The 71,125-nt window shown below is 37.7% G+C and overlaps 6 protein-coding genes, 1 long non-coding RNA gene and 1 other non-coding gene across 34 annotated transcripts in view; 1 reads left to right on the plus strand and 7 right to left on the minus strand.

The window, feature by feature from the left end:
- Positions 1-3,264: 3,264 nt before the first annotated feature.
- On the minus strand, positions 3,265-22,026 carry LOC128874345 (uncharacterized). The gene is made up of 4 exons (XM_054119008.1): positions 20,705-22,026; positions 13,170-13,414; positions 9,313-9,463; positions 3,265-7,903 (listed from the first exon to the last, which is right to left on the minus strand). Exons 1-4 carry the CDS (start codon positions 20,835-20,837, stop codon positions 5,049-5,051), a joined length of 3,384 nt encoding a protein of 1,127 aa, XP_053974983.1. The 5' UTR covers positions 20,838-22,026; the 3' UTR covers positions 3,265-5,048.
- A 2,129-nt stretch (positions 22,027-24,155) lies between these two features.
- On the minus strand, positions 24,156-25,910 carry LOC128874346 (dolichyl-phosphate beta-glucosyltransferase). Its single transcript, XM_054119009.1, has 5 exons — positions 25,645-25,910; positions 25,292-25,466; positions 25,030-25,226; positions 24,842-24,950; positions 24,156-24,766 (listed from the first exon to the last, which is right to left on the minus strand). Exons 1-5 carry the CDS (start codon positions 25,705-25,707, stop codon positions 24,324-24,326), a joined length of 987 nt encoding a protein of 328 aa, XP_053974984.1. The 5' UTR covers positions 25,708-25,910; the 3' UTR covers positions 24,156-24,323.
- Positions 25,911-27,543: 1,633 nt separating this feature from the next.
- Positions 27,544-35,103, minus strand: LOC128874344 (uncharacterized). Of its 6 annotated transcripts, none has more exons than XM_054119002.1 (7): positions 34,458-35,103; positions 30,527-34,173; positions 29,363-30,468; positions 29,009-29,287; positions 28,299-28,931; positions 28,029-28,166; positions 27,544-27,868 (listed from the first exon to the last, which is right to left on the minus strand). In XM_054119002.1, exons 1-6 carry the CDS (start codon positions 34,684-34,686, stop codon positions 28,064-28,066), a joined length of 5,997 nt encoding a protein of 1,998 aa, XP_053974977.1. In that variant the 5' UTR covers positions 34,687-35,103; the 3' UTR covers positions 27,544-27,868; positions 28,029-28,063. The 6 variants fall into 6 exon arrangements, with proteins under 6 accessions (XP_053974977.1, XP_053974978.1, XP_053974981.1 ...); XM_054119003.1 differs by having other exon boundaries at positions 28,024-28,166; XM_054119006.1 differs by having other exon boundaries at positions 27,544-28,166; positions 30,527-34,149.
- A 468-nt stretch (positions 35,104-35,571) lies between these two features.
- Positions 35,572-37,273, minus strand: LOC128873609 (soma ferritin-like). The gene is made up of 4 exons (XM_054117304.1): positions 37,267-37,273; positions 36,961-37,148; positions 36,041-36,232; positions 35,572-35,903 (listed from the first exon to the last, which is right to left on the minus strand). The coding sequence occupies exons 1-4, from the start codon at positions 37,271-37,273 to the stop codon at positions 35,619-35,621; spliced, it is 672 nt and encodes a 223-aa protein (XP_053973279.1). The 3' UTR covers positions 35,572-35,618.
- A 192-nt stretch (positions 37,274-37,465) lies between these two features.
- LOC128873704 (ferritin-1 heavy chain-like) lies at positions 37,466-42,418 on the minus strand. Of its 2 annotated transcripts, none has more exons than XM_054117460.1 (4): positions 42,141-42,418; positions 38,969-39,095; positions 38,581-38,805; positions 37,466-38,168 (listed from the first exon to the last, which is right to left on the minus strand). In XM_054117460.1, exons 2-4 carry the CDS (start codon positions 39,065-39,067, stop codon positions 37,983-37,985), a joined length of 510 nt encoding a protein of 169 aa, XP_053973435.1. In that variant the 5' UTR covers positions 39,068-39,095; positions 42,141-42,418; the 3' UTR covers positions 37,466-37,982. The 2 variants fall into 2 exon arrangements, with proteins under 2 accessions (XP_053973435.1, XP_053973434.1); XM_054117459.1 differs by lacking the exon at positions 42,141-42,418 and adding an exon at positions 39,168-39,310.
- On the minus strand, positions 38,286-38,357 carry Trnaa-cgc (transfer RNA alanine (anticodon CGC)). The gene has a single exon. It is a non-coding gene; the product is annotated as a tRNA-Ala (tRNA).
- A 1,397-nt stretch (positions 42,419-43,815) lies between the features above and the next one.
- Positions 43,816-52,062, minus strand: LOC128873705 (uncharacterized). Of its 2 annotated transcripts, none has more exons than XR_008456471.1 (3): positions 51,940-52,062; positions 51,685-51,842; positions 43,816-51,576 (listed from the first exon to the last, which is right to left on the minus strand). It is a non-coding gene; the product is annotated as an uncharacterized LOC128873705 (long non-coding RNA). The 2 variants fall into 2 exon arrangements; XR_008456470.1 differs by having other exon boundaries at positions 51,930-52,062.
- Positions 52,063-65,809: 13,747 nt separating this feature from the next.
- The window catches only part of LOC128873954 (troponin I), a 24,312-nt gene continuing 18,996 nt past the window's right edge, over positions 65,810-71,125 (plus strand). For 8 of the 20 annotated variants that reach the window (XM_054118027.1, XM_054118032.1, XM_054118028.1 and 5 more), the window contains exons 1-2: positions 65,831-65,924; positions 69,445-69,488. In XM_054118027.1, coding sequence (XP_053974002.1) covers positions 69,474-69,488 — 15 coding nt within the window. In that variant the 5' untranslated portion in view covers positions 65,831-65,924; positions 69,445-69,473. Of the gene's footprint in view, positions 65,925-69,444; positions 69,489-71,125 lie in introns of all 20 variants that reach the window. The other 12 variants (XM_054118038.1, XM_054118033.1, XM_054118037.1 and 9 more) reach the window with 4 other exon arrangements.

A 71,125-nucleotide genomic window follows, 5' to 3' on the forward strand; every position in this document is an offset into this window, starting at 1 on the left:
ACAAATATTCAAGTAATAAAGTTATTTAAACGATTTATTTATTTTTCTTCATATCTTCGCTGTGCATGCACCGTTTGTTACTTGTTAGATCATCTAACATCTTAAGTATTGAAAACATTATAGTTTATTATATTCATATTCTAGGTTTTGAAGAAAAATTGTTTCCTTGAACTAATAGTTAAGGGACTCAATTATTCTAGTATTAATAAACATGATATTTACAACATTTTACATAATATACCGGAGAATAAATTTCTAGAATGTCATTTTATAAAAACAAAAATGAATTTTAGTATAAAAACTTGAATGCAATATACAGTGAGTCCACTAAGTAATCGTACTATTTGTTTATCGAAGAGAGTATAAATTAAATAATAGGTTTGATATTTCTAAATCAATTTTTCATTACAGATATATATATACATGTGTAAAGTTTATTCGTGAATATATTTATAATGAAAAATTCATTTGGAAGAATCAAACCTATTGTTTAAATTGTACAAATAATTATGGGACTGACTGTACATATATGTATATTGCATACTCCCTAAATTACTACATTCATTCTGTTAGTAAATACGGTATTTGTTTAAACATTTTTTTTAGCACTAAAGACACTTCTTAAAATGTTGTGGATTTCACGAGTACGATTCCCATACAATTTGTTACTCTCGTCAGATCTTAATATAATAAAAATCATCAACAGTATACAACAATAAAGATACGGATAAAAATAATGATACACAAGTAGCATTACTGAAACGATAGATTCACGTAAAATATCCAAGGATATTTTCTATGAGGTAACACTGGATTACCAATGCCAAGGAGTATACACGTTGCCCTTGCTATTTTAAGCACATTGTCTTATTATAATAATATTAAAATTTGTTCAAAGCGAAGTGTACATTTCCTGTTTTTTATTTAACATAAATTAACGCTAAATCAGGAGATTAGCTCGGATGTATGGCTCAAGTAAGCATGATGATAGGTGATTCTAATCTATATTAAACTCGACTCTCCATTAATTATAATTAGATTGCAGATTTTATGCATTTATGGCGTACAGGAATATGAAAAACATACAAAAAATATACGTAATGTATGTTAAATATATTGTGCAATTATTTAGGGTTATCGTAGCTCTCTATTACTGAAAAAGTTTGTAGAATCGGTTCTTTAGTTCCAAAAATTACCCCCCTATGTACAAACATATTATTCCTCTTTAGAATATCAGTATAGATTAGTCTAATAATATTGTCATTTCGTTTTTCATAAGTGCACATATCTCTTAATTATGTTCAGCATGTATTTATTATATCAGTTTATATCATAAACTCATAAAATCTGCAGCCTAGTTATAATTAATTGCTAGCATTCATAAAAAATGATAAAAAGTCGTTTAATTCGTGGTACCGTCAAGTAACGCAAGACAACGCTGAATTGTTAAAGTAAAATCTTCGTTTTCCGATCATCCGTCCCAAACTGAATCTTGTATAATACGTTTGACTGGCCTATAGAAAATATTTTCGATTCAATAATTTGCTCTACGTTGTAAAGTACATTTACATACGTTTCGAACCGTTGAAATTGCACGTTCGTCTATCAGATTTCCTGATTTAAACGATTCATTGTCGTATATACACGTAAGACTATTCGAGGGTTTGTCGTGGAGGTAATTACCATTACCAATATCAGTCTAAGGAATATCGAACTAGATATTTTTACGAGGTACGTATCGAAAAATTTAAGCGTGATTCTTTGTCGGAGAATAGGATGATTTATTCGTTAATTCAAGTTTTCATTCTCTAATTATCGCGTTATATACACTGGGTTACGAGTGAACCAAATTTATATGGGATAATTCTCAAGCAGGTTACTGAGCAAACAAATTATGTAGTAAGTTCACCTAATGTTTTTTTTATTATTCGAGATTTTAGAACTTGCCACGATTTCTTTGCAAAATTTTGTTGCAATCGAAACATGGCTCCAACTTTGAAAGTAGACATTGTGACAGAAGTCCTTTAGCTAATATTTAATGTAAGAAGTACATGTTAAAAGTATAGTGATCTGCTTTAGAATTATCCAGTACACGTGCAAACATGAATTTCCAGGCAGATATATTCTTCATTTTCTTAACAACCTTCAGAATAGTATAAGAAACAACTAACAGTGTTTATTTGTTATACAATACTCTGTTACTTAAAAGTAATTAATTAAAAGTAAATGAATGAATAGTTTTAGCTCTTGTTTTAGATAAATAAAGTGAAAAATTTAACTGACCAGAGATACATTGCATAATTTAATCTGTCACTGTTTTTCATTAATACAAACGTTCCCAAGTAAAAAATATAATGGACGGATTCGGTAACTCGAAATGAACACTTTGGGCGTTTAAAGTATTAGTGAAAGGGCGAAGTAACATTTTGCATGTGTGTACGTGTACCTTCATCGTATTCTGCAACGAAAAATCATGAAAACAGTAGGTAACATGAGGTAAAGATACATATTTAAATTAAATTTAATACGATTTAATTAAATAACAAATCTTATTAAATTTAATTAAATGTTTTTTATTCGTGTGCTTCTAAGCATTGTTTTTGGCAATAACTTCATTTTGAATTTCGTCGTAGACTGTGAATATAAAATGGTTCTTGCGAAAGTGTTTTAACAGGATATAAAATTTATAATCAAAATTCATATTATTATTTATGATTTTTTTTTCTAATATAGAAAAAGTAAAATTAATACTCCACAGAGTACAAATGGCAAATCTTTGTTTCCAAGTACTGCAATGTACTTGCTTTAGCATTCGGACATTCAAGAAGCATAGTAACCCTAAAACTTGCATATTAATTGATTATAAAAAATGTTTGGCACAGTTTTTATTTGTTCTGTCATTATATAATAATTCAAACTTGAACGTTTGTACAATTTCAAAGTAAATTAGGAAAAGATAACAGATTGTATACAAAATAACAATTTGTGAATGTAATAACAAAGTCATGGTAATGACCATTCGGATAATGACTGATAAAATATTTTTCTTGGAACAAATTTTATGTTCACATACATTCAGCACTATAAATATTCGTACCCTTTATGCATATTAAAGAATTTTGTCTTAATTAAATTGTGCTTAATTATAGGTTTGACGTTTCGAAATCGATTTTCCATTATAAATATATACATGTGTTTATTCATGCACATACATATAATGAAACATTTATTTAGAAACATCAAACTTGTCATTTAATTTAGACAAATTTTTCAATAGATAAAAAGATATGGAATTTCAATGACAAAGACAGAATCATTTTAGTTTAGTTGGAACTTCCTTTCTATTTAACCTTTTCTTAATTTTTCGTTAACTTTTCTCATTATCTTACAAATGACGAGATTAAAAACATTGTGCTTATTAAAATGTCAGTATATTTTGAAAATGGCAATTCCTCCACTCGTCATATTTATTTCTTACGCGTGTTAATTAAGTAACGTTGACATCTTACAATATTTATACGCTGTAATAACATTATTTTATATTGTTATTAAATCTCCTGCTTTGCCTCATGTTACCCTGATACCGTCAACTTCACGTCGACGTAAAATACAACTTAATAAATTTTTAAACGTCATAACAATCGTTTATATAAAAATTGTATATTTTTTACAAGTTTCAAGTAATTTGTATACTTTGTACACCTTTTTGCCTCGCATTGAGCTCGCGTCGATCAAGTTATGGAAGCATCACATAATAACAAGAATCTTGGTCCCAGAAATCGTGCAGAAAGTGCATACTATTATAACCATGTAAGATGATTGTAAACATATAATTGAGTTACAAGTACATGCTATACAAAAACACCAACAGTCGCAAAAATGTTGATATCGACTATATGTTATTATTCGAATGTATAATATTTTTGGAACGCTTTTTAAAATTACTTTAGTCTCGAATAGTAACAATCAGTAGTGTCTATTGCAAAAACAGGGTATACATGGAATATGCATGATTCTTGATACGTATGATACTTCATAATACTGTACTACCTTATAAAGATGCAATTCATGTATAATACAAATTCTAATTACGATAATTTTTAAAAACAAGAAACACATTGAAATATAAATACAATTTAATTACAACAAGTAAACGCTTTCATCAAAACATCAAAAACATATTTTTAAACAGGGGCCAGTCTTTTCAGAGAATGGAAGGAGATACTAAATCGAACTTTTCGACTAGTTGAAGAACAGATCTATTCGGGATGAGCGTAATGTTATAGGTACAATACCGATCGACAGCTGATTCGTCTATGCGATAAAGGTTGAGTACAGTATATTAGAATTGTTCTTCTACTTTACGATATTAACCTCTTGAGGGATACTGATACACATGTGTGCATTTCCTTTTATATCAAAATGACCATTACAATCACAATAATTTTTAGAATTCAAAAGTATAACCATATTAAAGTGAAATAGTATATTTGTATGGTAATACTTTATCGACCAGTAGCGAAGGGATATGTACTTAAATTCAATAGTGTTTTGTATTTTAATACCATTAGTATTATTCAATATTTCTTTTAATCATTAGAGTCGTTTTATGATTAATATTTACATAATAGTTCATAATTCATATAATGATGGGAGCATAAAATATTATCACAATAATAGATAACAAAGTATTGATTGTCCTTGCAAAATTCCCATTAATAGGCTACTGGTCAGTAAAGTGTCAAAATTGATTTATAGATACAAAAATCGCTTTACTCTCTGTGTATTCAACTAGCCCACCATTCGTCCCTCAAGAGGCTAAATTTCCAATGTCGATTGCAACGTCTGCCTTTCTACAGCTTCGCCTTCCTCTGCCTTCTTCCAAACTTTTGCCTTCCTCGAAACTTTCCGAACCAATTTCGAAGGGTAAGACGACAACAACGTCTATCTCAATTCAAGCTGTATCCACAGCTCACGACTCGTTCATTAGTATTACATATTCGAGAACATTGTCGACAAACAACCTCAAGGTGACCGATCTTTCATTCTCATCGATTCTGTTCTTTATCATCGAAAAATGTCCACTGATCCAATTTCTTTGAACCACTCTCCTTGACTTCCTGTTTCGAATCCGAATCATCGGATCCCTTCGACTCGTTGGGCTTGTACTCGGACACATAAATTACTTGTTTGCCCTCGGCGTTTCCCTTTTTATTCGACTTGGCGATGTCTGTTCTTCTCGGCGGGACCGGTGGCTTTTTATTCGAAGCAGTCTTTCCGTTCGACGTCGTTTTGATTTCACTTTGTACCGATATCTTCTCCTTAGCACGTGTCGCGGTTACCATTTCGCTGTTGTCCTTTTCCTGAGCTTTATCCTTGTCGGCCGAGAGCTTGATCTCTGTGATGTAAGTCATTTTCTGCGGCGTGTTGGTCAGAGCTGACCGACCGTCGAAGTCCTGCGGATTGTAGTCCATCGATTCACCCACCAATCCGCTGTCCTCACTGTTTTCACCACTCGAGACACTGATATTGTTTATATTGCGACGGTCCTCGCGGTCGAACAAATTTTTGCTGTTTACAGTCACACCGGAACCGAATTCGTACTCGTCCTCATCCTCGTCGTTCTCCCTGTCCATTCTTTGACTAGTGGGAACCTCGATGACTCGCCTTGATTTGCCATCGATCGACGATGTCTCGGTTGCGTTTTCCCTGTGTTTAAGCGGGGACCCGTGCGTGTGGGGGCTCGAGTTCGCTTCTTCGTCGTCCTGCATCGTGATCGAGTCGGAACCGTTACCCTCAGCCGAATTGGAGGAGTAGTCTTGCAAGGGTATCGGCGTGGACGAACGTTTCGAAGAGAAGGCCTTCTTCTTGCACGTCTCGTGACGGTTGCAGTTGTCCCCGCACGCGTGGCATCCTCTTTTTATATTAATCTTCGTCATTGGCTCCTCCTCGATGGGTTTCTTGCCGTCCAACGAAGTATCCTCCTTCCAGTTCTTGAAACGGAACAGATCCTGCTTGGAGGACTCTGAGATGCTCGCTGGTTTCTCAGAGTACATCTCGAAGCGCTTCAGAGCCTTACCAAAATCCTTGCTCGGCCTTCTCTCGTCCTCGTCGGAGGAATGCTCGTCCACGATGACGCTGTCGTCGTTGAAGTCTTCAGGCAGTGACGTTTCTTGCTTGAACTTCAACTCCACCTCTTCGATCGTGGGACTTTTAACAACCTCGCCATCGTTGACGATTCTCGCCAACGAGTTGTCTTCGTCAGGATTGAACATACGCTCGGTGCGAATGAACTCCTCCGTGAGCCTCATGCTAAGGGGAAGGTTGTAGAACTCGACAGGTTCGTCATCTTTTGGATCTTCGTCTCCCGACTCGGACGTATCGCGTTTTAACTTAATTTCTATCGCCGACGTGGATCGTTCCAGAGGATCGTTGCTCTTCTTACCAGTTCTAGGTTTCTTCGACCTGTCCTCTGAATCCTGCGTCTTGCGCCAGACTACGTCCTCTAAATTTCCCCACTCGTTCGACTTCTTTAGCAGTCGTCTGTCGAAGGTGTCCATTTGGTCGAGTTTAGTCAAGTCCTCGGTAGACTCGTTGATATCCTCCGGAGGAAGCGGTGCCTTACGCTTTTTCGTGCCTGTGTCCGTCATGTCCAGGCTCTGAGCTCTTTCCAGAGTGGCAGATGTTCGACATTCGTACTTGGACAGATCACCCAGGCTTGCTGCCTTTCTATAAACATCATCCTCATCGTCCTCGTCGTTGTTCGTCTCTGGTACGGGTGTTCGATGAATGGTAATATCAGCAGAATTTAATTCTATGGTCGTGAAACTGTTCTGTATCTCGCTGTCTGTGTCAGACTCCGAATGCCTTCCATCTATTATCAAAGTCTCCATCTTCGGTTCGTCGAAGTCCGTCTTACAATCGGTTTTCTCCACATTTTCGCGCACCTTGTTCACGTAATCTGTTAACGATTCTGAATAATCGATGATGCTGTTGATCTCGTCCTCCTTCTTCGAGTCGTAAGCTTTTAGGGATAAATCCTTTTTGGAAGGCGAAGCACTTTCTGTCTCGTTCCCTTTCGGAGGTGGCGGAGCTTTCCTTTTATTCTTTTGTACATTCTTCTGGTCCTCCGTTTCCACAGACTCAACGTTCTTCTGCACGTTTAGCAGTTCCGAACTGTTCTTTCGATTCCTACGCGCGGCCATGGCTGCATTGTGCACCTCTGTGGGCACCTCCGAGGGCATACGAAACGATCCATCCGTGTCTTTTCCACCTTTATCTAATGTATCGACGCTACGCGCTGGAGGAACGTCGTTTTTTATTTTAGGTGGATTTACCTGTGAAGTCTGTTGACGCTGAGCTTCTTCCTTCCTGTCGATCAAAGTAGCCTTGGCCATGTTCGACAGATGCTTCTCCGTGTCCATCTTCTTGGAGTTTCTTCTCTCGAGGTTCGTGTTGTGCTCGTTCTGATTCTCGATACGATGAACCGTGCCGTCGAGAGCTGGCAGAACCTTGATACCGAATTTCTGATGGTTGCCTTTCGATTCTTCGTGGCGTTTCTCGAACGTTTGGTTGCTTGGAGTAGACATGCAGGATTTCAGGGTGGAATTCATCGTGGAGTAATTGGAGCTGATGGATTCGTTCGGATCGACTATGAAGAGCCTTTTCGCGACGATCTTGGATTGCGAGAGCTCCGGGATCGATTGGCTTCGGTAGAGAGGGTGGCAGATCCTCGCTGCGCTCGGACCGACGCTTTTCTTCAACAGTGTGGTCGGTTTCGATCCACTTCCTCCGCTTTCTACCTCCAGTTTCACGTCGTATGGCGAGGCGTAGCTTAGAATCGTTAGGGCGTCCTCGTACACCATGTTTCGGAAGCTTATTTTCACGCTGGCCACGCGATCACCTGTAAGCAAATGTAATGGGACAGTTAACACGCTGGAAAACGATGAAGGAGATTGAAGCGTTATAAAGTGTTGAGATTAGAGAATTTTTAGGTAACAGAAGTATGTAGTAGAACCTTTGTGATGTGAACAAGTGGTTGGGATTCAATTTTAAGTCATATTAGGTTGTCCCAAAAGTTTCTTCCATTTCATTAATAAGTAATACATACATAATATTGTATGTCTAATGTTATATTATTGAATTGCGTACGATTCATTTTGCTCCATTACTATTACAACATTAACATCTACGAAATTAGGATGTCTATTTATATAAACACTGCCACACAAAATAACTTAGTGCAAGTCGCGGAAGAAACTTTTGGGGCAATGTAATAGAAACATTTCACAAATTCTTCTCTATAACAGAAATATCCCAAGAAACACTTAATAAATTGGGCTCCTAATGTGATTTCCCGTCCTAACACTTCATTTACCGGGAGCCTATTTATAGGCTTTTTAATTGCAGTACTTAGTTATTCGAATTTATTTACTGTGTTGATGGCTGTCTACGAACAATGTTCAGTGTTTGGTAGCAGACTTGGCTTTCCTATGTACCTAGTAACAGTATGAAGGAATTATTGTCAGTCTAGATTGGCATATGCTACTGTAGAAAATTCTTTTTTGAATTAAAGTCTGCTTCTAAATAGCCCGGTAAATAAACTGTTAAGAAGGGTGTCTTCAGAAATGTTTTATAAAGAAACTATGGGATGGATTGTTTTCAAACTTTTACTATGTTTTATTGAACATTTGGACAAACGAAAGGCAGTCTCAAAATGTCATTAACATGGTGTTACTCGATTTAATAGTACTGAACAAACATAAACCCCAGCGTTTGGTTGATAATTTTGAGAAAATTTTCTTAAACTAGGTACTTGTGACTCCATTGTAGGATTCTTTGATATCTCCAAAAACTGGAAAATGGCGGATCATTGAAAAAAAAATACCGAATTTTACGAAACAGATGTTATCTATTTATTAAAAAAAAATATAAAAAGATCAATTGAAAAAAGAAAGAACTACCATGCTAAGGACACAGAGGCTAATTTTTAATTCTGAATCATTATGAATAGATATTAAATAGATATCATCTTGTAAAAGGAGATATGTAAATACTAGTATGTTTATGCATAATACCTACAGCATTATAATAAAAAATATAGGGGTTTATGTAAAAGAAGTTCACATAACGGATGTTCACATAACGGAGGTTCTACTATATCACATGTTATCAAATATTAAATAAATAGAAATCTCGGTAATAATCTCGTTCATAATCTCGTTCATAATTCTGAAATAAATTAATATATCCTTGTGCATTATAAACAACAAAAATTACGCTAGAACTGTTGTTAGATGAATAAATACCGACCGGGATGTATTCGTCCAGATTCAGATGCAGGCCCACGGTGTAAGAGATCTTTGACAAAGATCCCCTCTCTCATGTTGCCGCAAATATTGAATCCCAATCCTGTGAAATCTCGACTCTTCAAGCTGACTACGTTAACCTTTGTGGCTTTCGGCTGCACAAAAGAAATCACTCTCTATACAAATGAATTTTACAGGATGTCTATATACATGGTGCACGAGAAGTTCATAGACACGCATTTTTTTCATAGAACTAGAAGCTCAACTTTATAAAGTTTCATAAAAAAAACTTGTATAAAGTTATATTTCTCCTAATAATTAGACAAATGAAAAAGAGTCACATTTAATAAGTTGGAAAACTATGATCAAGGAGAGCCTATGAACTTTTTGTCTACCCTGTATAGTTACGTCACTACAAATATCTTTTTGTGTTTATGTAACAATAATGATTTGTTTCTGCATTCTTAACTGAATATTTTTGCAAATTTTTAGATTCTAATGTGGACAAATGACGTAGGATCAGTCTGTAGATTCTTTAGAGGCAAAAGCACACTTTTGAATAGATTATACTGAAACATAATTTTGAAAATGGGATAATTATTATTACAGTCGCATCTAAAGAATGTATACATTGACTCGACGTTGTCCTAAATTAATTTGAATAGACAGTGAAGCAATACAAAATCATCTTTTATTACTGTTTCGGTAACAGTTCTCCCTTAGGGCAACTGTCTATAAGTAATTTGGTGAAGGAATTTCGAGGAGTTAAAAACACTTTAATGCTTGGAATTAACATTAGTGATAGGGCTTTTCATTAAGGAAAGTGAGATATTTAAAGAAAAATAGATCTGGATGGGATTCGTGAATTTTGATGTTGCAAATGCAAGTATTAAGTGTAGAAATTAATTGTGTTCCTTTCTATGATAAATTTATAAATATTATACCACTTATGATCTTCCTCCAGTCATACAAGAGAGCAAATACTGCCGTAAAAACAATTGTGGAATCAATCAAACTTTTAAACTAGAGTTACAAATAATTGAATGTGAAGATAGAAAACTAATTTCTATACGTAATAATTGACACGTATACTTTCAAGCTGCTAGAAAAACGATAAAAGAAACGTATTGGTTACTAGACTTCGTGTATGAAGACAAATTGCAATGTCCATCGAGTTGATGGACTATTTTTGTGTAAACTACAGGCGTGAATGATTGAATGTAAAGGCACATTAATTTCTACACCTAATACTACCAACAAACGGTAGTTGTATAATTTCCAATGTAAAACGAAGTTACAGTCTTTCAGAAATTTTCACGAGTATTAGTCAGTCAATCAACGTGTTGATGCGCGTTTTCATTTGTTCGAATCACTAGCTGCCTAAAGGCTAACTTTGAGATTCGGCTCATACACCGTGGACTTCCTCTTCGCCAAGATACATAAAGCCACACATCAAATATGGCCACATTAACTGTACGCGTATCCGAATTTGGCCATGTACGATACCTTGTATGTTCAGAATATTGAAGTGAAATGTACATTTTATGCTCGTATCGGTTTTGTGTGCAGGAACAGTTCTGCATTATTCGTCTATTATAAAATAACACTTTTCTAGTTTCTTCAGATTTTTTTTTTTGTGAAGCATTATAGAGCGCCGGACAAAGTGGTAGTTGAGCAAAACGATATTTTTGTTATAAGGTAGCCTTATAACAATATAGCTTTACAATGGAATAGCTTTACAATAAAATAGTTTTATAATAAAATAACTTTTGTCTTACACACCACAATTAATTATATGTTCAAATATCATTGACTAGTTCATAATTTTTATAAAATATTGCCACTGGATACAAAATTACATTAATATCGTTTTCCAGTAGAATGTTTCAATATCCATATTATAAGAAGTGATAGAATGTAAATTAAGTCACAAAATAACAGTTAATCTATACAATAAAAAAGTCATTAAATTAATGACCTTTTTATGGTAAAAACCAAATTCATTTCGAAATACTCCCAAATGTCTATGTAATAAGTTTACCAAAGTTAAAATTATTCTGGAGTCAATTATTATAGTTTGTATATCACACGATCATTTACAGTCATGATATAAAAACTATATCAATTAATTTAATTCTAACGAATTTTCTGTTGGAAGCTTACTTTTGTTATCATAGATAACCTTATTAAATAAAGATTTGCATTTATTTTAAAGCAAATATGGTCGTATGTGTCATGTTATGAATTTTGATAAGCATGTGTTTTCTAAAATAGAAGTTGTCTTTGGAAGAGGACTATCGTAATGATTTGATTTTTTATATATACACCTAGTCTACTCCACTGCAGAATATAATTTTTGATATTTGAAAATTAGCTACGTGTTTTCTAAAATAATATTTATCTTTCAAAGGTCTAACAGGTTGCCAATATAAGTGATCTGATTTTTTAAATACAGTCTAATCCACTGCAAATTATCATTTGTCTCAGAATTCGATTTAAAAAACTTGAAACAATCAATATTGTTCCATTAACATCGACCCAGTAGACACGCTTCCAAACAAATTATAATTGGTTCACCTAACAGCAGGTGGTTAGCTTTGGTCACTGCTTTAATCTTGTTCTACCATGCAGTTCTTTTACTGTAAAACACGTTTGTTTATAAAAATCTGTTGCAACCTGTTTGACGTCCGTGTAGCAACTTCTGTGAACTTACATGCAATAGGTAACATGGCAACGCTTTCGCATTTCATTGAAGCCAATTCCCGTAGAGAAGTTTTCTTTTCACTATGCATTCGTGAATTCTAATGGAGTTATGTGAATTCCACATAAGTCAGCAGCTTCTACCGATTTGTGTGTCAATATTTGTGCTGGAACATTTGCTTCGTCGCAACCATGTGACTGTGATAAACTTTACTATGTTCTAATCTTTTTAATCTAATCAGCATTTCATTTATTTCGTTAATATTACAGTACAGCTGTCTACGGTAACTTCATATGTACGTGTGTGTATTTATACTCGTAAGAGTTCTTTTTTAAACAGTCTAACTGAATTAATGTTTACATTTTCGGAGGATTCAATTCATTGGAATCCGCTGCTTAAATGATTCACAATGTGCTTATTATTAACGTAATATGCAATATATAAAAGGTATCTCCTGGTATATTTCCTTCTGACGATTGTGTAACCATGAAAGAAATTAGTGTTGTCACTTTGTCCTACACTGTAGTTTGATAATGAAATGGAAAGGTAAAGAATTTACGGTAATGGTAGCTTTGGAATTACGCAGGATGATACAGGAAGTAGATTAATTTTTGTAATGAGACAGTCTTGTATTAAGGTGGCCTTATAATGATTTAGCTTTATAATAAAGTAGCTTTGGAATTCCATGGCTTTGAAATTCCATGACTTTGAAATCCTACAGCTTTGAAGTTTCACAGTTTTGAAATACAACAGCTTTGAAATTCCATAGCTTTGAAATTCCATAGCTTTGAAGTTCCATAGCTGTGAAATCCCACAGTTTTGAAATCCCACAGCTTTGAAATCCCACTGTTTTGAAATCCAACAGCTTTGAAATTCCATAGTTTTGAAATCCTACAGCTTTCAAATTCCACAACTTTTGAATTCTATAAAAATGTCTGAAATTCCCCTACTAATTTTAAAAGTTTCAAATCGAGGTAAAAAAGCTACTGCGCCGTAGCTTCAGAAACAAATAATGAAATAAAGAGACCAAACTAAGGAAGCTCTGAGCTGATATGGAAAAGGAAAGCTATAGTAATGTTTAGCTTAGGGATTACGTAGAAAGGGGAAGCTACGATAGCTTGAGACCTGCATCGAACAAAAATTAATAAGAAAGCACTTACTCCAAGACAAGAATCATCGAGTGTTTTTCTTTTATCATTGCGGTTAGTTGATCCCAGGCCCAAGGACGTCCAAGAAGTAGACCATCGTACAGAATCTTTACCTGGAGTATCTCTGGGTGCCACAGATACCAGGCCTTCTCGGCTTCGATTAGTAGACGTTGCTGAGACATCCTTAAAACAAGGATTGTCGAAGGCATAAGCTTCTTCAACGATTTCTGGGTCTGTCACTAGGACCAAGTGTTTACCTGAAATTTTTCATTCAATATTTTTATTATTATCACCAATTAAAAATTGGATGCGGGATATTTCTAGCTCGTATTATGAAATATAAACGCTAAAACCATTTAGAAGATGCTTTGCTAATTTTTATATCTTGTATACATAACATTTTGGAATAATAATCGCATTAACGTGTCGATATAATTTGTATAATTATGTATACATTTTAATGTGCATTAATGTCGATGTACGATTGCAGATTAATTTGTTTTAATTGAAAATTGTTTTTTTTTTTACAAATTTGTAGATTGATATTCGTCATAACAGATTCATTCCAAGTTTATAACTGTTTGTATTTGATGCATATATATTGTTGTAAGTCAGTGTTTTAGAAGCTAGTAAAGTTTGTAGAGATTTATGTATTATATTCATTCAGTTAAGAACAGAGTGATTCTTGAAAAAAATAATCCAGAGATGGTACGATACATTTTTAATCATACATACTAACAAAAACAATTTCGCAATTAAAATCAAGTTCATAAACACATAATGGAGACTCGACTCAAGATGATAAAGGCCTTTATCATGGTTTTGATTGACACATCATGATTAATACTGATTGGAAAAGTATGAAATGCCTCGTTTATTTCTTTTTTTTTGTAGCTGAAATTGATGCTTCGTTGTAGCAGATAATATAACTTGTATTTTTATTTCCCAAAATTTCCGAAGGCTGTAAATTTATAATATTTTATATTTCATTTTAAAATAAGATTCTTGCTCAAATTTAAATAAAAATGTTATTAATTTAATTAATTTTCACACGCCAATTACTCTTGTGTTTTAATTTGGTCATTAGTCTTTTTTTTTTACACCGCACTTTCGAACTTGAATTTTACTTGTCTTATTGCATGCATTGAATTTTAATAATTTCTTGTAAATAAAAATGTTGGAATTTGTAGGTGTAAAAAGAAATTAAGAATTATTTAATTCTCGCAATGCTGTAGGGAAAAGTTAACGCAAGCAAAGCCTTAAAATAAAAATAATTGTTAGAACATTGATTATAGGGACAGTATATCATCGACGATAAATTAACAACGGCCTCGGTGTTCAGAAAAACTGAATAATATTTGAGTTATTCTTAATGCCAAAAATACTAGCATTTTCTTCTGCAGTAATTCAACAATCTAATAACAAGAAAAACTGCGCCCTAAATTAACATATTCTTATAAAATTGTAACGTATAACACACCACTTTTTTTTAAGCATTTATTTCTATACATATTAAAATTAGCAATACTAAAATATGATAATCGACGTAACATGTTAATTGGCATGACCAACAACATTTTTGCCGATTACACGCGCTCGAAATCGTTTTGGTTCGTTAATGCTAGTCTTGAAGCATTTGAATCCCGGCTCGTGCTCATTTATGGTCATTTTTTACGTGCTGACGAGCCTTAATAAGCGCCATGAAAGTTCCCGGCGAGAAGAAAACAGAGATGTGTTTTTCTCACGAATACTATTAAAATATTCTTGCACGAATCGTACGACTTGTAAAAGTTGTATCGTTCAAGCAAGTACGTTATTCGATATGAATAAAAAAAAACGGATTACATAGGTAATTAAATCATAGAAAGTTGTAAGGACCTCGCGAAAACTAATTTCGAGACACATTGGTTTTCTTATTATGTAGTTTATGTCTTCATAAACGGTGACATCATCGGGCAGATTTATACTTATTTAGTATGTTTAGCAAGGTATCTTGACAAGGCGTGTATGCGCGCGCAGACACCTACCAAGGATTATACATTCCATTCTGGCGCTTCCAAAGTGCAATTTTCTATCGTGTATCACTCGCGATGGCTCGAGAATGTTCAGCTGTTGATTTAATTTCTAGAAGCAATTTTTTTAAAGTAACAAAGTACCAGCCACGTGTTATCGTATCGTAAAGCAGAAGAATAAAAAAATGTCTGCCTACGGTTAACTATTTCAGACTAACAAAACTTCTATGATAAGACCATCGATAAATACCAATAATTAAATATCAATTGTAAAGTAAATTTTCATGATCATAGATTTTCACCTGAATCTATTCTACCAAACTTCAAATATCTTAATGGCGATACGGTTATTGCAAACAGATTATTTCCAGATTGTACAACATACTACTATAAAGTTCGAATTGATACACACTGATAACAGGATTAAAACGTAGGTCAAAAATGTAGATGATGGGTATCTGACTTCAGAGTTGAGCATATCTGCAAAGGATTAAAGTTTGTTTCTATCAGAACACCTTTATTTATTAATTTCCACTAAATTGCATTGTAATCCACCCCGATCATCTTCTTACAATTCTTTTCAGGACATGGACGTTTAATTAAAAGTTACGTGATAACAGTTTCGCATCGTTTCGAAACAATAGTAGCTAAACGGTTTAGTCGTCAATGATAAGAATACTACGCGGCTGGAAGACTGAATGTTTAATGCAAAATTTACAATCAGCCTTCGAACGACAAGTGATAACTTTTGTCTCTGCCCCTTCCAAGAATTCTGCTTAAGAGTTTCAGTATCTTTATAGTGTCACTTCCTTATCTTTCCGTCTATTATTTATTATCTATCGTCTGTTCCGTAGGAAAATAATTTATGGCTAACTAATAATGAGTGCGGATGCGCGTAGGACAACGTTTCGAGCGTTGCACAATTTTTTTTTTTTTAACGTATTTACAGAAAAAGTACAAGCTATTATTAACAAGTAACACGAGTTCGCTATCGGATTAATTACTCCTGCACGGAATGCCCTTAATCGTAATAGGATCCTTATTGCTCGAGTCTTGAATATCTCAAGATTCATTTAACCGGAGTGAGGTAACTCGATACGCTGAGCAACATCGTTTTCAACAGGTATAATTACACGATGTTATTACACGTTCCGAGAGTGTTGTAAGCTGGAGGGGCTCGAGGGGAGAAAACTAATCAGAAATCACGAAAAGCTTTGAGAATTCTATTTTTAGACATAGTGAAGAGGAATTAACAGTTACGGCTGGAAGGAAATTAACTAAGGCATCGTTTGAAGCGATTGATGAAATTCAAGTAGATTTTGTTTAACAATTGAGGAAGGAGAAGGGTGGGGGGAAGTTTTCTACCCTTCCCATCTATTATCAGTCCCTGCATTCAGAACTTCGTTGTATATTTATTCCCTTTCTTTTTCCTTTGCGAATAATATTGTTCTTTGAATGCCTAGCTTAAATTTCAGAATTATTGGTCTTCCAGCAGTGAAATCTAGTCAGATAATTATTATTACTGTTTATTCTAATAAATGCAAGTCTAACATACAGAATATATTCTTCACTGCTATTGTATAATATGTACAATGTAATATAATATTATATATATATTGTAAAAGTTTTTAACGAAAACTGAACGAGGCCAGGGGACTCGAATCAGGTCTTCCATATTAGCAGCCAATCCTTTTTTCTACTGGGCCATCTCCGTATCTTACTAATCATCTTTTTTATTTCACTTCTTATTGCGATACTAGATTTATAATTTCATTTATACTCATTAAACGCAAGTCTAACGAACAGAATATTCTACCCTCTTTTTCTTATTCTATAACATTGCATTTTTTCATATCTAGTTTAAATTTTATAATTATTCTTTCCATTAGTAAAGTCTCAAGGGCTGATTGGAGGAAACTAATCTAATGACTAGATTGCGGATATTTATGCATTTATGACAAACATAAATATACATGGATATATTGAACAAATACATAAATATATAAAATACACGTTACAACATTTAGACATCTAAACAGAATTTAATTCAAGTTTCCTTTCGTCATTCATATGTATACAGATATGAATTACAAATAAAGATATGAAGATGTGAATTATGCATAAATATTCGCAATCGATGATTTATATTAATTAGTTATGATTTTATAATGCATTACGATTCTATGTCGACTAATTTTTCATTCTTAAATCGGACGTTTCTACAGATGCAGACTATTTCATAGGAGTCTATTTTATCATTGATGATCTACTGCTTAGTATTCGTTGTAAGGCGGTCGATACCAAGAAGAAATTAACTTCTAAACGATGAAATCCGATGGTGGGTTGATACCAGATTGCCACGATACTCCGTATTAAGAATGTGTCTGATTCAAATGGATTTTTCCACTGCGAAGTGTTATTGCCAACTGGAACGTTGATTTCCGTTATGTTTTAATGCAGAAGGAAAAACATTATCTTCCAGAACATCCAGAAAATCGATGATTTAAGTAACATTACTAGTATTAGCAGGTAATTTCCATCGGTTTTAATATTCAGAGATTTATGCTGCACGCATATTTGTAGAGTTGTTTGCTAACATTGACATTAAACTTAGAAAAAGCAGTTCTCCCTTCTTTCGTACACAAGAAGCATGCATATTCATTAGTGTAGTAAATCTTCAGCTACAAAAAGATAAATGTCGTTGCGCTCTTTACCATCGGAAATTTCTAGAATTTTATATTTAATGGTTTGTGATAAACAATTACAGTTTTCGAGGGATTTTTATAATTTCAGTAAAATTTTACAGGTTTTACAATATCGAAACAAATTTTTTTAATCAAATAACAAGGATAGTCAAACATTTAGATAATTTAATATTTCGTGTAAAATTTATAATAAATAACAATTTAATAAACATAATTAATTTGAATCATAGATTTAATTAACATTTTCGTATTTTAGTTTTATTTTACGTTGAAATACATGAATTTAACATTTCGTATAATAAATAATAAATTACAATTCAATGAATATAATTAATTTAAACTAGGAACTGATGTCCCGTGTAAATCAGATAATTTCAACTGAAATATTTGTATCGTTTTACAGCCTGTGTAAACATTTAGTCTTCCCATGCAATTCTGACATACTTTTCAGACTATACGCAACTACGTAACAGTTTCGAATAATTACCGATTACAAAAGTCTAGATTACAACAAATGAAAGGAAACAACTCCAAAACTTGTTGTACCTGGCAGTTTCTATTTTTAAATGAACGTTTTCCTTTTAGGTGTAGAAATTAAGTCTGTGCCTATACATTAAATCGTTCGTAACTTTGGTTTAAGTAAAAATATTTATTCAACATTTTCTTACGTTAAATTACCAACCTATTTTTCATTATAACGAATTTATATACGTGTAAGGCTCAACCTGATGGTCATTATAACTTATCTATGCATATAAAGTTCAGTATCTCGCAAATTTTGCCTATTATTGTTCTTCTAACAAATTACAATTATACTCTACAATTTTCACACGCAGAAACTATTGTTCTATTATTTTATTTTCATTCATTATTCCATTTTGTTACATTAAAGTATCAACATAGTAACGAATCACACAGGTTTGTTTGAAATTCGCTTTTACAACGATATACAGTGGGTGTAGAATGTATTCGTACACCGATCGATTTCTCCCAAAAATTTGTGTGAAATTGTAGTTTCGTAATTTCTTTTTTTATAATCAATGATATTTTACATATTCTCGGAAATGTCTAAGATGTATATAGTCCAAACAACATTTACTAGTTAATATAATTTGTGAAATTAACAAAAGAATGCGAAAAGCGGGTAAAAGTATAAAAGCAATAAGTATTTGTACGATTCTTATGACGAACCATTTACAGTAGAGTTTGTAACGTAAACACATTAGTTTATTGTACGAATTAAAAAACATCAAATTTCCAGTAAAATACTTTTAAAAAAGACTCTAATAGAGGAATGGAAGAAGATCCTACTTTGAATAACTAACAATTTAGTTAATTTAACGCTTAGAAGAGTTGCAATAATTATAAAATCAAAAGGAAATCCTACGAAGGAAGTATTATATACTTATAAATTAATGTAAGTTTCTCTTTTTTTGAATGAAGTTTTAAAAATTAAACAGTTGTGGGAATACTTATTGCTTCAACGTTTCTATCGATTAATTATTTTTTTTCTTGTTAACTTCGCAACTTACATAAATAGCTATTCTTTTTTTGTAATGTATCTATTCTAGAGATTTCCGAGAATATGTAGAATGTCATTGTTTATAAAAAATAAGTTAATAAAATACAATTTTACATAGTTTTTTTGGAAATTGATCAGTGTACGAATACTTTCTACACCCAATGTATGCTCCCTTGGAATGTGACCGAGGGAAGATTAAAAGTTGTATAGTTTTTCTCTATAAATAAATAGCAAGTTTACCTTGGAAAGGCACAGAATTAACATCCACGCCTAATAATTTGAAACCGTCACCGTAAAGCGGCATCGTGTGTGCATATTCGGCGTTCCACATACGTCGCATTCCACTTCGACACGACGATGATAAGAGATATCATCTTGAATGTGATCTAAGCGACGGAACGCATTTCACGTAGGGAACATTTCGTGTTGTGGGTCGTAAACATCATTCCACGAATAGCGATCCCAATGTACCGAGCAAAAGACTTTCATGTACCATCGTGTCTCTCGAGTGGCACTCCAAGGTCTGCCTTTTGCGTGTGGATATAGGCATCAATTGCGACGCAATAGCGAAAAAGATTGTGCGAGACGATAAGGAGTGCTGTACCTTTTGTGCGCTAATTCGCGTCCCATATAGAGCTTCTCTGATTTCTAGTTTACCCGAATATAATAAGTCTACAGCTCGACCGAAACGTTCCCCGATTTTTTTCCCCGTCGCATTCTCAACGGTGCGTGCCATTTTGAATTACAGGATGTTTCACGGTACAAGATCATAATTTATCGAGACAGGCGAATTCCTTGCATAATTACTGGCTTCGCAGCGGTGTGTGCGATATCCGATCCATCGACTGGAAATTGTACAGTTATTTATTATTCTGCGCCGGAGATATTTTTCTCTTTTTTTTTTATCATCTTACGCTCAGGAGAAGTTACAAAGAAGTCACGCGTAACGATGAATTCCAATTTATTGCGCAAGAAATGCCATCAAGTTTGCGTACATTATACATGTACACGCCTCCTCGGGAAACCCAAGAGCCGATACTTGAATCACCGCGAATCGTTTGCCCTTCGACGCTGGAATGTCCATTTATCGTTCGAAAAGAGCGAATTGTCGCGCAACGATTCGCGTTAACTCGAAGTCGGTAAAGGCAACTAGGGCGCGCTCGAGTAAACAGGCTCGCGAATGTAAACCACAGATTGATCTGTCATCGAGAGCTCCGACCGCCAGTTTGCCGGCGGCAGCTGAAACTTTTCGATATACCTTTTCGGAAAAAAAAAAGAAAAAGGAAAACGTAAACGCGGAGAACTCACCCTTGTGTTTACGCCACTGTCTGTAAACGAGCGCGGCAACGACGAGCAGGAGAATCGTCGTGAGGAAAGTACCGATCACAGCCCCTGCCACGCTTCCTGCCCCGAAACAGGTATCCCGTGGCTCGTCCTCCATTGCTCCTTCTCAAACACTCCTTCGATGCATGTCCAACTCGGCTTGCACGTAGCCCGTTTTCCTCTCGGTGAAATTTCTCGCGCTGAACGAGACGGAGAGACCAGAATCCCGGCACTGTTCACCACGGCTCCATACGACGTGCATAAGGAAACATTATTTTCACTTTGCGAGTCGTTGCCCTTTATCGAAGAATCACCACCGTGATTGGAGACACCGTCCTACTGCCGTGACACCGTGCACGATACTGAGAGAAAGAGAAAGAGAAAGAGATGGAGAGAGAGAAACGGACCCATGGATCGAGTAAAACAGGTAGCTGCGCAACAGGTGCTTCTGCCTATGAGGTGGGGATTCCACTTCTACACAATTTACAGCGGGCCGGGGGCAGGAGTGGTACGGGCATGCGACCAGAGTGGGGAAACGTGGCATTCCTTCGCCGTTTCAGAGCTGACCGTATTTCTCGTACCCTAGCCTAGAAGCACCGCGTGAATGCAAACCGTAGGCGTGCGAGGAAACGATTCGCGTGTCTCGCGAATTCTCGTGTCTTCGCCTTTTTTTTTTCTTTTAGAAAAGCACTGAGGTTACATACAGCCAGTGCTTGAACGCTATTTCGAAGTGCATCTTGTTTGACTTCGACTTTGGCAGATGTTAGGCGCAGGAATTAATTCTTGAATATTTAGATTCGATCATCTGTTCTTTATTATTCTTTTTTTTTTGTCATTCTAGATTCACTCGACATTTTGTTACGTAAACCACTGTAGGTCAAATTTGTTCTGTAGGCAACTTGCAAGGCATTTACTTTGATATTTCAGGTTGACAGTGCTGCCAATCGTCATTAGTATTATTATTGGTTATCAGAGACATTATATTAGGTTGTTCCAAAAGTTTCTTTCGCTTTATTAATAAGTAATACGTGCACAATAGTTTATGTTTTATGTTACATTATTGAATCGTGCACGATTCATTTTGCTCCATTACTGTTACAACATGAATATCTATGAAATTAGATTGTCTATTTACATAAACGCGACCACATAAAATAATTGAGTGCAACTCGCGAAAGAAACTTTCGGGACAACCTAATACATATAATTAAAACGTATACGTCATCTTGTGAGAAAACTGAAATTATTTGGTAATATGTATTAGCATGTGATCTGAAAGTTACACAGATCCATAGAGGACTAAAGTATCAATTTTCCAATAATCTGTCTCACCTGATGGCTCACCTGACGGATTACAATTTTTCTTATTATTCTTCTTGTAAAAGATTACAAGTTTAACTATTAATTATAATAACTGTAGAAGAACAATAAGCAAAATATTATATTGCATGGCAGTCTCTATCAAGTTGAGACTTATGTTATGTGTAGAGATGTATATAGATTTGTGTAGATCCATTGTGATAGAGATCAACAAAACAAAAAAAAAGTGGAAAGAAAAGTCAAGTCTTTAGGAATCCAAATTAAAATTATAATTTTCAGCTTCACATATATTTTTTATTTCATGAATGATCTTATATTATTTGGTTCTCATTTGTATTTTATTTTTATTTTATGTTGAAATCGTGGAAATAGGTGTAGTTCGATCAAGAAATATTTCTTGAGTACTTAAGTTTTCTATTCTCGTCTCAAGATTCTGATTAGATTTTGAGCAGAATTCTTTCATAGATAATGATGATTACCTCTTGTGGGCATTTGGTTGTAGGGTTTAAACGATTTGACTAATATAATTGTAAAAATATTGTTTTATTAGGGGAATTATTTTCTTCGATATAGTAAACTATATAATATAATATAATAATAATAAAAACAATTATTTGTATAGTTTGTATACATGTCGATTTGGAAAGAAAATTTTGTTGATATTATTTAATTGATTAGTCTCGTTAAACAGCAAAAACCATGAATTGTAATACAAATAATAAATGCAAACTGATTAAATGATATTTTAAATGCAAAAAGAATTGTTTATCTTAAAATAAAATTCAAAGATTTATTTGTGAAACTTTAGGAAAAGGAAATACTACAATCTTTAATCATCAATAACTTATCGACATCATAAAGATTGTTCAATGAAGTTAAAGTTGGTAACGCGCTAACAAACTTAATTACTTGAGGCGTATCATAACGTACCGTTTTCCACGCGATTCCTGCTAATTGATATACATTAGATCTCGGTCTAGTTTCTATACGTAGAAAATCCTAAAGCATGACACTATAATTAATGATCTATCAAATATATTGCGAAGTTGTCTTTTTCATCATAGATTGAATTTCCATAGTTATAATCGCATAGAAATATTCAATGTTTAGTAAAATTGATAAAATACAAAATGGGGAAGATAACTGTTTCTTCTCAAATAGTATTACATAACAAAGAATAATTTATAAAGATCGTCAAAATTAATTTTACTTATAAGTACAACATCGAACAAATAATTATTTCTCTAAAGTATTTCCAGTTTTATACTTTTAATTAATTGAAATGTGACGCATTCTTATTCTCATATTTGTAATAATTTTTTTGAATTTGGCGCCATATAAATTCAAGGTGTTTAGCTTCTCACGCGTAACGCTAGGTGGCGAAACGGTCAAGTAATCGTTATGGTAGTATAAGTTTTCTCTATTTTCCCTCATTTTTTATGTGTTTTATACAATCATTGTCTCGCGGATCTCCGTGTCGACAGTGGCGTCGTCTTTGTTTTTACCTCCACCACTTACGCACACAAATCTACAATAGCGTGTAACCGAATCGATCATCTTCGGTCAAATAAAACCGCACGGACTTCATTCGTTTCCTTTTCGGTCTTCATATATGGAACATTAATACATTCTTGCATCAAATCTAAAGATTAAGATAAGATTAAGTCAGCTGAACGATGCAAGAATATAAGTTCTATATATGAAGATCAACAAGGAGACGAATAAAGTCTGTGCCGTTTTATTTTACCGAAGATGTCGATTCACGTACACACTGTTGTAGGTTGTGTGCGTAAGTGGTGGAGATAGAACATAGTGGACGCCACTGTCGACACAGGGATCCGCGGGCCGAATCAACATCTCTGTACTATACTAGTTCCTTTTTATAAAAGAAGTTGAATAAACCGCTAGAGGGATGTTTTATATTCGGATAAATATTGCAAACGAAAAGTTTATTTTTCATTCCAAAATATTAGTCACACGTAACGTGTAATCGCAAAGCTTATCATACATAAAGGAATAAAAATAGAAGGAAGGTAATATACCTTGCGGAATATACATTAAAGTATACAATTTCTGAAGCATTGTATAACTCATAATTAATGTTTGCTGACTATAATGAAGATTATCATAATCATTTATTTATAAGTTCTCCTTACAAAGGAAAAATATATCATGATTTTTATATCAAACATGAAATCTAATAAGATTTCTTAATTATTACAGTTCAAATATGATAGAAAAAATATTTCTTTTAAATTCGTTGGTAGACGTGTGTGCACCTGTATTATGTTAGTTTGGACTTTTTTATTTTCCATGCTGTAATTTTATATTTGTACCAAATAAAAAATAAATCTATGCCCATCTGTAACCAACTCCAGATAGGTACTAACTTGGATCCTTCTATTTCAGTCCAATTCACAGGAATTTCGGTAATAGGAATGTTCAAACTTTGTGCAATGTATAACATTTCTACATCAAATGCCCAACGCTCAACGTGTAGGGCTTGAAACACGAGTCTCGCTGAGCGTCGTGTTAGAAGTTTAAAACCACACTGTGTGTCCCTAACACCTCTTACTCCCCACAACCATACTAAGAGGTGAAAACCATGCATTAATAACAATCGGTAAAAGGTCCGGTCGGCAGTTTTTTCTTTTTCCAAATGAGCTCTAGATCCACACACTATCGCATGAGATGAACTGACTTCATCTGGCTTGTTTATATAATCAACTAAAAAGAAAATTCTCATTTTCAAAACATTGTATCTAATGTACAGTTTAAATCATAGATCAAGATACCACTTACATCCTAAAATATTTCTTAAACTGTTATCTAATTTTTCTATATCTCTAAATTTAGTAGCACCATCTGCATCTGCAAATAGTATTGCACTGCCCCTTGCACTTAATACTCCCTTAAATAAAAATTATTATATTATAAAATGATTATAAAATTAAACACTAAATATGAAAAATCCATGCATTATTACTGACTAGTCGTACTGCACCGCCTTTTCCTCTATTTTTAACAAGATCTAATACTCTAATACTTGAATGTTTCAATGCATAATTATGTGCAATTTTTACAGTCTGATCTTTACTTCCATCACTAACTATAATTATTTCATAAGTACATCCGCTTTTTAAATGTTGTTCTAAATATTCCAAGCATTCATCCAACATCAGTGACACTATAAAGTAAAAATATGGTTACATTATACTCTTGTAATATTGCAGTTAATACAATAATATTTACATCTTTGCTCTTCATTGTATGCAGGCACTACGACGCTTAGATTTACACTCCAATCATCGTACAGTGATGGAAAAATTTCATTACTTTTTGTCTTTGGATTATAGAAATACTTTTCTTTCTCATCACGCCATATATTGGGATATGGTTGTGTCATTACATATAATATAACAGAAAACTAGAATCATATAATGTTAATTTAATCACTGTCAATAGAAAATTACCACTTATCATACATGATTTTTAAATGAACCTAATTTAAAAATGCCACGTCCTTATAATTTACATGAACTATCTCTGATCGTCTTTATATTTAAATGATTTATACAAATGAAAATATAACCTGAAACACATACCACAAATAAACATACTACTGCAAATAATACAGCGTAAAGAAGTACATATCCCAGTGATATCATCTTAATATCAAAGAACTTTCAAATATCGGAGGAATACACTTTATACAATACGCCAAGTGACGTATACTCTTTCATAGTTTTTCCTACCGCTACCTGTCGCTACCGACACTCATATCTCATGCCTCTGATAATTTTCAGTAATTTGCATGTGCTTTATAGTATTGTAGTTAGCTACACTAAATAGGTGCAACCAGAGAGGTTATCGTTCACTGAGCGGGTACCAGTACCAGTACCAGTACCACAAGCGGTCAACAGGACGAACTAATTTTTTGAAAGTGTGTATATATATTTTCATTATAATTATGTACCTCAGAATAAAATTAAATACTAAGTATATGAAATAATAAAATGGTTAGGGCATGTGTGATTATGTCAAATTTACCATTTTTTTTAAATATTTAATTTAATACTAGTACTTGGTACCAGTGGCGCCATCGATGGCAAAACCCTCAAGTTTGTAGTGAAAATAGTTCCCATCGATTCTGCTAGATGGGGCTATTAACTAAAGGGTCGATAATTATTGCTACATTAAACAACTATTCATAAAACATGATAAATTTGACATATTAACTAATATATTGTAGTGTTAAAAGGCAGGAAGTCGTATTAATTATGCATTTATAAAAAATAAAGAATAATTTACTAAAAAAAATATCTGTAGCGCCATCTAGCAGAATCGGTGGGAACTATTTTCACTACAAACTTGAGAGTTTTGCCATCGATGGCGCCACTAGTACTAAGACCAGTATTAAATTAAATATTTAAAATAATGGTAAATTTTACATAATCACACATGCCCTAACCATTTTATTATTTCATATACTTAGTATTTAATTTTATTCTGAGATAATTATAAGGAAAATGAGATATTAGGGGGTTAATAAGTGTCACAAATACCGTTTTTGTGCCAATAAATCGCAGGAGTAAATGCTAATGATAATAAATATTCGCCAACAATATTCCAAATTTGTTAAATATAAAGCATTCCAAATGTATAAAGTAGCCTTTAATCAATTACTTTGTTACATGTACTCTCACCTGTAATGCAATTTATATGGTGTACATTTGATTACATTACAATGACCCTAACGAAAATTCTAAAAGAGAAAACTAACGTTGCGTATGGATCGAACAAATGAAGCTTTAAATTCGTTGCAAATTAATAACAGCAATGGATGAGAAAAAAGATACAAAGAAAAAAGTAACAATAGTTGTAGATGAGGATGATCCATGCCTTAAAAAGGGAGATGAGCAAGAAGGACAAGATTTTTCGTTTTTCGTCCCTGGATCAGATCCAAGGTTATTTTATGTATACACGGAAGTGAAATATTTTTACTTTAATAACAATTATATGGTTATTTCTTCGATCTTTCCTGTCGGAATATATTTGAACCGTTTAGATTTCAACAACAGAACCAGACATTGCGTTGTTGGGTAATGTACACGGACTTTTATCGTTGCGAACGTATTTTAGGGACAGGATCAAATGCATGCACATGGTTCAAACAAGTCTACACGTCTATATGTCCGAACGAATGGATTTACAAGTGGGACAAACTAAGAGTTGAAGGCAAATTCCCATGGCATAAATATAAGACACAGGGAAACTTTCCTGGTGATAAATATGGAGTTTAGATAAAATATCGAAACCTCTTTTTTGTATACATAAGCGGTAAATTTAGATTTTTAAAATAAATAAAGCAGCGTTTAGAAAAAAATATTAATCTTTTATTATACAGGTACAAGACTTTTTTTATGAGGTAACTTAAATAGAAGTATGAAATGAATATTTGTTGCAATGCCCGATGTTGGCCTGTTGTACAGCTGTCTTCAACAATCGGTCAATAATTTCTTCTTTTATTTTTTTTTACATTAACTACACTAAATATTTGCAGTCTATATGACATTTTTTACATATGTAAAAAATAAACACTTGCAGCAAATCTTCTTTAAACTTTTGATAGAATAGACGTTTGAAATAGCACAGTATTAAAAATTCTGCTTTGCTTAAAATTTAAGATCCTTATATAATAAAATGGCTATTTTAATTTGTGCACAAATTCCTGCCATGATGAAGACAACTTACCATCTTCAGGTGTGACTTCTTCGGTTAACAGGATTATTCCATCTGCACAGAATATTGCTTCTTTAGAAACAGTACCTGTAATAACAAGAGTAGTATAATTTAATTTCAACAGGAAATTTTTGTTCGTTGCAACGAATTATATAATAGAAGTGATCGCTTTCAATGAAAGTCTTGATTAGATTCTTATTTCATAAAGCCCCCTGAATCTTATGATTAAAGATTAAAACCACCTTACGTATAACTTAACAATGCCACTTTAGTAGCTAAATGCTACTTGGCTTGACTGTCTCTTTGATGAATAAACTGACAGTCTCCATCACTGCAAGTACCCATCAACTCGTACGGACAAAGGACGCCATTGGGATTCGTGTTCCTGGTTAAGAATGACAAAAAACACAAAAAAATGCTCAAAATTTTTGTAGCATTTAAGTGTTGTGGAGAATTTCATATAGCTAAGAAATAACTGAATAGAAGTTATTTCGAGCATTTAGAGAGCAAAACCCACCTTGGCACTTTAAAATGTGTTAATATTGATTCATAGGGTAAAAGCGTCTTCTTGGTTCGATGCTCTCCCTCAGATTTCGTAGAATTTCTTTTCTGGTCGCAAGATTCCAAGGTTGATTTTGGTCTTACCATTGTATCTTCTGACGATTCTTTGTGATCTGATTCTTGAATTTCTTTCGAACTAGAAATACTAGAAGTAGTAACAGCGGGACTACTCGGAACTGGTTGTTCAGTAGACACTTCTCGTTCGGTATTACTTTGTTGAGGTAAACTTTCTACATTGTTGCCAACGCTACTTGATGCTACGGTACCTTCTTCTCTTATTTCTTCTACATTTATCATAGTTGTTTCTACTGCTGTATCGCTTTCAATTTCGTCTGATCTTGGCGAATATTTCTCCGGACTTAAAATGTTTGTATCAACAACATTATCCAGATTGCTCCTCTCTAACGACATGTCTTCAATTTGTGTAAACTCTGTATGTACAATGGATGCAGTTTCTTCGTTCAATTTTGTCGATTCGTGTATTTCGGGAATGTCGATGAATGGTACTTTCTTCCGAGAAAGTTGCCGCGTGTGATTAGCCACTTCTTTCAATCGATTATCTAAAAGTTGTGCTCCAGCTTCAGGTACCCTGAAAAATACCAACGAGAATAATATATTTTGTATCACTCATTCATGATCACATTGCCGATTTTTTATATACTGTACTTGTATTCTTTTCCTAGAATTCTACTTCCTAAACTTGAACAAATTGTTGCAAGCTTGAAACATTCTTGTCGGCCTGCACTGATTTTTCCATGTCCTGCCACTACTTTTGGACCTATATTATTTATACGATTACGTTGGTGTTGTAATCTCTCTTCAGCAAGTCTGAGTTGTTCCCTGAGCTTTTTCACCTCTGCAACCAAGTTTGTTTGAAGATCTCGTTCCATGTACCACTGGCGAAGATTACCCGACATTTCCGCTAATTCATCTAATATCGTGTAACTGCATTGCGAAAATAAAAATTGGTTATTATGTAGACATTGCGTATGATACCACACTTCTACTATCTGTAATTACCGTTTCAAAACTAATTTTTGTTCTGTATCCATTAAATGTTGTTCTTGTTCGGTCCTTGAAAGGTTAATAAGAGTACTTAGCTCTGTTTTAACATCTCTTTTAATTGCTTCCCAACTTTCCTCTATACTTCTTTTATCACTTGATAATAGATTACTTTTGAATAATGAAATATAAGTTTCATCTTTACTTTCTCCTATTGAAATCGTCGAGGATTGACTATCTTCCCCATATTGCGAAAGTCGAATTGTTGATTCGGATGTTTCAGGGCTTCCTTTACTATCTGCACTCTCATTGTTTCTTGTTAGAATAATAGTTGATGCATCTGAATCAACCTCATTATTACTACATTGCGTATCATCCGTATTAATTTCCTTCTCTACAGATTGTACAAGTTCATCATGATTACACGGATTTTTTTTAATATTATTTTTACTTCCAGAAATATTTTCATTTTGATTAAGTACTGTTTTGTTATTTAAGGTCACTTTATCATGTATTTTTACTACTCGTTCGTTTGTATCATTGTTCACTTGAATTTGTACATACTTTCGATTTACTTCAGCAATTGACAAGACTTTCAAAGTAGGTGTAATTTTATTTTTGATTGGATTTTCCTTTGCAGATGAATCAAGAACTTTATGTGAAGTTGTACTTGACTGCAAAGGATTTCCAACTATTTTATTTCCAATATTTAAATGATTTTCATTGGATCTACATACATTAAGATTTGTCATTAATCTTGACATTGCCTTTGTTTGGTTTGAACTTGCATTTCCTTGTTTATCAACATTATGTACATTATTAGTAGACGATTGAATGTTTATATTCGCATTTTTTACAGAATCTACATTTTTCGAACAATTTTCTTTGTTAAGTTGTGTATTTACATCCTGACCTTTTACAGAAATAGTTTGATTTATTTTTGAATGTAACTCTTTATTTGGACTGTTAGGTGATGCCAATTTTGTAGATATTTCTACGTTTTTATTTTTTGTTAAAACATTATTTTCGACAGTTCTATTTAATTTCGATTTTTCACGTTCCATAATTTGTTGTTTTAATCGACGATATTCTTCTTGTTGAGACGCGGGTAAATGGCGTACAGCCTATAAACATAGTTAAAGGTTTTATAGATATTACAATATTTGAATGTAAAATACTTACCAAAGGTGTATGAAGATTAGACAAATTATCCGATTTTGTTGTCAATACTACATCTTTCTTTGATGTTTGTGATACCGTTGATGTTGGTCTTGCAGCAGCCAGAGATTCTTGTTTCTTTCTTACAGCTCGCAAAAATTGATCTAAATTTTTCTCAAATTCAATTGTGGAATTTATTGATGGTGGATGTTTGTCTACTTTGAGAGACTTGACAGAAGACACAATTTTCTTTGCGTGTTGTTCAGATTCAGAATCACTTTCTGTATCTGATTCCAAATTGATTACAATTCTTTGAGTGTCAGACAATGATATCTTTGTATTTGTAGACCACTTGTTGTCATTAGATTTCACTTTAGTAAGACTTTTAACTTTTTGTAAGTTCAATTTCTTTTGAACCATTGCATTTTGATATTTTTTTGCATTGTTTACAACTTTAGTACTTGCCGGGATTGGAGTTCTTTTTATGATTTTCTTTTGTGGACCCTTAGACATTGGAAGTAATCTTTTTTTCCCAGAAGTTGCTGTAGCTAATGCCTTAATATTTTCAGCAGGTACATTTCCTTGTATATTTGTGTTAATTGTTTTTCCCCTGGAACTTGTCTGATTTCTGTTATCTTCAAATCCATATGAACCTGCATGTTGGTTGGACGAAAATGTACCATTAGTTTCTGTTGTGTTAATCTTAGATGATGTATCATTTGATACAGTTTCATTTGCAAAAACTTTATTACAATTTGCCAATGCATTAGATACAGTCGTAATTGCAACTGAATCTGAACGTTTTTGGTTGATAGACTTTGTTCTTTTTGGTAAGGAAGCTAATAAAATTGCTCTTAATGCTTCTTCATCTTCGTCTAAGCTTTGTCTTCTACTGTATGTATTCTTATCTTGTTCTACAGTATCATTAAATGGAGTATTATCTTTAGTATTTGTCTCATTTACATTCGTTTCAGATGGAATTTGACTCTTTTGATCCAAAGTATTATCTTTTACATTTTGTTGTCTTTTATTATTTTTACATGTTTCAATTTTTTCAGGTTCAGACGTTTTATTTACTTGTTTATCTAAAATATTTATATTGTCACTATTTGTACCTGTTGAACCATGTTCATTAGTAGACTGTACTGAATCAATACTTTTTCTCTTCACTCCTTTCTTTGTAGACTTCTTCTTCTTTTGTGTTACGTTTGTAATATCACGACTTTTATCCGAAGTTTCTGCAGTTATAACTCCATTATTTTGTATCTGAGTCACATTCGTATTACTCTGTACTTGTGAGGTATCTGTATTTGTAAGTATTTCATTAGCAGACTCTTCATGTAAGGAATCATGAAATGCAGTGGGTATTGTTAAAACAGAATTAGACTTTTGTGGTAATGAAATTAATTTAATTGGTTTGAAAGAAGTATTTGCCTTTGGAACAATTTCTTCATTAATAACAACTGGTTGCATTTCTGCACTTTTGAATGTTGGTTCTTGTGCTGTGGACTTCTTCATAGGCAAAGGTTGTTGCAATTGTTTGTTTGTTTTTAAAATTGATACTGGAACAAGTGTTCTGTTAATTAGAGTTGGTATCTTATTTATATCTTTGGTAACATCTGGTACCCCTTTCATATAAAGGGGTTCCGAAATTATTTCTTTCGTGCTGTCTGTTGTATTGTTTGGAATGTATTCCATATGTTTTACATTTTTAATAGACTCAGTTAATGAGTTTGTATTTGCATCTATTTCAGGAAGAGAATCAATTGCTACTGAGCTACTAAGTGATGATTTCCTAAAGCAACTTGCAGCAGAACTAACAATTGAATCTGTAGAGAGTGTTTCTAGTTTATCTAGATGTTCATCTTGGTTTGCATTGTTTATCTGTTTTGTTGTTTCTTGACTTGTCTTATGATTGCAATGTTCATTATTTTCATGTGCACTAGAACTGTAGGTTGATTCCATGTACACAGAAGAATTTGAAGTAGCAAATGAACAAACAGTTTGAGGAAGCATCTGTGATAGATCTGGATCATATACAGGAGTATCAGTTGGAGAATAAGGTATTTCCTGACTTGCATTGTTATCTGCCAAGGGGGATGTGTTACTTTTGTGAACATCTATGTAAGAATGATGTACTTTTATATAATCTGACTTAACAGTTTCTGGTGGATCTGTTGGTGAATATTGTAGACTTGTATTTGTTGTTGCATTTTGTGGCGATGTATAATATGCAACATTTGGTAAATAACTTCGATTTTCAATGATTTTTCCCTGATAAGATTTTCGATCATCCTGATTAGGAGTTGTAGATCCACGAAAATCGGGACTACTATTTGCTTCGTTAACACTAATGAAAGACACATCAGATGGTTGAATACCCAGTAACTCTGTATCCATAGGTATATCAACAGTAATTTTATCTGTTGGAGAATATGGCAATTTCTCTTTCTCCCTTTCCACATCTGTATCTAGGTCCATATCTTCTGTTTGATTATTTTCACTCATAGGGGGTGGAGTATGTGGTGGAGATGTAAAATGTAGAAATTCTTCTCCAGGAATAGGAATACTATCCAAAAAGCTTTGAGTAAATGGGCTTTCACTGCGAGATATATTAGACTTCTTATATTTCCCTGATTTAATACCCTTTTGAACTCTATTCTGATGCTTTTTTAATACTGCAGAACGAAGTGCAATCATTCTTAATTCTAAGTCTTCTTCATCTTGATCATCATCTATATTTGCAATTACTTTTTTTGCAGCTTCACTCTTTTGCTGTTCGTTCTGTTTACTTGATTTTTGTTGCTTTGTTTCAAGTGCTTTTTGTCTTAGTAATGCCAGATCTTCTTCATCATCTGCATCTGATTTTATTTTAGATAAATTTGTGGTATTGCTATTATTGTCACAGACTCCTTTCATCATATTTGTTAATTTCTCTTTCAAGGAAGATGCATGCTCTTTGTTTTTATTTAAAGTTTCCTCTAATGAGTGAATTCCTACTGAATCTAAATGTCTTACTTTTTTAAGTAATTGTTTATGTGTATCAATATAATTATGAGACGACGACGTTAATTCCAGATGCGAAGGTTTTCTGGATATCGTTTTTCCTGGTGATCTGTATGGTGATCTTTTAGGAGATTTAAGTCTTCTTGGAGACCTTCTTATCGTCGGCGATCTAGCGTGAACAACAGGAGATTTAGATCTTTTGAAAGGAGAATGTGGTTTCACTACAAATTTATGCCTTCTAGAAGGTGATCTTGGCTCTGCTCTTGATCTAGTTCTACGAGCAGGACTCATCTCTCTGTGATGTGATCTTAAAGAAGTAGCTTTTGTTGTATCATGTTTTAAAGTACTGGCACATTCTGTCAGAGCTACGTCTACAGTAGATGAAGAAACTAAATCATCCAATGTCATCATAGATACATGACTTCTTTTCTTTTTCTTCTTTTTCTTGACTCTAGTCTTTGAAGAGGAACGTATTCTAATTTGTTTAGAGTTATCTGCAAGACCAACAATTTCCATATCGCTGTCGCTTGAGATAGGTACAAGGTCATCATTTTTTTCTTGAAGTGTAGATGCTACGTGCTTCATTCCAATGCATCCCGATTCTTTGGTCTGGTGACGATTTTCTTTTCCCTGGACTGCATCTTGTAGAATAAGGTCAACTTCTACTTGATTAGAACATGATATGTCGCATGTGATAGTACATTACGTATTAAAATATTTCATATTTTTATATTCTAAAGTAAAAGTATCAAGTACATAATTTTATATATTATTGTAAAACAAAAGTAAAACATTTTATATTACAATTTAATCTATTTATTAAATAAAGTTATAAAAATAAATATACAAAGCAAATTCTGCAAGTTAACTAAACTTTAAATTAATCATTACATATTAATATTTGCTCTATTCGTAAATATAGATTGGAAAATTCTGTTACTTAACTTACCTCTTCTATTAGGGCCTTTGGAGTGATAAAACTTGGCAGGAGCAGTGCACCACGTTGTATTGTGTTGGGTTGACAAACAGTTGGAACATTGAGCAAGCCTACTCTCGTATCCGTAATTTAAATGTCCTTCCTCGGAAGAACTTACATCTTCCAAGGATATTTCACCTTCTTCTTTCTCGTCCAACACTTCGATTGCTTCTGTACATCCGCTCGACAAATCGCTAGCCATTTTTAAACTTACCCTCAAACCATGAACAAGTAATCCCGCCCATTCGGGGTAATCAGGAACGAATACAACGATATGGCGAATATTCTTTCTTGAAAATTAGGGTAAATTACGCGTTAGCAATAATTGCAATTTCTTTCACTAATCTAAACTTGATGTCACACGCACACAACACCTGATGAACAATATCCTGATAAAAATCTTTCTATTCTCGTAAATTTACTATAAATTAAAAATTTAATCGAACACAAATGTAGTTTTCAATACAAAAGACAAAAAAAACTTATCCGTCACAATGTCTCGTTTTATCGTCGTTGATCTTCTCACATTCGATACAAGAAACTACAAGAACTAACTCCGCCATACTAAATTGTTGAAATTGTTCTGCACATGACACGAGGGCGACGAAACGGCTGATATTCATTGTCACAAATGTATGTAAACTGGCGCCACCAACGGAGAGTAGGTACTACTAGATAAATTCAGCTACAATAATGAAAAAAACACATAGGTTGGTATTCAGAGTTGCAACTTATTTCTCGATTTTACTAGAAACAGGTGAAGCAATAGTAAAGCTACGTCCATATGGCAAGTTTTACATGCACGATTGGTAGTCCAAAATGGCTGTTTCCTGAACACATATACATTCTCTAGTGCATCAGTAAATAAATCGGGAAGTTAACAAAATATTTATTTTAAACATAAAGATACAATATAAAAAATATTCAATTACACGTTTAACAAAGATGGTTAAAATAACTTCTCTCGTAATTTGATATCGAAACGGAAATATGTACAGTCGGTTAAAATAATTGTGGCTACACGATCAAATGCCTGATTGGGTAGAATGTACGCCAACGTTTCATTCCCCCAATCAGAGGCCTGTATTTCATGCATTTGCGCGGTGTCAAATTTTTTTATCTAATTGGTACTACCTACTTCTCAATATCATTTTGGCGCGATGTTACTCGGAGAACATTGAATTTCGATTGAACATGATTCTGAAGTAAATCTTTGTCAAACATAAAACGTGCCAATGCGTGATCGCCAATTCCAGACAGAACAGCGTGAAATTTTGCCATTTCGTTAACACTCTTCATTTGATCTTCCATAAATCCGGTAACTATGAAATCACTTGCATTCAAATCGTTATGCTTCTCCGCTATTGTATTTACTGCTACCAGCTTCTCACTTACTTCAATTTCTAAATCCAAAGCCGTCTAAACAGATTTACATATATATTAATTGATTCATATTCTTCAAATATTTAAGTATCAATAGTATAATACAATGAAAAATATAACAGATTCCATGTTGTATGTAATAGCAATAATAATAATTCGTAAATACTATTTACTTTGAACGCATGCAGCGGACATTTCCAATCTTGATCGGTGGGATGCTGTACCGAGGACAAATTAACACGACCTCCACGCATTTTAACGTAATTTACAAATCTGAGAGCGTGTTCGTGCTCCTCGTGATGCATTTGCATGAAAAACGATTCGCAACCCGGCAATGCTACGTCGACGCGACCAAAATATGCAGCCTGTGAAAAATATTTCGTTTTACGTACGTAAAGACTATTTTCTTGTTCGGTACGAGCTCGCGTGACTAAAATCACGTGACTATGATAAAGTTCTGTCGACATGAGATTACTTCACGAATAGGTTCGAATACAATAGAATTTATACAAGTTATATACAGGGTGTCCCAAAAATGTTGTAACACCTTGAAAAGGGTGGTTCGGGAGGTAATTTGAAACAACTTTTTCGTTAGCGAAAATGTTGTCCGAGACTTTGTTAAGCAGATATTAATGGAAAACACTGACCAATCAGAGCGCGCATATACCGTTAGAGCGGCCGTCTAGCGCGTAGCCACGCCTACTGCGGGCGCTCCAACGGTATACGCGCGCTCTGATTGGTCAGTGTTTTCCGTTAATATCTCCTCAACGAAGCCTCGGACAACATTTTCGCTAAGGAAAAAGTTGTTTCAAATCACCTCCCGAACCACCCCTTTCAAGGTGTTACAACATTTTTTGGACACCCTGTATATAGTAATGTCTTTGTTTCTTGTATGGCTACAACTTTTGTAACAATTTTTCGATAGATGCTTTATATGACACCACAACGGACTAATGAAAGTCTGTTTACGTAACAAACCGTTTACATCTACTCCATTCTTATTTAAAATGGACAACACATCAAAATCATCTAGAAAGCCTCGAGTAGCCACTTGATTTCTATTCGACGATAGTTGTTAATATTTTAACCTCACCATAGAAAGATAGTAATAAAAAGCTTTTAGTTCAGCATTTATCTGCTCGTTTAATATAGCTTCAGTTTCCTCGTGAAACTTGAACTTGGCCAGATTTCCACTCGGCCATTCCATAGGTTTGTTAATGCAAGATCCATTGGATTTTTTATCCGAACAAGATGTGGCATAGGATCTTGCAACATGTAATTCTGAATTGCATTTTCTTCGTGCGCAATCGATACTAGAATTCTCCAAAAATATTAATAATGTTTTTGAATTAGTATACTCGATTCGAGAAATCTGTCCAACAATAACGCGAGCATTTACCTTTCATTGTATAATTGTCGAACACGCGGACACAATTCGTTACCAAGAATTTTTCTATAGAAAAACAACTTTAACATGCTTACATTTAATCACGTACAATTTAAAAAATTCTTTAAAGATTCGTGCAACATTTTGACGGACAGATTCGCATTTTTTTTTTCGAAGGCGATATAGTATGGGTTATTACACAGAGTAAAAATAAACATCAAGCATTAATATTTATTAACGTTTACACAAATAAAGTTCGAAAAATGTTGTGTAATACATTGCACTTGTCATACTTGCTACTATATTCGAAAGTACGGATTTAATTTGAAATTGACATCCTGTTATAATTCGTTAGTTTTATCTAGGAAGTATTTAATATTACGAAGTAGATTTTGGCAATTCTTTTTAGGTTAATACATAGGTATCAGGTTAATATTATATACTGTATTCTTTGATTTTTTTTACGCATTCAGTCATCCATATAGGATCTGCTAGTGCGCAGTATGTTTAATTGTTTTTGGATCAATAATATTGCGTTTACAAAAAAGGTTTTAACTCTTTGCACTCGGATGTTCCCTCTGAGGGGACGTTAGAAGTTCAGAGAACTTTTTGGTAGAGATCAGATAAGATAAATTTTCTCGAGCCCAAGATTTTCAAAGGCACTACATTCTTTAATTCATGATTCATCGTAGCACATTCTGCAACAAAATCGCTTGGAGTGCAAAGGGTTAATCTCTAAGTTCTTTATCGAAGACATACACGCCTAGACCTTCCCCAACTCTTTCTAAATTCGTTATATGATCGGCTATTTCTTTAATAGCATCCACTTGTTCTTGTAAGTACTCAGTTTCCAGGAAATCTAAGAAATTTGGGTCGTTGTGCACCGATGCTAGTGCATGCAACTCCAAAAGTCGCTGAAAAAAAAAAAACAGATATACTATAAAAGCGAAATCTCATTTAAACGAAAAAGTACATTGTTAGTGCAGCAGGATGGATTAAATTATAAATAAATAAAAAGAAAAAAAGATAGTTGGAGGAGCTGGGATTTGAACCCAGGACTTTCCGCATGCGAAGCGGACACTCTACCACTGAGTTACACCCCCATTTGAAAGTAACCGTTCTAATAAGTTACTTTACTCGATTTCGAACTAAACATCGAAAGTAGTAGCATTACTAAGTTTGTCAAATTAATATATAGAATCGAATCATTAATTCTTTTTTAAGTATATGAGAAATCGATCATTTAAATATACACGGATGCATTAATAAAATGTTTAAAATTAATTGAAACGTAGCGATAGCTTTTTTATCTTTGTGTAAACGTACCTCGTTAACTTTTTTTTCCAGCTCCAACGCTTCCGTCATAGCATCCTTGGCGCTAATCCAGTCATTCTTTGGCGGGCAATCTATGGTTGTTAGCGTGATACATCCACCCCTTTTGTTTTGGTAAGTCATAAATTTCATAGCGTGTTCTCTTTCTTCGTCAGAAGCATTTTTGAAATATTTGTAAAGACCTTCTAGCGCGACGTCACTTCTGTCGAAATAATACGCCTGGAAAATAGCGACGTTAATCACTGTATTAATAAAAGTATTCGATCGATGAGCAGTGAAATAAAGAAGGCGAGGGAAATGTTGATTTAGTTTTATTGAAAGCATCTTTGCGAAAGAATAATTCGAGGCTGAAAATAGCGACTTAATCGATACGTTGACTAACCATAGATAAGTAGACGTAACTGGCGTACAGTTCCAGATTGATTTGCTGGTTGAGAGCTTTCTCGCATTCCTCGTGAAAGTTCTGTCTAACGAGACTCATGGCGCCTTTTGTAGAATTGCGTTTCGTACTGTAAAATAATAAATAGGAAGGGTATGAGATCACAGGTGACACTGATCTTGTAATGGTTTACAGAACCTACAAGAGAGCCACGAATCTGACTTGCGCTTTCAAAACATACTGCGCCGAGCGTAGACGATGGTCGATTTGCACGCAAGCGCGAACGAACGCCATTTATTTAACAAATTCGCAAGTCCAGAAATACGACCTTTTGAATGTGACTACAAAAAATAAACCAAACATTTCGTTTGTCTGTGCTTCGTCTGTAAGAATTATTTATATTTTTCTCGAACTATCATTTTACAAACTTATTTATAAGCGTAGCCGTCTGCTGTGAATTTTTAATTCGTCACTGTTTAGGCGTTTAGCACCTAAAGCAAAAACGTAGATAGTTTGAAATATTTTCGCATTTCATATTTTCATTTTCACTTGTGCTAATTTAAAAAGACTGCTTAACCGAGCAACGTAAATTCAAAAATCTTTCTGCGAATGATACCTATACAATTTTACAAAACTGAGTAGTTATAGAGCGTGACGCTAGATTACGCAAGTGTCTACAAATGGCTAAAACTGATCCAAACATTCGCGATGAATTGTTTTGTGATGGATTCTGATTAGAATGTACGAAGATGGATTTCTTCCTTTATGCAGCTTTTCGAAACCTGACCTCTGAATACGTTTATGTTTTAATTACGTTTGAGTTTAACTCTGGTGCTGATCAGCATTCGAGGTATTGTAAATGTTACATCGCACAGTCGATCTTGTAAAGTTGACAGTATTTCATAATGATATTTCATTTTTAGCTATATATTTTGTCTGTTTCAAATTTAACTCTTTAATTTTCCCTTACAATGCATTGATTCGTTACAGGAAATTAAGAGATTGATTACACATTATAGGTTATGTGCGAGACTGAACAGGCAAACAGGTATACATATTCTGTGACTCTTAGGATAGTTTATAGGTTATATTGTAGTAACGTAATTAATGTAAGTCCCTTTGCCTTAAAGTTTGTTAACCCTTAAATCGAAATACTAATGAATATTGAGATAATACTGGGATGAACCAGTCAAGAGATCGATGCAATTCATGTTTTGGATGTTTACTCCATTATAGGGAAGTCTAATTCTTCACTAGTATGATGGAACTTTATTAATTGAATAGAGATCTTAGTTTTAAGAAGAATTTATTTGCATACATACATATTTAAATATTTGTGGACTTATTATATCCAGTAAATGTGTGCAATACAATTTGTAAAACTGTGTAGAGTATTTTTGTCAATTCACAAAGAAACACTGTGAACAGTTAAATATCTATTGATGTCTATTGATCTAACTTTAACTACACGGAACATCATTGCTGTTACTTTTCAACTTTAGACTCCTATCAGAACCACCATCAAAGTCAGTTGTATTCCTCTCTACATGTCCTAAATTCTTTACATCAAATGGTGAAATAGAAAAGAGGGCAATAAAGATCAATATAAGCTTCGCAATAGGTTAAAGTAGTGACACTGTGTTTGCTTCAAAGATTCAGTAGCCACACTCCGAGAAGGATATACATAGGTGTCATCATTTCATCGATGTTCCACGGATGCCCCATCATAGCCGCTGTCACACGCACAAGAGTCTTATGTCTAATCTTGTGCAGTGGCCAGCAGCTGCACTGAGGTCCATATCGGGTTGATTTCCATTTCCTAGTTTTCCTTTGAAAAATCGTTTCCCTGAACATTTCATACTCTGAGAAGTAGCAAGTAAGTCATGGTACAGAGACACTTCTAGCTTACGAGACTTCCCTCAAACTTTTACCACAAATATTTTTAAACATCAGGAATACTGTAAAATATTAAGTACACCATTAAAGTATCGAATCCTTCTAACATTCACAGAATAGTTTGTAAACATGTTCAGAATAATATCCAGAACGCCTCGCGGCAAGACATGAAAAACTCGCTCGGCACTCGAGGTGTTAAAGAAATAATAGAATACGAAGTCACAAGCGAACAATAGTTTCGCTATTTGCGATCTACTCGTTTGAAAATATTCGAAGTCCACTTAGAAACGATTATACGGGCTCCATCTTTGTTATAAAATATGTAGTCGCTGTAATTATCATCGCTACCCTTATTACTGCTGTTTAACGTACTTCTGCCACAGCTAGTAGCAGAGTTAAAAAAGAAAAGTGGAGTAGGTATAGGTATCGCGACAAGCGAGTGAAGCACGATCTCTTACCACATACAGCGGTGTGGCCTATTTTCTTCTGTGTTCGCTGTTGGACGGTAGTCTCGTGTTATGCGGTAAATATTTAAAAAATTCGGTTTAACTCTCCTCGAGGCTACCATCGCATTGTTCACTTTGTTCAATGTTCAATTCGAACGAAAACGCTCACTACAAAATATTAATCGACATTTTCAAAATACTGTTGATATTTCGATCTACATCGACGTATTTCTACTACTTAACGTAAAGAAATAATGCGACGCGCAAATGCATGGAAAGTGTGTCCGCGCCAAGATTACCTGTGGGGATCGGACATCTGTTGGCTCTATAGGTTGATAGGGTAGTTCGACTATTATATAAAATTCATCGTCTTCGATCTTCCTACCCGTCCATTTCTACGATAAACTTACCGTGGTTTGTACGCACCGAGCCCTAACTACTCTTCTATTTGCTGTCCCTCTCGAAAGGCACTACGCTGACCGTACGGAAAGTGATAGAGTTCCATTTTTTTTTTTGAATAATTGCCTCGATAGCGTTGCCCGATCGCGACCTATTCCATCGAGGAACAAATGACCGTACTCTTTTGTAACATTCTCGGAAGTTTCATCGCTCTGGATATCGCGAAAGGGTGTTTTTCTCAAATGTACATCGCTCTAACAATCGTGCGCGAGAAAGCATAGATAGCGCGAACATTTCAACGGTTTGTCAGCTTCGCGGAAGCTTCAGAGGTGCTCTCCCCGATCACAGGGTTTCGAGGCTCTCCTTTCCATAGTAAAAAAAGAAAAAGAATCGTTTTGACGATACAGAGTTTACACAGACGTATCAAGGTTCACCTTTCGACCGGTCCAGGTACGTTCCTCCACTCACTCCGTCGATCTTTTGCGATTTATTCACGCGAAGCAATCGAAATTGAAGTTACTCCGAGTATTTATATTTATCTATCACTGATCTTCGTTTCGACGACGTGAAAATTGTCAAGCAGAACTCGTATCGCGGCAAAGTAATCGCACTTGATCAATGTTCCCCTCGGGGTAGTTTCGGTATCACTACGCGACCGAAGCTAGACGCAGGTTAATAAAAAATGATCGCACTTCTGTCCATGTTCCGTGCACAACTGCCGATACCTTCTTAGTTCACCCTTGGTTATATACCAGGGCACCACGTGGTCATCTAATCCATCGACCAATGACGGGGTAGGTTTAGGCCTCGCCGACCAATCAACGCTTCCCTTTAAGGCCACAAGACACGTGTTCCTTGGGAAATAAGGGCACAGGCATTACGTACGAAATCGTATTTGCGTTACCGAAGTTGGACGATCGAATAGCAAACGGTAACTATGCTCCCGATGCTTTTTTTCCCCCCTCCTCTCCGTATCTGAAACGCTCGCGTTTCCAGGCAATACTCGCTATTTTTTTTTTACAGTTTTCGAGGGAATATTCGATTCATCCTTGAGCCTCTATCGCGATAGTTGTTTCTCCTTTAGAATTTCGCTATCGTGGAAAGTATTTTGATATCGAGACTCTACTCTGCAATTCTGATTTTGGCAAGGGGTCAGTTCGTAGAAAGCTTCACTTTAACTTTGATAAATGTACCGAATACGATGCGCGGAACGAAGGACCATTCAATGGAAATGTTTCAGGGATTTCCGCGAAACGTTTGGTTCATAATTTGGTCGGTTATGTGCACGTTTTCCAACGTTATATAACTTCTAGTTCACCCTGTGACCTGGCTATTGTCGCCTGTCGGCAGTCTCCTTGTTTGTGGTAGTGTTTAATGATATTGTGAAGAGGCGAATCCTTAAAACGTATCCCGCATACATACCGACGCGAAGCGGGTACCCCGTTCGTTAAATAGCCGGATCCGGCATTAGGATGACCTAATTTTCATACTTTGTCCCGAACAGTCGCCGTTGCGCTAAATTCCGGAACTGTCATCCCTGGGAGAACGTTTTAATTCGCTCCAGTCTCTGTTCCCGCTCTACCTCCCTAAATTTTGTTAGCTTTGATAAATTCCGCTTTCAAAGATAATAAAAGAGGGAGATGTGTCATATCGGTCAAAATTTGATATTAGTGCCTCGTGTCCAAGAATGCCAAAAAAAGACTAGTTGGAATATTCTTGGTCTTTGTTTTGCTTTGTATCTTGGGGGGTGGTTTATCAGAAAATTATGAAATTTCGTACAGTTACGCTTCTATGTGCAAAGCTCAGAAGCTTTGAACCCTTGAAAACAAGAAAGTTCGGTATCGCCGGTTGTCCTTTCCTTCGATTACTGATCATTTCCAATGAATCGACGTAATCGCGGATATGGAGTAAGGGTAACGGGGATATTATCAGTGCAGACTGTCTCCGAACTTTTGCGGCTTCCCACGAAGGAGGTCATGTGATAAAAGACACGAGAGACGTAGTCGCTGGGCGAGAATCGAGCTGGGTTCCATTGTCGGCGTAAGTAGATCGTAAGAGAGTAACGTGCCCTGAAGATTTTTCTAAGATTTCGTGGAGAGTGGTTGAACGCCGGAGACGCGTGGTAAGGTACATCGGTGCTAGGCGAAAGCGTCCAAGAGAAAGCTCTAACGTTTCTTGATGTAGTTATTAATTATCAACTCGTCTTTCGTTGATTAGCATAGTGCTTTTCAAAATAAATGGTGCGATCATTGGGACTGTACAATTCGAGGGGGTCGCGAAAGATTCGATGTAAAAGACGCGGGCAATCGAGTCGTCCTTCTATTGATAAATTCGTTACAAGAGTTGCATAGCACATAGTTGCAGGAGTACATGACCAAGGGAAATGTATCGATCCACGTACGATCATCGTACGTCGATTAATAATCGATTGGCATGGTTCAACCCTCTCCTATAATTTGAGACTTCGAAGAGGGAGGTAGTTTCGTTAGCGAAGGAGCTCGGTTCGTAATAAGGGTGGAATGCGAGAAGCGGATGAAGATGAGGAGGCATAGAGCCAACCTTACGCCCCTGCCGATTGTTCCCTCTGCTCGAGCGAACAACGGCGACGAGGAGCCAGAGAAAAAGAACGTAGGTGGCGGGGGGTAACACTAGCCGAGTAAGCTCTGGAACACTTTTCAGGATTCAGGGCTTAACACCCCCGGATCCTCAGGCTTCACGTCTGCCTGGCCCAACCTGGGACTCCTCCACTGACTCCGTCATTCCTCGCTGTTCCGTTTTTCCTCCACCACGGCCAGGAAACTTCTTCTTCCACATTCTAATTACCTCGACGAACTGTCTTTCTCTAATTGAAGCCATCGCGGTATTTATACAAGGTGTACCGTAATTGGCGGTACAAGCGAGTGGGAGGTGAGTCTACGCGAAAAATTGAATCGAAAATGCAGAATAAAATTGTTGCCGTGTGACGCTTTATTTTCGAAAGAAGTAACTTTGAAATTTTGTCGAGTACGCGTGTACTTGATTCAGATTCAGTTCGATGGATTTTACTTTCTTACTGCTTCTTGGGATGTTTACAAACATTGTCGACATGATATCTCTTACATTGATTTTACATTTTTCTTATGCTTATGATCTAGAATGACATCCGTCGAGCTGAAACTGGTTCAAGTACACGCGTACTCGACAAGTTTTCAAACTTATTTCTTTTTTCGAAAATAAAGCGTCACGCGAACAAATTTCATTCTACATGTTCGATTCAAATTTTTACGTAGAATCGCTCCCTACTCGCTTGTACCACCAGTTACGGGACACCCTGTATACTGGGTGTTTACCCAGTGCTCGCCAATATTTTAGAGGCTCGATGAACAAAAATTAGACGAAAATCAATGGTTACGAAATAGAACTAATTTAATTTTCTGTCCTATAAGGAAGATGTTGCAATCGAGAATATTGTAAGAGACATTCTGTTGTATGTATAGACTGCGGATCTTTATGCATTTAAAGGAAATTTGAATGTGCAAGAAACTACAAAATGCAAACAATATGCAAGAGTATAAAAAAGATTGAAAGTAAAGTTCATGTTATAATATTAGCTGAATAAAATAAATTCTTACATAGGTTCAATGTTTGTAGGCACGTTCGCGAAGATTTTATTTTGCATAAAGATCCGCAGTGTAGTTATGTATATACAAAAACACGTTTTAAGACTTCCCATCAGGAGACTCCCGTTTTGCAAGCATTTCGTGTGGTTAGAGCCTTCGTTTGAATAGTATTTTATACTCAAGTGAAAAGTCTAATTCAGTCAAGTTCAATGCATACAACTTAATTTTAGATTAACTAGAGTAAACGTAACGGTAATACCTCGTCCACGAAAAAGTTTAGAGACGATTCTTTTAGTCATTCGTCAGCAGTTCCATACGGGGTGTTCGTAAAGGTATTTTCCGATTCAGTAGATTAAATCAACGACTTTTACATAATTTGTATGGAACAATGTCTGTGCTCAGTGAGCATTTCGATGGTAAAGAGTCCTTTAGACAACCCTTTAGAAATATTGAATGCGATTAATTAGTAAATAGAAATAAATTCGTGAAATTGGAAAGTACCTTTCTGGACACCGCTTGTTTTTTTGACTCACAGAATTCGATCTTCCATTGTAATTCTCGTCGTGAAAGTGGCGGTCCCACGTCGATCGTGTTGGTTCGTCGATCATATAGGTACCCACCTTAAGTTTATGTCATATTTCATATCGCAATTGTACGATGAAATAAAACAGAAACATAAGACGGCTTTCCTATGTATTATCCATCCTCCTTCGCTGCGTCTTCTTCCCGATGTGACGAAGTAGCGATATAGTCAAGTTTTGAGAGCTTACGTCTTCGAGGATGGTCGGTGAGATCTCTATAGACGACGTAACGAAATACAATATTTTGTCTGTAGAAAAATAATGCTACTGACGCCATTGTACGAGGAATTTGTTACGCGATACAGTGCGTGGACAACCGATCGCCGCAGCGTCAGATTGGTGTTACGTGTCAGAAGGGTGGATGCCAGTTGGGATTTCAAACCCTAGGCCCTTGGAAAAGACGTTTCGCTTGTGCCGCTTTCTGCTATCCATAGTTTCAGAACATTAAAACGCGTAGGTTCGTGATAGCTAATAACTTGTCTCGAGAGCTACATATTTTTACAATTTGAGTCGTACTTCTCTCTTCGATAATATTTCGATATATTAAAATTGCCTGAACGGTGATATATCATTGCGTCTATTAATAAGTCTACTACCGCTATTCCATTTCGTAATTTATCTAAATAACGTGACCACTGCTAGGGAATTACATTTTTAGAATGTATATTTCTTCTAATATTCTAATGGAGAATACAACGGTTATCCACGTTAATCGCAGCAATTTCGCTAATTGGATCGAAAGAAATGTATTTCCCTTTTGCAGAAGGACAGGTGAACGGTGTACGTAGAAACATAGTCGGTGCATACGTATGTACGCGCGTGATGTTGCATAAGAAGCCTTAAATCTGCTTGAGGTAAACGGGATTAATCTCATCCGCCCCACGCGAAGCCTTGTCAATCTCATTGGCGTAGAAAAATGGAGTTCTACTGTGAATTAAAATTTTTTCGGCTCTATCCGAGATTCCGCTCGTTTTTACGACTTCCATTTCAAAATATCCGGTATACGTCTTTCCCTAATTGTTGGTCAAAAAGCAATTAACTGTAGTCGATTGTAAATTAAAGAAAGGAGTACTACAGTTAATTACTCTTGTACAATGGTATACGTTCCAACAAACGTTGAAATGTTTTCTTTACGAAACGAAAGCAATGCTTTGCGATTGCTTACATGTATACGTCCATCGTTTGATTAAATATGAAGTAGCAGTAGACACCGATCAAGAAACGATTGATGTATGGTAATAGTAGAAAACTGTGCGTGTTTGGATATACCATCAAAATGTTAACATATCTCGATGTATTACTATCGGAATTAGAAACATTTTTGTGCTCGATAATATTGCTTGATGAATCTTATTGCCCTTGATCGTCTATAATGCTGAACAATCGTGAATTATAATAATAGCCACGAAATAAGGCGAATTCTTATCTAATCATAAAGGCACAATTACGACCCCTAGTTTAGAAACATTGATTTCTACGATTATAGATCTCTGTTAAGTTAATTGCTATAAAGAGATGATTAATAGAAGGCTACATGATGAAACACTATCTCAGTTAATTGTAGTCGGTACGAAGTATTCAACAAAATTTGTATTCGTATGTGGGACATTGGAATCGCAGTAGAGGAGTTCCGTGCTCGGTCAGACAAGTCACGCAGCGCACCGACAATGGCCCTTCGAATACCAGAACCCTTTGCAGATCAGACTTCGAAGTCTCTCTACTATGCTTCCAGGTGGTTCTTCCCAGCCTTACCAATGGTCACCAAACCACCTGTTTCCCCTTACCAACCCTTGCGCCACGGTTACAGATGTGTCATGCTTTTATCGACCTTCCTCGGTACTGCAGTTTCTCACCTTCCTACCTTTAACCCTATGCTACTCGCTGCGATAACTCGCGTTTATCCTACACTAAGTTTTCCCCAACGACGAATCGAACTTTTTTTTAATATACTTCTCGACACAATTTAGAATGACATTCGATATACATAGGCGTGTATTACTTACTCAATTTTTTAACTTGCCACTTCGTCGAACGATTCTACGTGCGGGGACACGTATCGATTTCTCGCGAGATCGATGAATCGCGTTCAGCGTGTTTCGAGAAAAACATACAGCGTCGTTTTGATCCGCAATGTTGTCGATAGCGTCGCGTCGATGACGTAGGTAGTTTATATGACGTCAACGAAAACTGTAAAGAAAGTAAACTATACCAGGGCAGTGAACTCGTTTCGACCAGAGCCACGAAGAGGGAGGCTGACGATGTAGAGAAACTGGGACGAGGAAAGTATGAGAGACCGAGGGATGGCGAGCAATCTTCGCGTTTTAATCGTGAAAAATTCATGACATATTACCGGTTCGAGCGAGGTATTAATAGCACGGTGTACAAACTGAAATGTGAAATTTCCAAGTTGTTATAAATAGTACGAGCGTGCTTTGCGCATTCTAAAGGTCAATTGACACGCTTTAAAGACGAACTAGTACCGCATTTCAGGTGTCACGGATCGAGAATGTTTTTTCGACTGTCATTCTATTCGGTGAATAGTTTTATTTCCCAAATTGTTGTGAGTAGATAAGAATAGAATGTCCAATTTCTCGATGCCTCGCGTTTAGAGCCAAACTTCTTTGCGCCGCGCTCGTCGGGGTCGTTCATCGGGGGTGGTTCTAAAAATAGCGCCCCGTTTAATGCATAGATATTCGGGTCAGTAGAAGGCGAGCCAAGGGCGGCTTGTCCAAGATTTTCAACGACGGGAGACTTTAACGATAGAAGCAAAAGTTACTCGAGCGATTTCGAACTTGCTCTGACATCTCTTCGAGTATTTCCAGGATACCAAGATCTTTTGCGCTATTGAATGAAAATTTGACATCGAGGGATACAATCTAGAAGTGTGGAAATTTTAACGATTTACCTTCGAGCATGATACGATCAATGAAAAATGCATGGCTCTTGCGAGGGAGCGATTCTCTCAAATTCAGGGGGCCATTGTTCGACGGGAAAATGCGGCGCGAAAAAAATTGAAGGCTCGGTTACCGCGTCTAGGACGAGGAGCATCGCGTATCTTTTCAGCGGAAGAACTTAAGGAGATACCTAGAACATCTCGTGGGTTGACCCAGTTTCTCCCATGAACGCGTATTCCATTGACCCAAGATGGTTGCCAGGCAACAGCATAGCCATGGTGCTTGGACATTTTGGCAGAAGTGCAACGACTTCGATCTTTGAGAAGATTTCTACGGCTGGTCGCGCACAATGGTCGATTCCAAGGGAAAAAAGCAGAGATTCTCGAGCAGAGATTCTCGATGGAATTACCTCGCGATACCGTCACCGTTAAAGGAAATTGTTGCAAACGAGTCTACCAGCCTTGGCGATGGATCAAACGAGAACGCGGGGACACTGAGACACTGTTCCTCGCGAATACGCACTGTCGATATCGATCGATCGCGTTCTCCGACGACCGGACGCAGCTTCACGGCCTTGAAAGAAGACCGAAAGTGGTAACCGAAAACGGAGGTTGCTCAGCAGGAAATGCACCACTCTGTTTGTCATCCTCCCGCTCGCTCGCAATCGGTCTGATCCCGTCCCTTTCACTCATCCTCTTTCCCTCTCTATTTTAGATGCGTGTCGTTGCCGTACCCCTTGGTGGGGAGAGATTGTGAATGACGCAAGTCATGGGAAATCTGGGTCACCGGGTCATGCTACTCCATCCCCTGTGAGCTCCTCTTCAATGGGGCTTTATTTATGAAACTCGATGCCACACAACCAAGGATGTAAATGCGAACGGATCCGATCTGCGATGCAACTAGGAGGACCACGGGGAACGCGGCGAATCCACGCACATCTTCGTCAGAAGTGCCTTTCCCATCACTCGCGGTACGTTATCACTCGCGAAACGAAGACACTACGGTCAGGGAATAGGATTCTTGAAGATCACTTTCCCTTGGAGCGTTGGTAGCGATGATTTCGAAGGGAACCTCGCCGACGAAAGTGTATCCTGGGTTATTCGAAGCGAGCGCGGATCTTGCTCGAATGGGGGGGTCGATCGAAATGTCGATGAAGAGTCGATGTAAGGAGATTCCATGAAGTTTTCCAGAGAATTTAGTTAAGAAGAGCGTGAGAATCTTTTAGCAAGATGAAATGAAATAGAATTGCGAAACGTCCAAGACGGAAAAAGAAACGGGGGATGCGGTGCTGGCGGAGGTAGGAGCGAGAATAAAGAAACGCAGAAGCGGGAAAGGAAGAAATAACAGGGAGGCGAAGAAGGTGAAACGTACGGCGACCTCTCGGTTTGCACAGCCTTGGGAAACTGGGGCTTTGAACTGTCATGCACCATTTCTCGATGCCTATTGCAGCCAGCATGAGAAGAGTTAGGGGTTGGGGGTACAGGCGCATGTATAGAGTCAGCCCCTATGACGTCAGTGAGGTACGAGCCAATCCTGTGGCCGCATTCTACTGACGTCATCACCTCCCCCGAGGTGACGTGCATTCCAAGGAAAAGAGGGGTACAGGAGGGTCGTGGCATAGGACTGTCAAGGGATAAATGGTGTTGTTAGAAGGTGCAGGATGACGAGGACAACTAGCCCACCATACTTTGATCGAATAAACGATGCTAAACGACCACCGTGAAAATTGCTTTGCGATAAACGCTTCAAGTAACGCACTCCTTGCTTTATCTTCGATCCGATGGTCCAAACTCGCTCTGACGCTACTATCGTATTCAGAGTGAGCCACGTAAATAGTCACGAGCTGGTTCCTCGGGGGACCATTGGCGATAGGAACAACATTTTTGTTCGCTATCGTCAGAGTCGACGAGCCCCTTTATATAGAGTACCACTGGAAATTCCCAGAACAGGAGACGCGCTCTCTACTTTTTAAATGGACTCCACTTTTAACAATAACTATGTTCGCAAAAATTCACTGGTACCAGAGACAAGAATTCTTACGAATTTTAAAACATTAAATTAGCTGATGGAATTTTATCGCAAGAATCGATAAGTTGCGCCACCGTATCGAAAATTTTGGGAATATTGCGGATCGTGTATTAGCGACTCATCTCTTCCAAATTTCGCGCAGTTCGCGTCGCACTATGAAAACGGTGACCAGTTCGCTCAATCGAATGCACTGTGTGAAAACTAGGACGATGACGGTGTACTTGCCACAGTCGTGCGACGCTTGCGGGTCCACTGGATTCGTTTTACAAATATTTGAAATTAATTGGTCGATCGACCGACGGGAAACATTTAACAACCTACCTTTGACACGGATCTCGCTTTGGAAAAGTTATAAAGGACGTGTTCACCGGTGAAAATGACCTTTAGATTCTCGATAGGACAGGCTATCGAGAGTTTGCGTTGTACGAATCAAAGGAAATTGTCGTGCACGTATCGAGGGGCGTTTAATTAACGGAGAGACAAGGTTCCTAATTTTTATTCGAACGGTATCGTTCTCCAGTGACCGAGGGAAGGGTCGTCACGTCTCGATCTCGAACGAAAGGGAAAACTATGCGTGCCTTTCCGTAGCCGTGGTCTTGTCTAGCGAGAATTTTGCGTGGGCGTGTGTTTGGGTTCCCTCGCCCCCACGTGCTCGTTTGTCAGGGTAGTCGAGTGTTTCCGATCGAGACGATTTCGTTTCGGTGCGCGTACGAAAATTAACTCCGATTCGTCGATATTTTCCGTCTTCAAACTAGCGTACCGTCGAGTCTGAAACAATTTTGTCACAAGTACCATCTGTTACTATTTACTTGTCCGTGAATGGAAAGAAATCGCGACGATTTTCACACTCGAAACACACCGTTACTTGCTACTTACAACAGACGAGACGCCTCGCAGCTGATAACTCTCGATATCCTCTTTAGCGACAGGATTTTCGTACACTCCGGACCGTCCAGCGTCCACCGTCCCTTTCGTCAGAGTTCCTCGTATCTTCTCTCCTCCTTCCGAATCGCGTTGCCTCGGTACCAATTCACCTGTCAAGGTAATCGCGTCTAAATTTTCCTTGACAAAGACTCAAGCTTCTAATGGTTTAAAAGTTGAATTTTTCCACGGCGCTTTACCACGATTTACTTTTAGAGAGGTGTACGAGACTGTTCCTAATCGAATTTCGACCAAGTTCGAATATTTTCTGTGATGAATCTGCCCGACAATCGGCTGGAGCAAAGAGTCCCAGTTCGCGCGTCTCAGTGATCGAGGCCGAACTGCAGTCGGGCTAAAGTCCGATGAAACTCGACGGGTTTCCACTCGGAGGCCGAGGTTGCTAGGTTTGAATGGAGCTATCCTGCGATTGGTCGGACGTCCAGTGACGTCACTGCATTGATTGTCCCGCGCACGCCGCACCACGTGGCTCGTCGAAGATTTCTCTCTCCCTCGTACCCCCTCTGTACCAACAGCCTCGCTCTGTTCGTCGTCCTTCTTCATCTTCCTTCTCTCCCGCGGTTGAAAACTGCTTAGAAGAGGGGTTGTTTTGTTAAGGGGATGGACGAGATTCTTACGCGAATTTGTCTCACGTCTGGCCCTCAACGCCAACTACTTATTATGGTCTTGCCTTAAATCTTTCTATTTTCCTTAGGGTTAGTTGCTTCGAGACTATCGTTGGGATTCTGCGTGGAGATGCACGAAACCGTGATTTAGCTCGTTCTACTTTCTTATTTGCGAGGGGATTAGGGTTTCTCAGACGTAGACAACTCAGGTACTTTCGTAGAGAAGGTTTCTAGAACTCGTCGTCCGCGTCAACGTTTGTTTGTCGAGGGAGACTGTGGGTGGTGGTGCGTGCACCTTCGTTTAGAATGAACGCTTCCATTGGGTTGATGGTGCGTCGATGGAAAACAGAGGGGATCCATCGCTGTGTTCATTTTCGTATATAGATTCCCCGGGGATGAAGGTCAGTGGCGTCGCCGACCTTCTTAAATATTTTCCAATCGATAATCCGTTACCTTGTAATCATCCACTTTTAACTCGTCACACGATTCGACCGGGGGCATTTCTCACGCGAGAATTTCCTCGTACCAGAATTCGTACACCTACTTGATACTTGTCCTGAATGCCTAATTCGACGATTCCAAAAATAACTCGTCGGAGAAGCAGCCACGGCGGCGACGACAGAATCACCACCACCACCACCACCACCACCGCCGCCGCCGCCGCTGATGCTCTTCTCCAGCAACCTCATTCACCCAGTTTTCTCCCCTGCTGCACTGTGCAGTGACCCTTCCTGCTGCGAGAGTTTGCCGTATCTCGACGGAAGAACCACTTCTGTCTAATCTCGATCATCTGCAAAAACACATCACCCTCTTTCAAATACTCTGCATTTCTGCAGGTATTCAAAGATGAAGGGGTAGGTGGGTGACTTTGGAAGGTTGTCCAGAGCTTTTACTTTCCCAGCTGTTGATCGATACATTGCTATTGGTCGCGATTGGATCCTGAGTCCAAGTAGAACCTGTTAGAAAATTTTCATGTATTTATGAGTGATTTATGGAAAAGTTATGAAACTAGGTATGGCGGCTTTTTGTTGAGGGGTATTGTTGCATTGTTGAACATTTTCCTTTCATCCTATCCCCTGGTGGTCTCAGTATTTTTAGTTGACGGTTTCGACTGTCGAAAGCTGCAAAATCTGATATATTCCGAATGAATATTGGGAGAGTTTTGCAACAACCAGTATTTCGTGTTTCCAGCAGTCCTTGGGGTCAGCAATCAGGGGTTTGAAGAGTCAGTGCATCGATATCGGCACGTCATCAAACCCCTGGATGAAGCTAACTGCAATCCCAGCGGAGCCCGGGACCGTTTTCGAAAATAAAAGCAACTCATATTTCTAGCCATCGAGCGATTATTAATAATTATAATGTTTCCAGGATACTTGTAAGCCCTCTTCAGTAAAACTCCAATAATTTGATAAACGTTCGATTCGAAAGTGTATTTGCCCAGGGTATTTACACTATGTATGTCCTCGCGACTTAATGAAAAATAAATATTTACAAATGTTTGCCTCTACCTATAGCGCATAATTATAATTAATGCGCGTATCGTCGATGTAAATTAACGTGTGAATATCAGTGAACGATAATGTTTTTATATATTATCGCTGTTCAGTGGTACAATTTCCATCGATTAACATGATTAAACCGGATGAAACATCATGTTTGTAACGATCGTGATATGATCGAACACTGTACAATGATGCGTGGTATAATTCTACACGACGACCAATAATCATTTCATCATGATTATTACAAAAGCATACCGTTTGCCACCTTGAACGTTAATTCATCCCAATTGTACCACTCAACAGTATATGTTGTTCACCAATATTTCTTAATGAAATATCTTAGCAATATTCTTAGGTACAAGCATCGTTTCATATTAGTATAAATTTTACTGCCTCTTCTATTCATTTATACAAATAATAACGCGCGCGAATATCAATTTTTCATTACAGGTACAATCAATCACCTGTAAATAGTAATTTCCATTAATTAAATTCGCTGGTGTTTTCGCAACATTTTCTGAATTTGTTATAATTGCTCTTAGATACGAATTTAAAACGTTCAATAAATTGTCGATAATGGGAAGAGGCCGAAAACATTTTAATTATTCCATACGTTTATTAATGCACATCAACGTTCATAAACACGAGTTGTGTTTCTTCTCACGCGAACATTTATTTTCCGAAAAGTTACTCACGGATCCAGGAGGCTGAAAGAGTCTCGAAACTTTTCTTTTGGGTCTCACCTTCATCGAGCATTACACAATGGGCCATTGTTACGGCATTGATTTTTCGTTGAATTTTTTTTTTTGGTCATGCTAAGTACTATACACCCGCTGCACTCTAAAAAAAAAAAAGAGAGAGAGAGAGACAGAGAGAGAGAGAGAGAGAGAGAGAAAAAGAGAGAGAGAGAGAAACGAAGGTGCTCAGCCTTGGTCGGTGAAATTTTCGAGTGTCCTGCGTCTCAGCAGATCACCAATCTCCCCTCTCTCTCTCTCTCTCTCTCTTTCTCTGCCTAGGACGAGGTGCTGGGAACAACACGAGCGAGAAAGGGACGAACAGATACCCCAGCCAGGCAACTGGGGGTTTCAGGTCGATGCACCCCTTCGCTTGCTTGCCAACGAGGGTTCGACGCCCTGCGTCGTTCCCTGACGTCATTCGAGCGCCGCCCTCCCCCTCCCCTGTCGCTGGTACCGATGAAATGCCGTGAGCTCACCAGACCAAATTTTCGTCCTTCGAAAAATGGATCCTCCGGCTCCTCTTCCTTTCGCAGCTTCAGCCCCTACTTGTTTTTTAGGTCAGACTTTCGGTCGCGGATCAGGGTTGATGTGATTTTTAATTGGTCCCCTGGCTCACCCCCTTTTATTAGGGAGGTCTTATCTCCGTCGTTTGGTTTTTCTTTCCAATAGTCGGTTCTGTTGTCTCGCGGTTCTTGATTTCGTATCGATTGCACGGACGACAATAAAATCGCCTTCTTTCTTGGCTCTTGTTAAATGCGATAAAGTCATGATGCCTGAAATATTTAGAAATATTGAGAAATATTTAGAAATAGTTTCCATATACTGTGCTTTATATTTCAAGGATTTACCAGTAAATCATATAGAAAACTCATATATGGTGTACTGGTAGCATTAAATTTTTAAAAAGATTCTCTCTGAGGTATGTTGGCCTCTGTTTCGTTTTATATTTCAGGATTATCAGGAAGCCACGAAAGGTCACTTTCGCATATGGAATATCGATGCCATTGAATTTCGAAAACAAATTGATAGAGGATTAAGAGATGTTGACACAGAGATCGAGGGAAACAAATTCCAAAAGTGAAATGTCACCTATCACCGTTTTATCCCTGTACCCGTTTTCAATTCTCACAGAAAGAATTTTCAATTCTCACAGAAAGTAGAAGAGAAAAATAGAAGTATTCGTGCCCCGAAGGTCGAACGAATCATCGAGACGATTTTCTTGATTGTGATCACAGCCTTCGATCGACTGGGTCGTTGGAATTGCGATCGACGCGTTATCATGCCAACTACGTGCCACTATTATATACCGTAGCTTGATATTATTCTCGTTACAGTCTGAGGCACGCGATCTTTGTCGTCTCGAAATGATGAACTGCAATTCCTGAAATTTGTTTTTTTTCTTTTTTTTTTGGAATTATAGTATCATTTTCCAAAATGGAGGTACGATTTATAGGATGACGTTCCATACTCTAGGATCGTAATGTTTTTAACCCCTTTGGCAACGAAATGCTTTGACGATGTCGCCGTTTCACGTTACTGGAAGATTCAATTACGAATAAATATTCACAGTCGCAGTAGCGTGGAGGTGACCAGCTTAATTTATAGGGGTTAGCTCCATGTCACGGTATTTAAAGTAACATGAAAACTAAACGAGTATGTGGAGCTTTCCTTGAGGAGGTTAAGCGTACCACTGATCTCGTTCCGTTTCCGGTTTTTAACTTTTAATTGACGAAAATTGTAGGAACATGTTACTCGAATTTTCTGACCTTTAAATATAATTTACTTGTTTTTGAAGTAATGCTCACACAGATTTGGTGGAATCAATTTAACTTTGAATTAATTCAAATAGACAAAGATTTTCTTTACTTACAGTGGTCATCCTCTACAGATCACGGGGTCCATGGAAACTTCGGGTGCTCCAAATAGAGGTGAGTAAAATTCTTATGTATCTATCACTCCCTGCTCAACACTTACAAATAAAAATATTCTTTGTTTACAGTGCCCATCCCATATAGATCACGGGGTCTATGGAAACTTCAGGTGCTCTAAATAGAAGTGAGTAAAATCCTTATGCATCTATCACTCCCTGCTCAAGACTTACAAATAAAAATATTCTTTGTTTACAGTGCCATCCTCCACGTCCCACGGGTCCATGGAAACTTCAGTGCTCCTAAACGAGAGGTATAATCCTTATTCCTTGCTCGAAACTAATAAATTATCCTAATCACTCTATCCTGACCTGTCCAATGAAGGTTATTTCTTGCTCTTCCGTTTGATTCTTCGAATTCAACGGAATGAAATCGAACAGGGGGTACCATCCGTCGAGTGCAATCTCCCGCGATTCCTTCCCAAGCGTCTCGACCGGTAACTTTCAATAGACGTTGCGATCAGAGAGTTGTCACTCAAATTTGCCAATCGATGTCGCGAATTAATATTCTTGGCGGCTCAGTCGATAACCTGTCCCTGACGTAACGCCCACGCGGTGCAGTGGTGGAAATCGAGGGGGCTGGTCGAAGAGGGTAGGAAATGTCGACGAGGGAAGCACGGGGCGGTCAACGAAACTGGGTCACTGGAGCTTCATTCACATTACGCGGCCATTCATGAGATTTGCCAACCGTTCGTTTAGCTTTCATACTTCCGACGGATTTCTTGGTTTTTTCGAAAACCTTCCAGCCCTTGTCCACCGCGTCCGAGACGAACCCGTTTCTCCCCCCGTCGTGTTTATTAATTCGCGAGCCACCGTTGAAAATTCCCGCTATTTTCTAGGTTAAGTGAATGCATCGCGACAATGGGACCGCCGGGACATGTACACTTTTGCCGTGCTCTTTTCTACCGTCGCGCGGAACACGTTAATTATTTGCGAACGTTCATCGTTCGGGACCCATTTCGAACACTTTCTTCTCTCTTCCTGTTTCCTAACTCCCAAGCTTTTCTTCTCGTTGCATTCTTCGATGCAGAATACGGAATTCTCATTTAAATAAAAGATAGACAACTTCAGAGTTGTGAATAATCGTTATACAGAGTATATATTTGTCATCCATTATTCGAACAAACTTCTGTCTGTCTTTGCTTCGTTATTCGCAAGGCGAACGAGTGTATCCTTTTACTCTAATAGACAGGATCTTTGATACTTAATAAACAACGAAACATGTTTGAGCATATTTTCATAAAACATCTTTTTCTTACTTTTAAAAAAGACTGGGGCACCCTGTACCTCTCGTTACCATTGATCCTTCAACGTGACAATTATTGTACCTTCCTCTCGAGGATTCTTATCCAAATAATCCAGGACGTAGGCTCGATCCTTAATGTTTTTATCTACAAAACAGCAAACAGAATTCCCAATCATCCCTGATAATCCTCCCTTTGGGTCTGCCTCCCTAAAACGTTGCCTCCTCTTCCTCGTTGGCGTTAATAATTTGACGCACAACTGCAATTTCCATCGAAGATGCAAGCAAGGGAAACGACGCATCTCCTCGAAAATTTTGGTATCCTTGGTGTAGGTCAATGACGAGCTCCAGGGTAATCCAGGAGGCTGAGCGTCGATCTTATCCCGATGCTCCTCAGAATCGAGTCCCGCTATGTGGGAGGCGTGAATAGGCTCGAGCCTGATCAGGGAATTTCTCAATAAACTTTCGGAAAGCGTCTTGAAGCGGCCCGGCTGGGTCTGCCCGACCTAGTTTCGCCTGGGCAATGACGTCGGGCGTGACGTCACGGGAGCGCGAACTGGGTTGCGAGGTCGAAGCACCCCGTCGGTTTTCCGTGGATACTTGCCCCCTTGCTTGATGGCGCGATTCATTGAAAAAAAGGAGTGGAATTTAATATTGTTAACCTCGTCGAAAGCAGCCCAGGTACTTTTACGCTCTGTTCCGTTATTGGCGCTGATATTGCGTCCCCCTTCTCCCGTGCGTTGCGACGCGGAGTCGCGAATCAATTTCAGATTATCTTTCCTTGTGCCGTTGCTTTCGCGATGAGCCCTAAGAGCGAGTTCGCGAAAGCTGGATGACGCGCGGCGACGAATAAAAAGCGCGACGCGAATCCTTGACTAGCTGTGTGCTAATTATTTAGTGGGCAAGTTTTATTAGCAGTTCCCATTAGCAGGTCCAAAACGGAACGCAGGAATATTGTTTACATAATGGGAATATCCGGATTAATTTTTGTTCTGGTAAGTTTGAATTCAGTGTTTCGTAAACACTTGAACATTACCACTTGGATCGTTAATTAAATAAAATAAATATGTATTTTATTGTTTTACTGACGGACTAACCCAGCACCGCAGAAGCAGTTTTAGCATTAAGAAGCATTGATAAAGCCCCCATGGTTGCAATACACAAGTCGATCGATTCCTCGAGGGGGACGATCGAAGATCAAAGAAACCTCGTGAGAAATTGACAGTGGTGCGACCAGAGAAGAAATAAGGCATCTCAAACATCGTAATAACTAATAGGTATTGTCAGTTGTATTCTCTGACGCATTGAGTTGTACGGTGCGTTGACCGGTCGCCATGACTACCGCGAACGACATAACGTACCCTACGACATTTCGTGGAAATTTCAAGGGAATTGCGAGAGGAAAGGTGGCGCGAAGAATATACGATGAGAAGACAAAGAAATACGTTTACTTATCCACCTGCATCGCGGAGGATTGGAATTACAATTGCACGGTATATTCCGATGCATCCGCGGATGAATAAATCACGACGAAGATATATATCGGTGAGAATTGCTTTTCGCGGTAGGGGGGAACGTGGGCCGGATGTGTATAATTTCCAGCGAAAGAAACCCAGCGATAAGGATAAACGCAGGCTCTGTCGGGGTTCTAAACGACGCAACTTTGCCAACGCTCGTTTGGTAACCAGTTAATGCGTTTATCAGGGAAACTAGAGAGTCTAGGACCTGGACACGACCTCGTTTAACTTGCAGAGACGCGATCGCCATACCTGTATCGATGTTTGCTCGTCAAAATTTATTAGGTAACCGCATTGCGGCCGTGTCGCGAGTCGAAAGGCGCTTGGAAATTTCTCTTAACGGGGTTCTCGTTTACTCGAAACATTCCACTTGCGAGGAAACTGTGGCTGATAGAAACCGGCGCAAGTTCTCCGAGGAACTTGCCAAATACGAAAGGAAAAAACTTTGACTTTTCGAAGTCAAAAGTTTCTGCGTTAGCTTTGGGAGAGGAAGGATCGTTCGCTGATCCTAGGTGGGCGAGGATTTCTTTCGTGGGCCGATAAACACGCAACGACATAGTGTGCAATCGATATACAGGGTTGTATTAAGTCCTCAATTTGTGGAAACTTTGGTGGTGGAGAGACCGGGGAAAAGAGGAAAAGAATTCTATTTGATGTATTGTACCCCAGTAGATTCCACAAGAAGGACTTGAAATCACCTTTGATTCAAATCTAAGCTCGCAGAAGTCCTACGACAGAGTTCTTCACTCTTCTGAATACTCCATATAAATACTCCATTTATTTGTTACGATAAACATTTCAACAGTGGTAATGAGCGTTGAATAAATAAAAGCCTTTAATTGGACCGAAAAATAAACGAGGGATTCAGATCTGCAGAGCAGGCCAGAAAATGTGTCACGTGGAATCTATTCATCTGTTGGAAAATCTTGGTTCAAGATCTGTCTATCTACCTGACTGGATTGTTACGCGGTTGTGATTGTGACTGGATTGTTATGGGTAAATCACACGGGACGTACGCCTAATGGAACTATTTCCAATAATTCATGGAACTGGTTACTCAAGATAATGGCGCAAGAGGTTCGGAGAACTACAGAAGAAAACATCTAGAAATAAGGAAAACAAGAAGTTATCATCCTCGTATACAAACAGCTTGATGGAATCCTCAAAGTACAAAAATGATTGCAATTAGCCACGAGCTTCTACAAACATTTTCCATACGACTCCCCAATGTCATTAAAACCTCAATCGTTTCATCGTGGTAGCTCAACGAAATAAAGATTCTTAGCAACATCGATAAAGCCACAAAGGAATGTCGTCAAATGAGAACGACTCGCAAAGAAGTCGAGTCGATATCGAGGCTCCTTTGGGTTCGCGTTTAGATCTCCGCGAAGGGTACAGAGAGCGTATCGTTTAGATCCTGCGCCAGGTAGGGAAAAACAAGGAAGAAAGTAGCGTGGCAGGATATAGGCAGGTACAGAGAGGAAAAAGGGGTGAGTCGACTCGGTGAAACTCGAGGGAGGTTGGGACACGATGACGGGGATGGTGGTTCAGCAGGCGACAGTGGTTGGAGAAGGAGGAAGAGGTGGTAAAAGCGGCGCGGAGGAGAGGGTTGGTAGGTCGGTGATGGCTATTTTTGGAATGTAGGTCACCCATAAACCCCGGTTTGTCCCGTGACGTCACGGGATCGTTGTCGTGGCAACAGGGACGCCGGGTTAATCACACTTGGTTCAGAGCTGCCCCACCACTATCTGGCACCCAATGCCTCCCCGCGACCAGTCAATCCACCCCTCGTGTGCCGTTCCTGTACCGTGGAAGATATTTTTAATAACCTTCACATTAGTCGGTCTCTAATTAGGGCCGCGGAAGGTTTGAATCTTTTAATAGCGGCTTTAAGTATTAAATAGACTTAACGACAGGACTCTAACGTATTTCAGGCACGTGTGTATATCTCGGGGTTAAACTACGTTACGTTCTCGGTATTTGGGGTGAATATATTTAAACCATTAATATACTTCTATGCCAAATAAGAATTTGGCAGGCAGTGAGGGGGTTGGTATCTGAGAAACATACAATTGTCGTCCCTTCTTCACGAAGGTATCGTCTTCGTTCGTTAGTTCGAAAAAATTGATAACTGAGAATAATATACTTCTCGTCGTCAATTAACACATTGGTCGCTAGAAGTGAGTGACAGGACTTTTCATTAAGAAAGTGAAACGTAATAATTCCAAAGGGTGAGGTGATAATGAAAATAAATCTGGGTAGGATTCGTGACGACGTTAAATAATATTCGAGACGAAGTTTTAACTTTGTAGGAATTTCACGGGTTTTAGCCTGACAGCCAACGTGTTGAAATAGTAGATTTCCGAAATTGGTCTTTAATTTGCCTCGCGAGGTTTGCTTCTTCCTATACATTAATTAATAAACTACCGTGAAACTGATTCACGGGAGATATGGTGTACCATGGTATATCGGGACCACACTTTTAGACAATTTTCCTTTTCCGCAAAGACAACGAAGACCAGCGGAAAATCAATTATGTCCGCTCGCATGGATGAACTTTGACTGCCGTTCATGCGTGTCCCCAATATTGGAAGTAAATTCTGTGGGAATTGTATCGATGGAATTCCCGGTTTCTAGTAGATTGTCGAGTTCCGATAAACGTTTTGAATTTTTCTAGCTAAAAATTCTTCTAAATAGTCACGCATCGCGTCGCTCCGAGTGATCCCATTGAAGCCAGTTGTAAACTTCCATAGCGCGAAGATGGATAGCTGTTTCAAATGTTTGCATTATATCTTTTATTATATCTTCTATTATGAATTGATAAATTATAACGAAACAGAAAGATACAGCTTTTCGCAGAAGGTGGACAGCAGAACACAAGCCAAAGCACAATTCTAAACGTGATTAAGAATAAATAGAAAATCTCTGTACCTATCTATATAAATACATAGAAAAGGACCAGAAGTTTGTATTCTACTATGTATATTCTGTTTCAAACCTCTGCTATTCAATTTTAACGGTTTCGTGGTCCGTTTTTACCTCTAAATTAACAATTTTTCGCCCCAAAATCGCTTCCGCCATCTTTCGTACGTTGCATCGATCCTCCGAAACATCCACAGGGCTCTGCGTTATCAACGTCTGCCCGACGAATCGTCGATACGCACTACCTGTCCGCGGAAACGTGGCCATTCTACTTGACCCACCGTTCCCTACTTTAGCCATGTGATTTCAACGTCGACGAGTATCTCGATTACTGCACGGCTGCGACGGTACACCGTGTAAACTGGTTTCTACAAATAGATGCCACTTTTTATAGCATTCGAAATATTTTCATCGATTCACGAAATTCAATCCTCGTAACTGTAGAAAAGTCGGGGAGATTTATTTCCACTTAAAAGAGACGTATGACGTGTTTGTATGGTGATTTTACAGGAAGCAGTTAAAAAATAAGGATGGAGTAAAGTGGAATCTTTGAGGAATTTTATGATACAGTAGAGACTCCTGAATCCGTACCCCCATTATCCGAATCCCCTAATATACGGACGTTCTATTATCCGTATGTTCTGTTATCCGCACAACGTCCCTCCTCATATCGAAGCATTTGAGTCGTTTGGAAAAGGACTTCTATGGTTTGAGACACAACGGGAATATAATTCTACGCAGCTGTTTAGAATACAAAATTTATGTGACTTAGCGGCTAAAATGATATGGACAGTGTTGGACATAATCGTAATCATAATTACGATTACGATTGTAATCAAATGTTTCAGAGTTGTGATTACGAATACGATTACATTGCGATAAGATTACAATCGTAATCACAAATTTGTCTGTAATCACGATCGTATTTTTAGGGGTTTCAGTCATAGATAATTCTTTATCTCAAAACCGACTTGAGATTCGTGTTCCTCGCTCCAAAAACTCAGAAAACCATATGCTTTCATGAAACTTAAAAATTTTTTAAAATTACCCTATCTATGCCCTACTCTATTGGCATGAATTATTTTAACTGAAAATGTTTAATTTTTGATTTTGATAAAAGCATGGTTTTCTAAGTTTTTTGGCGTGAGGAACACGAATCTGAGATCGGTTTTGAGATAAAAAATTTGTATGACTGAAAACTTCTAAGGATACGATCGTAATCACAGAAAAATTTGTGATTATGATTGTAATCGCAATCAAATTTGTGATTATGATTAATAATTGTAATCAAAGTGATTACGATTGTAATCTTATCGCAATGTAATCGTATTGGTAACTGGATACTGGACAACACTGGATATGGGACCTTTAGATGTTGAAAGAAACTCAATTTTGTTCATTACTACTTGAATAAATGATTTTTAATGCGAAAGAAACTAATTGTTATTATCCGGCCACTTTTGTCTCCCTATTAGTTCGGATACGGGAGTCTCTACTATACTTGCAATTGGGGTACCTTGAGATACCGTTTTCCAAAGTAGGGTGTGCCTAGAGGAGGGTGACTTATTCTTCATAGAGGAAATGTCCTCGGTTATCTTTATAGGAAACAATTTGCTTTTGGGAAGTTCGCATCGAGAGTTAATATTCACCGCTGATTAAATGGATCGAACAAGCTCAAACGTTTACGTGTTATTGCCTGCTTTGAATAGCTGTCTTTGCCAGGGGAATCGCGTTTGTAAGGGAACGTCTTCTGGTTAGCGGTTTCCATTAAGATTGGGCTGCATTAAGGAGTCCAATCAGTGAGGTCGGAGATCTCATCGAGATTCGAGGAAGATATTATATATCGAGTGCGATCGTAAGTGTTACGTTCAGGCGGCGATGTTTCCGTCAGCGTTACTTCGTTTAGTGCCAAACAGCTGCCGCGCACGAAATCCAGAACGATCCGTTAATAATATCTTCGTTCTGCCTCAACGCGCTCCGATATACTATTACGATTTCTGCGACTTCTAAATCCTAACACACGTTATACGAGCTCTATCAACAACGAGCAATCGAATCCGAGCGATCGAGGATCGTCGTCGAACGAGAAAGCTGGCGATCTCGTTGCAGAACGTAACCAATTTTCTGGCGTTTAACGATCGAAACTTCCGAGAAACAAAATATTTAGATCGGTGGGAGGAGTAAAAATTTGTACCAATGGCGATACTTATCCTCTGTTATATGAAAGTAAACCAGACGCGAGGCGTGCCGCGCAGAAACACATTTCCCATTCCCTATAAACGAATGCTAAGTATAACTTTCTATCTACGAAAATAGAGTTCATTTCTATTTGGAAGATTTAAATTCGTGTCGAAAATCATTATACAGGGTGTACTGAAGTCGCTGGTCCAAACGTTAGGCACATACAGTCAGTCCCATAAATATTCGTACCCTTTGTGTTTATTGAAGGCATTTGTTTAAATTAAATAATAGACTCGATGTTTTCAAATAAATCTTTCATTATAAATATATGCATGGATAGATTTTACACTCGTACATACATAATACAAAATTTATTTGAAGACATTGAATCTATTATTGAATTTAGACAAACTTCTTTAATAGACGTAGAGGGTACGAATATTTATGAGACTGTCTGTAAAGTGCTTGTTGAAATCAGAAATATAGATAGAGCTTGGATAAAGTTAGAATCATGTTAAAAATGTTAATGTTTGTTGTATCGCTGTGATTGCTAAAAATAGCCAGAATCTTATTGCAGTAATTTAAATTGAATTACAATTTTTAAACCACAAATATATTATTTTTTAAGATTCAAGCCACATAAGCAATATATTACAAATGTATGACGTACGAAGTAGCAACTCGTTCCAATCCATTTAATATAAATATATTTTGTTTAACCCTTTGCACTCGATGCCTTTTTTTCTGGTATCTGCCAGCAACTCGAGATGTTTCTTAGCATTCTATTGCCATGAATTCTAAGCTATCTAGATTTGAAAATAAGGTCACCTTTACCTCGCCGACAACCATTTTATCGACACTTGGAGCTCCAAAGAAATTAAACCTAAAGAAACATTAGGTATTGTAGATTCGCTGCGTGAAACCTAATGGTGACTGAGAGTCACCTCTCGAGTGCAAAGGGTTAATAATTCATTCTAGCCTTTAATTCAAAGACAAAATGTTACTCTGCCCCCGAGGAAAGGTTGCCCTGGCCCGATCCTAAACCACGAGATCGAAACGTCAAAGCGACCGCTCCGTTCGTGACAGCTGAAATACCATAAATGATCGAGAGCCACGAAAAACGTGAGAACGGTGCCAATTAAATGGCACGTCTTCTTGTTTTCTCTGTACAATCGATCTTCATTACTCGAACGAGAGGGAAACGAGGAAGCCCCGCTTTCTTCTCGACACGCATACCTGCCGGATTAACACACTTAATCAAGCGCGTTGGAAGGCAACCGAGAGATCGTGGTTCGCGGCCGAGCGGAGCAACGAAGCGGGCCTCGGCTCCGTTTTCAGTTTCCGATTATTTTTGGCAGCAGGCAGAGCGGGCAGAGCTCTCGCCTAAAAATGCTTACGACCAATGGCGCGCCGTCATTGGTCGACGGCTACCACGTGAACAGCCTACGACGGAGGTTCGCGACGTGGACTAGGGATCCACGATGGCACAGTCAGCTGCCTAAGGTCCGGTTGGCCAGTCGCAGCCAGGAAAGTTCTTCTCAAGGTAAGCCAATTCGTCGTTCTTCGAGCGAAACGGACCCCGCCTGGAACGCGTCTCTACGTGACTCCTTCAGGAAAACCGCGTACCGGACGCTGCTCGAAGATTTCCGCACCTCGAAACGACCGACGTGACTTCCCCTTTTCGCCGTATCGAGTGTCAGTGAGAGAGGTGCTTAACGGAGAGACTATTTTCAAGGTCACGAGTGTGTTGCTCGACTTGTTCCAAAGTCCTCGAGGAATTGTGACGTTCTCCGTCCGCTGTGAGATTCTGCGTGTGACGCGAGCCCACCCCGAGTGACAGGAACCCTCGTGGTTCTCGATGTTCTCTAGTTGCCCTTTTCGTCGAGTAAGTTACTGTGCCGCAAATCTCGCCTGCCGGTGCCTCTCGATCTTGCGAACCTACTCGATGATTTTTGCCCTTTGTTTCCGTTATTATTTTGGTGCGAGCGAATGAATTATTCAAACGTAGGCGACTTTTAGGCGTCTTGGTTTGAACAGAGTTGAACACTATTCCGTCCAGTGAAATAGTGAGAATCTTTCTTGAACTCGGGGCTCATCACGCGTCAATTTTCAACTCGGTTCGTTACGTTTACTGTGACTTTATGATATAGATTAGTAGGTAGCATTACTCCCAAACATGTATATTTATAAATGCACCGAGGACCCACAACGAGGTGGAAAACGATGTAATATCATTCCATCGTCAGTAACTATTTCGTCTTTGCTGCATGCTTCAACGATTTCGAAAATGGCCGCCAACGTTTTATCGGAGAAAACGAGCCATCTGGTTGCGTTGGTTCGGTTGCGAGGCGAGAGTCCACGCGGATCCGCGTAAACAGCCTTGTGCCAGTATTCGTCGTGGTTAGCGATATTCCCTTCGACAAATATAACTTCTGCGGCCGCTTCTCTCTTCTCTTTCGAGGAAGACTTGCCAATCCTCGGACTTAGATTCGAAGTCGAACGTTCCTCTCCTCGCGTGGCTATTCTTCCCGTCGTTTCTCGACTTTTCTCCATTTTTCTCCATTTTTCTCAATTTTTCTCAATTTTGCCGCGACGAAAAGGAAAGGAAGTAGCTCGCTACGCATCATCGCATTCCTGGTTTCTAGAAAGGGGAGCACGTAGATCCTGATCCTCGTCGAACAAGGATCGACCGCGGAGTATCATAGATCGTTCGCGGTAGATTCTGCGTGTTTTCTATTTTTACGGTGCCGGGATCTTCTTTGACATCGGAGACGAGACACACATCGGTGTCTTGGTGGGACGAGTCTTGGAATGGCTCGAGCGAGAGGGAATCTATACTTAGCGAAGGCGATCATCCATTACAAATATAAAAGGAGACGCGTCACATCGCTCACCAGTGATCGAATAAAATTCCTGTCAACGGATTTTTCACGATACTCTGGAATTATTTACCGGTACGTGTAGTCGAGGGGAACAGAAAAGGGTTTGAGACTCCCTCGCTGAGAACAAAACGTTGTTAACCCTTTGCACTCGAGACGTGACTCTCGGTCACCATTAAGTTTGACGCAATAAATCGACCAACAATAATGTTTGTTTAGGTTTAATTTCTTCGGAACTTGAAGTGTCGATAAAATGATTGTCGGCGAGGTAACGGTGACCTGATCAAGCTCAGCATTCGTGGCAATAGAATGCTAAGAAAGCATCTCGAGTTGCTGATAGATACCAGAAAAAAAGGCCTCGAGTGCAAAGGGTTAACTCACTGCGATTCGCTTTAGATGCTCGTTTAATAGGATTCTGGAATCTTAGATATCCTGAATACTTTCTTCCCTATAATACTTAATACGAGTGGAGCAGGATCGAGTGCAAAATTATCGAGATTAGCCCCCTTCGTGTCTTCTAATGAACGAGTCAAGGATGAGGCAAGGGCTCAATACACTCTGGGAATACCTTCCAAGTATTAGCGCAATTTCTACTCACGGGCGCTCTTCGTTGATCGATAGAGTCTAATGTCATTACCGAGCGCAGTCGGCAAACGTCCGCGAAAATAGGTTGTACAATCGACGCGTGCAGTAAATTTGAGAGCTATTTTGAAACATTATATCCGACTCGTCATCGTTCCTACGTCGGCACGTAAGACGTTCGCCAAGGAAATCAATTACCTTCGGGCTCCCTGAGCGCGATCTAGTTTGCCAACGACTCCCTCGTCTTTTATACCGTGTAACGTTGCCGATAATTGCTGCTATAGCCTACATATTTTTTCGTGCATTCTCTGATCACGAATATCGTTCATTTCCATCTTACTAAATGAACTGTTTGTACGTGCTCTCGAATATTTATATCGTGCAAATGTTTTATATCTTTAAATTTTGTATTTATTTTCCACTGGCTCGCAAACTCCCTGATTGTTTTCCCTCGAGGAGAATGTTGCTTCAAGTTGGAAAAACTAACTGTATCCCGGTTTCTAAATTTAACCACTTTATTTCTAATCGCTGACGCGTTTCGAGAAGAAGCGTTCCTCCTTCGACGGGCCCCAAGGATCTCGAAATGTGTCAGCGTTTGTGGTAATATAACAATTTCGAATTTTTCGTTGAAATGATTGGTAATTGGTACTGATTGCTAATTGGTAAGGCTTCGGTGTTGGTCTATGCTTACTATAGAAATTGACGTTTGATTCGACAAGGTGTACGCGCATCTTTTTGGCGAATAAACATTTGAAAGTTATATGCAAGTACGCATAAAAAAATAATTAAACAACTATATATAGCAAAAGTTGTACGTACTTTCATGAATTTTATTCTTACATATGACTTTAGAGTTTACGTTCAGTCGAAGAAGGCTATGGATCATGATGCTCGAAACGTCACTTGTATAATAAACAATTTTTGATTACGTCAAAATCAATTAGCCAAGTTCGTTTAGAAAGAAAAACTGTCCTATAAAGAGCAAACGCGAAGTCGTTTCATGCATCGACGTAATTCTTTCTGCACCTTAGATCTCGTCCCTTTCTGGAATTTTAAGATGGCGGTTAGCGTCGTCGAGTGTCTGAAAATAAGGTAACGGGAGAAAAGTCCAGTTCGATTCGGGTTTCCGTTTTCGACGTCGAATCGAGTCGAAGTGGAGGAGAACGCGAGGATCTACCGGGTCGTTCGCGTCCAAATTTGGATCGTCGTGCAGCACCGACGACGGTCGACGTCGACGTCGGGGAAGGTGGGGACGCGTGTCTATTTTCGAGCACCGGATATTCTACACCGTCGTCGCTGTCCGTGCACGGCGCGGCGAGCCGGCGAAAATTTACGCTAGGGACGCATGATTTATCGCGCGGATCCGCAGGAACGACTGTCACTGACCGAGTCGAAAGAAAAATTTATCCAGGTGACGCAATCGGGAGATCCTCCGACACATGTCGCCCTCGCCTCGACCCCCTCCTGTCCTCGCGCGTTTATTTTTAACAATCTCGTAATGTTTGCAGTCCGCTCGTTTATCCGTGTCATCGTAAACGAGCGCTCATTCGAGCCTCTGTGCATTATGTAAAGACAAAAAACGAGAATAACCTGTGTTTTTAGGTAGACGCGTGTAGCAGCCAGGTACAACGATGGCGGACGATGAGGTTAGGTGGGTATCGAAAAGGTTCCACGATGGGACGACGACATGATCTTACTTTACGATCTTACGAAAGATCCATCAGTGAGAGTTTTCACATTTTTTTTCTCTCCCCATTTTATGCCTCTTCGTTCACGGACACCGCTCTGCGCGCACTGAATCTCGATTTTATGCAAAAATGGCGAACAACGGATCTGCCTGTTCCTCTTGGATCGAGCAGTAAAATTAATGTCTTTGAAAGGTACGCATCGCTCGTGTGCTTTGTGCTTGCGACGTTCCCCTCGACATAGAGTTTCCCTTTAGTCGTAGACTCGAGCAACAATTTAATTAATCCGTACATGTGCCTGGAAATTTTTTATATTCAGGCTTTTTCACCTTTTTGTGTTTTCTCGAGAACAGATTCGTCGTTGAACTCTCCAGAAGTGGAATTTCTTTAAGAATAACTTTAAGCGTACTTGAAGTATGAAACGAAACGTAGAGCACCTATTGCAAAAGTAGCTTCAATAAACAGAGACACTACTCTGGAAAGTCCAAGGATGGATTTATTCTCAACCCTGTTATCGACGAATACGTAACAGAGCAAACAAGAGTGACTGTTTTTACGAACGAATTTTTGCATTTTGTTCCGGATCGATCCATATTTTTGTCCGATACTTAACATTCGAGCAAAAGAAGCTTCCAGTGACGGAGAAGCTTGCATCGAATCGGGACTCTACCGAAATCGATGTACCCTATTTTCACAGTAGAAAGTTTACGTGCCTACGTGAAAAGTGGTCGACAGTGGACCACAAAGTTTGACAGTAGTTTCACGTCTCACAGAATAACGAGGAGATCGTTACAGTCCACTCCTCGTTGCAGTTAACTCTGACTGTGTTTCCTATTTGTTTTTCACGAGGGAACTGCGTGAAATTCCTATTTTTCATGTTTCTATTTTCCCGTCTCCCTCTTCTCCATTTTCAAAGTGAAATCCTGTTGAATCGCTTTCGTATCGGGTTTATTAAAGTCTCGTAATCTTAATTTAAATAGACTTTTTTATTCGGGGAATTTGAAGCGTCCTTAGTTCATCGTTAGAATCTATCATTGTCGTTTTGAATCGAATTTAACAAATACTTGCAAATCTATCCACAATCTATGACTCGATAAATAAAAGTAGAAAGAGTCGTTGAAAGTTTCGGTAGTCGTTAAGATCTCGCTTTCGGGAGACCACGAGTGGATTCCTCCGAGTATAAACGTAAAATATTACCCAGCCGGGAACGGAAGAGATAGATCCGGAAGTATTAAAGTCGACATGTCGGTTGATTCTGTTGGGTTGCTTTGATTTATTGTCACACTCTTGTCCTTATTTCAACATTATTTACCACCGCGTTTCTCTCGACGTGTCCCGACCTTTTCCTTTCCTTTCATTTTATTTCACGGTTTCCGTAACTTCTTCCTCTACGATATCTCTGTACGTTTATATTCTCGTACTCCTCGACTCGAGGAACCTTTTCTCTCGTCGTTCACCCGGCTCCTTTTCCGTTTTGTATTCGAATTGGCACAGAAGATATCTCGAGATCAGAAAATATTACAATTCGCGTGCGCAATACGAAAGCATCCAGAAATGGGAGGGAAAAGAAGTTTGCCGTATGCAATATTATTATAATG

The sequence above is a fragment of the Hylaeus volcanicus genome, chromosome 3 (genome assembly GCF_026283585.1).
Source record: "Hylaeus volcanicus isolate JK05 chromosome 3, UHH_iyHylVolc1.0_haploid, whole genome shotgun sequence".
Lineage (NCBI taxonomy): Eukaryota > Metazoa > Arthropoda > Insecta > Hymenoptera > Colletidae > Hylaeus > Hylaeus volcanicus.

Bases quoted from the DNA above. Each gene is read 5' to 3' on its own strand.
- LOC128874345 (XM_054119008.1), bottom strand. From the start codon at position 20,837: ATGGAGGACGAGCCACGGGATACCTGTTTCGGGGCAGGAAGCGTGGCA. The intron at 13,415-20,704 runs GTGAGTTCTCCG...GAAAAATTTCAG, and splicing joins ACAGTGGCGTAAACACAAGG to GTAAACACTTGGTCCTAGTG. The intron at 7,904-9,312 runs GTCGGTATTTAT...ATTTGCTTACAG, and splicing joins ATCTGGACGAATACATCCCG to GTGATCGCGTGGCCAGCGTG.
- LOC128874346 (XM_054119009.1), bottom strand. From the start codon at position 25,707: ATGATATCACTGGGATATGTACTTCTTTACGCTGTATTATTTGCAGTA. The intron at 24,951-25,029 runs GTCAGTAATAAT...TTTTTATTTAAG, and splicing joins AAGGCGGTGCAGTACGACTA to GGAGTATTAAGTGCAAGGGG. The intron at 24,767-24,841 runs GTAAGTGGTATC...TTTTCTTTTTAG, and splicing joins TTTAAGAAATATTTTAGGAT to TTGATTATATAAACAAGCCA.
- LOC128874344 (XM_054119002.1), bottom strand. From the start codon at position 34,686: ATGGCTAGCGATTTGTCGAGCGGATGTACAGAAGCAATCGAAGTGTTG. The intron at 29,288-29,362 runs GTAATTACAGAT...TTCGCAATGCAG, and splicing joins CAAAAATTAGTTTTGAAACG to TTACACGATATTAGATGAAT. The intron at 28,932-29,008 runs GTACAGTATATA...GGTATTTTTCAG, and splicing joins ATTCTAGGAAAAGAATACAA to GGTACCTGAAGCTGGAGCAC.
- LOC128873609 (XM_054117304.1), bottom strand. The intron at 36,233-36,960 runs GTGAGGTTAAAA...TATTTTTCACAG, and splicing joins TTTATTACTATCTTTCTATG to GCTGCATATTTTGGTCGCGT. The intron at 35,904-36,040 runs GTAAATAGTATT...AAATCTGTTTAG, and splicing joins GTCCGCTGCATGCGTTCAAA to ACGGCTTTGGATTTAGAAAT.
- LOC128873704 (XM_054117459.1), bottom strand. From the start codon at position 39,259: ATGGCGTTCGTTCGCGCTTGCGTGCAAATCGACCATCGTCTACGCTCG. The intron at 39,096-39,167 runs GTAGGTTCTGTA...ATTATTTTACAG, and splicing joins GTCAGATTCGTGGCTCTCTT to TACGAAACGCAATTCTACAA. The intron at 38,169-38,580 runs GTACGTTTACAC...TTTTTTTTTCAG, and splicing joins TGGAAAAAAAAGTTAACGAG to CGACTTTTGGAGTTGCATGC.